At 38.5% G+C, this 69989-nt stretch overlaps 9 protein-coding genes across 10 annotated transcripts in view; 4 read left to right on the forward strand and 5 right to left on the reverse strand.

Moving 5' to 3' along the window:
• LOC127640276 (alpha-1,2-mannosyltransferase ALG9-like) overlaps positions 1-3430 on the reverse strand; it is a 3900-nt gene extending 470 nt beyond the window's left edge. Inside the window, exons 1-4 of the mRNA XM_052122732.1 lie at positions 3343-3430; positions 2754-2881; positions 583-717; positions 104-174 (exon numbers count right to left, since the gene is read on the reverse strand). Coding sequence (XP_051978692.1) covers positions 104-174; positions 583-717; positions 2754-2881; positions 3343-3346 — 338 coding nt within the window. The 5' untranslated portion in view covers positions 3347-3430. The remainder of the gene's footprint in view (positions 1-103; positions 175-582; positions 718-2753; positions 2882-3342) is intronic.
• An 8945-nt stretch (positions 3431-12375) lies between these two features.
• On the reverse strand, positions 12376-18929 carry fdxacb1 (ferredoxin-fold anticodon binding domain containing 1). Of its 2 annotated transcripts, none has more exons than XM_052125341.1 (5): positions 17810-18929; positions 16537-16693; positions 16165-16368; positions 15577-15732; positions 12376-14367 (listed from the first exon to the last, which is right to left on the reverse strand). In XM_052125341.1, exons 1-5 carry the CDS (start codon positions 17982-17984, stop codon positions 13317-13319), a joined length of 1743 nt encoding a protein of 580 aa, XP_051981301.1. In that variant the 5' UTR covers positions 17985-18929; the 3' UTR covers positions 12376-13316. The 2 variants fall into 2 exon arrangements, with proteins under 2 accessions (XP_051981301.1, XP_051981300.1); XM_052125340.1 differs by having other exon boundaries at positions 15577-15735.
• Positions 18930-19035: 106 nt separating this feature from the next.
• gig2p (grass carp reovirus (GCRV)-induced gene 2p) lies at positions 19036-22940 on the forward strand. The gene is made up of 2 exons (XM_052120822.1): positions 19036-19276; positions 21596-22940. Exon 2 carries the CDS (start codon positions 21628-21630, stop codon positions 22276-22278), a length of 651 nt encoding a protein of 216 aa, XP_051976782.1. The 5' UTR covers positions 19036-19276; positions 21596-21627; the 3' UTR covers positions 22279-22940.
• An 825-nt stretch (positions 22941-23765) lies between these two features.
• Positions 23766-29606, reverse strand: ufc1 (ubiquitin-fold modifier conjugating enzyme 1). Its single transcript, XM_052120834.1, has 6 exons — positions 29466-29606; positions 29156-29223; positions 28998-29061; positions 27017-27093; positions 25216-25306; positions 23766-25117 (listed from the first exon to the last, which is right to left on the reverse strand). The coding sequence occupies exons 1-6, from the start codon at positions 29586-29588 to the stop codon at positions 25037-25039; spliced, it is 504 nt and encodes a 167-aa protein (XP_051976794.1). The 5' UTR covers positions 29589-29606; the 3' UTR covers positions 23766-25036.
• A 278-nt stretch (positions 29607-29884) lies between these two features.
• Positions 29885-38926, forward strand: si:dkey-71l1.1 (uncharacterized protein LOC569883 homolog). Its single transcript, XM_052125644.1, has 10 exons — positions 29885-30007; positions 30882-31086; positions 31636-31703; positions 32500-32592; positions 33249-33350; positions 33432-33537; positions 35064-35186; positions 35312-35388; positions 35486-35588; positions 37699-38926. Exons 2-10 carry the CDS (start codon positions 30942-30944, stop codon positions 37836-37838), a joined length of 957 nt encoding a protein of 318 aa, XP_051981604.1. The 5' UTR covers positions 29885-30007; positions 30882-30941; the 3' UTR covers positions 37839-38926.
• An 8845-nt stretch (positions 38927-47771) lies between these two features.
• On the reverse strand, positions 47772-56976 carry bicdl2 (BICD family like cargo adaptor 2). Its single transcript, XM_052114832.1, is given in 11 exon segments — positions 47772-48298; positions 48486-48600; positions 48811-48848; positions 48850-48894; positions 49036-49110; positions 51022-51168; positions 52232-52378; positions 52841-52957; positions 53200-53415; positions 55539-56096; positions 56887-56976. Coding segments are annotated over 10 exon segments (1332 nt in total). The 5' UTR covers positions 55800-56096; positions 56887-56976; the 3' UTR covers positions 47772-48127.
• A 1644-nt stretch (positions 56977-58620) lies between these two features.
• On the forward strand, positions 58621-61794 carry mia (MIA SH3 domain containing). The gene is made up of 4 exons (XM_052114907.1): positions 58621-58759; positions 61034-61167; positions 61292-61402; positions 61504-61794. The coding sequence occupies exons 1-4, from the start codon at positions 58630-58632 to the stop codon at positions 61525-61527; spliced, it is 399 nt and encodes a 132-aa protein (XP_051970867.1). The 5' UTR covers positions 58621-58629; the 3' UTR covers positions 61528-61794.
• A 582-nt stretch (positions 61795-62376) lies between these two features.
• On the forward strand, positions 62377-65637 carry cfap68 (cilia and flagella associated protein 68). The gene is made up of 3 exons (XM_052114918.1): positions 62377-64438; positions 65185-65254; positions 65371-65637. Exons 1-3 carry the CDS (start codon positions 64187-64189, stop codon positions 65538-65540), a joined length of 492 nt encoding a protein of 163 aa, XP_051970878.1. The 5' UTR covers positions 62377-64186; the 3' UTR covers positions 65541-65637.
• A 2028-nt stretch (positions 65638-67665) lies between these two features.
• The window catches only part of LOC127635095 (alpha-crystallin B chain-like), a 4267-nt gene continuing 1943 nt past the window's right edge, over positions 67666-69989 (reverse strand). Inside the window, exons 2-3 of the mRNA XM_052114884.1 lie at positions 69504-69626; positions 67666-68786 (exon numbers count right to left, since the gene is read on the reverse strand). Of these exons, the coding sequence (XP_051970844.1) occupies positions 68583-68786; positions 69504-69626 (327 nt within the window). The 3' untranslated portion in view covers positions 67666-68582. The remainder of the gene's footprint in view (positions 68787-69503; positions 69627-69989) is intronic.

The raw sequence follows: 69989 nt of genomic DNA on the forward strand, positions 1-69989 counted from the left end.
CTGTGCAAGACCCATGACATTAGATATGTAAGCCAAATTCATTGCATCATGATGGGAATTTCACCTACTTTAGCCAAATGTAGATGTAATATGCGGCACTCACTTGTAGAAGTAGAGCTCACACACACAACATGTAAACGCTAGCATGCCACACAGGAAGTAAAACACAAGGACCTGAATGTGGGGAATCAGAAAAACAACAAATTAGTTGACATGTCAACTTGGTTCTCAGATGAAGAAACACAGGTAACCAGTAAATGCAGGCATACCAGTGTATATAATAAATGGTCCTATACCAATTTATTTAATTCATATTCTTCACTTTGTGAGAAATTCAACAATATTACAGTTTGGAGTCATTTAGGGAAAAAGGTATGATGTTCTGGCTAAAATTTCTTTGATTGAGCAAATAAAAATTTAACCCCAAAAAAGCCAATAATGACCAAAATGTTCAGGTCTTCAGGTTTTATGAGCAGAACCAAAGCTTTTTAGATTCCAGTGAGGTTTAATAGTTACCGCACTGGTCAGAGAACTATGCTGTTGCTCAAAAGTGGTAATCAATGCTTTTTGGGGCTAGTTTACCTTGTTGGTTTGTAATATTTTGGCAGGAAAGCAGGCAGGAAGGGTATGGAGCCACAGATATGCGTAGGAAGGAATAGCGTAGGCTGGAGAATACTCCCATGTCTGCATCCCTGTTCTGTACAGCAGGTAGTGAGTCTGGCCAGAAAAAAAAAGAGAGAGAGAGAGAGAGAGAAACAAATTAGCTTTTAAGAATATGTAACTTTTTAAAAAATCTAACTTTTGTAATTGTCTCATGAACAATGTTTATATTCAGTTATATGGCCCAATGATTTGAGGCTCATATAAAAAAAATGTAACATATGTTTTCCTGAGGTCCACTTATAGGTTGATTCTCATTACCTTATTGTGTCCAGGACATTTAACTTTTCCTATTGTCATTTTATTACACTTCAAAACCAGCATCGTTAACAAATTGCAAAAATAACAATGTTTTTTCAAACATCTTTACAAATACATCCTCAGTCATCCATTGGTCGACAAGCAGGTTGTCCTGCCTCCAACTCACGCCATTAGTTGTGTCAATGAGCATTGATTCATTACATGAATGTTCTTACACCAATTATAATTAATAAGCCGACCACATGTGCATTCATGTAAACGCATAAAAGGATGTTCCTTAGCCAGTGTAAGGTCATAAACGGTGTAAGAATAAGCCGATCAACTCTTTCCAATGAGATGCTTATCCAATGTACACACGATTTATGTGCATGCCTCTTCACAGTTTGACATTAAATGCGGAGAATAGCATGATTATTTCAAATGTCATGTAAATGCAGACTTTTTGCTTTGTCAGATTTTTTAAGAAAGCACATTTTTGTGAGTAATCTATCAAATCAAATCACTTTATTGGCACATGACCATATGCACTAGTGCAGCAGTGGGTGAAAGTCTTGGGTGCAGTTCCGAGCAACATAGCAGTCCTGACAGTCACAAGACATATACCAATTACAATAAACAACATATTTACACAACACAATTTACATATCAAATGTACAGTAAACAATACATACAATATAGAATACATACACAATTAAAAAAAGTATATAAAGTAGTACAGTAGGTTTTATTGTAAAGAGAATATAATTCATTAATTAATCAGCGTATTGGTGTGCATGTAAACAGGCTCATTGTTGTTGTGTCGAGCTGAAAGTTGAAAAGTTGAAAGTGCCAAAGAGACACAGCGTTTAAACTTTTAGGAGAAACGAAACTGCAAATGATTTACTTATAGTTGTTTCAGCATATTAGGCTGAGATTGGGGAAAGCATTTTAACATCGAAAATATTACACACACATCAGCTTCAAAATCACAGAAAAATGCGTAACTGCCATGAAAAGCATTTAAAAACAGGCTTCAATTTTTCAAAATTTAATTTCTTAAATGTTTCATTTGATTTTAGAATAAATTTGGACCAGGGAATTTTTTGACAGCTTTAATGGGAATCACCCTATGATGTTAGTTAAGGTTTCTCACACCAAAAACATCGTAATTTAGTATGAAGGCGAGGGCATGGTCGAGCGTTAATCTGGAAAGACAGTAAGCAAGGTTTTCACCTGAGATTAATTGCACACAAATTCATCATAAAAGTAATCCATAAGACTCCAGTGGTTGAATCCAGGTCTTCAGAAGTGAATGATTGGTGTGGTTGAGAATCAGAACAATATTTGAATCTTTACCATAAATTCTCCTCCCTATCCAGTAGGTGGCGATATGCACGAAGAATGTGAACCACCAAAAGAAAAAGATGGTGTTGAAAGTGAATGTGGAAATTTATAGTAAAAAATACCTAAAATATTTAACGGTTTCTCACCCACACCTATCATATCACTTCAGAGTGCATGGATTTAACCACATTTATGTTTATGTGCATTTTGGAGCTTCAAAATGTTAGCATGCATTCACTTGCATTGAATGGAGCTACAGAGCGGAGATATTCTTCCAAATATCTTTGTATGTGTTCAGCAATAGAAAGAAAGTCATACACATCTGGGATGGCATGAGGGAGAGTAAATGATGAGAGAATTTTCATTTTTGGGAGAACTATCCCTTTAAGTTCATAGTGTAAAGAACTACATCTGGACAGACTTGGTTTGATCATTACATTTCCTGGGCATTACAGGGAAAAACAGTGTTACAAATGAAGTGTAAACAGTGAACTAAGAGGATGTGCAACTGGTTCCCAGTAATTGTAGGTTTCATCACAGTCAGAGATGTTACTGAGTAACCCCGCACAGAAGCGAGCCGAGACCAGGCACTTGAAGGCTGTGGAACCCTCAGGAGCCCACACATGCCCTGGACGACCTGTAATATAGAGGAGGGGTATAGGAGGTCATGTGCTTATCTGGGAGCAAACTAATAAGCAATACACGGACAGAGCACAGGATTATTATACAAGCTTGTCAATTTTTTGTTTATTTTATTTAAACTATATAATTATTATTATTTATTTTTTTCAAAACAATGTAAAGAAATAACAACAAAAGCAATGGCGTGTAACTGCACAGCTAATAACAATGTAAGAACATTATGACATTTGACATGCGTGAATGTCAAAGTGTGTCAGGTATGTAGATGATGCACCAGCATCAAATGTATTTATATGCAACAGGCAAATGTTTCCTAGTGCTGCGTAAATAAATAATACTCAAACACTTTTTTATTCCGACACAGGACGCTGATCCGTGTATTTATGCATAATTGTATTACTTTTTAAAGTATATCCAGACAGCCTCAACAACCGAGCGCACGAACTGGTTACTTACTCATTTCGTGGGTCACTGGACGTATTGTCTTCGGCACTTTTATCGTCTTTTGTTGTTCGGTTGTCTGTGCTTGGTGTGTTGTTGTGTTGCTCCGCCGGTTGACGCCACGCGCGGCCAGTAAAAACATGGCGTCGAAGAAACTCCGTCAACGCAACAGACGGGGAAGCAAACAAGATGCCAACAACGTGATGCTTATGGTGCACACAGTCATTTTTGCCCTCTATAAAAAGTTTTACTCCTAAATAAATTAACTGAACCTTTGCAATAGATGTATGAAATCATAACCACACATGAGATAAAGACTCCAGTCATATCAGTAACCTCCCTGCTGAAAAATCCAGCTAAATCCAGCCTAAGCTGGTTGGCTGTCTTAGCTGATTTAAGCTGTAAGTAGCTGATTGTAGTTGGTCTCCCAGCCTGGCTTAGCTGGTCAAGCTGGTCTCCCAGCCTGGACAAGTTGGTGGTCAGCTGGTCTCCCAACCTGGTTTAGCTGGTTTTAGCTGGTCTCCCAGCCTGGCTAAGCTGGTTTTAGCTGGTCTCCCAGCCTGGCTTAGCTGGTCAAGCTGGTCTCCCAGCTAACTAAGACCAGCTAAAACCAACACTGACCAGCTAAGACCAGCCTGACCAGCTAAAACCAGCTAAGACCAGTTAAAGCCAACACTGACCAGCTAAAACCAGTCTGACTAGCTAAGACCAGCTAAAACCAACACTGACCAGCTAAAACTAGCCTGACCAGCTAAGACCAGCCTGACCAACTAAGACCAGCTAAAACCAACACTGACCAGCTAAGACCAGCCTCACCAGCTAAAAAAAGTGTTCAAACCCCTCTAAAACCAGCCTGATAAACCAGCTATGACCAGGCTGGGAGACCAGCCAAAACCAGCCTGACCATCTTAGGCTGGTTTAAGCTGGATTTTTCAGCAGGGCTGTTAAAAGCGGTATGTGGAGAGGGTCCCCCTCATGGGGGCTGCCATGATAAAATCACATGATTAGCGGAGCATTACTTGCTTAATCTGAGTAAACACCCTGTTTTTTGCAATTTCATTAGTGTATTCAAGTAATCACAGCTGACTGTGAATAGTAAATTACTGCAATGGCATCTGAAACCAAAAACAATTTTTAATGAGGTTGCATGCAAGCCGCTACGTGTCACAGTAAGTGCAAGATGACACAAACACAAGAGTTACTGAGTGAACCTTTAAAATAACAATAGGTTACTATCGTAACCCCGGTTCTCTGAAACATCGAGTGGAGAGATCCACCTATGGGAAGGGCATCCGCACCTGACCTCTGCAGAAGCATCCAACTGCACCAAGTCTGGCCTGACAGACAGTAGCGCATGTCCAATGCTCGGTAAGGGACCGCCCTTACCAAGTGCATAAAACACTGTCGTCGCAGCTATCTTACCTCAGTGAGCATATTAAGCTTCCGTGCAGCAAGCGGGACAAGCTGGTGGATCTCTCCACTCGATGTTTCAGAGAACCGAGGTTACGATAGTAACCTATTGTTCTCTTTCATCATCTCGTGTTGGAGATCCACCTATGGGAGATATGGACAGCTCCCTGATTGCCCAATACACTACAATGAGGCCCTGAAAGCCAGAGGGCGGTCACCTCGAAGGCGGTGCATGACACGTCACACGGAAACCACCCCACAAAGTGAGGAAGCCACTTTAGCAACAAAGAATAGCATATGGTAACATGCATTACGTGAATAAACCTGACCGCACTCTCATGGTGAATATATGGTGGCAGGTGTAGAGTAGAAACATGCTTAGTGACTTTAAAGTGCTGGACTAGGCAGCCCAGACTTAAGGAGGGGTGGAGGGCCTAAGAGCACAAAGCTACAAAGAGCCGACACCCAGGACAGAATGAGCTACCAGGGTTCTGGTGACATCTAGCCGGTAGTATCTGGCAAACGTATGGGGAGAGGCCCAGCTTGCAGCGGCACATATGTCCTGCAAAGAGACTCCCTTAAATAGAGCCCAAGAGGCAGCCATACCTCTAGTGGAGTGAGCTCTGATGCCCTCTGGGGGCTGCACTCCCTTTGATTCATATGGCAAAGATATAGCTTCCACAAGCCAATGAGAAAGGCGTTGCTTGGAAATGGGGTTCCCTGAGTGCGGGGGGCCCCAAGACATGAAAAGCTGGTCGCTTTTTCTAAACGAGCTGGTCCTGTCTAAGTATGGTCCTGTCTACCCACGTACAGGACACAAAGCGTTCAACCTCTGATCCTCTGTGGAGGAGAAAGGAGCTGGGTGGAACGCGGAGTGCTCAATCACCTCACACGTGAATGCCGGGAAGCATTTTGGCATAAAGGCCGGGTTGGGCCTGAGAAAAACCTTATCTCCACTGAGAGAGAATTTAGTGCACGAGGGATGAACAGAGAGTGCATGCATATCACTGACTCGCTTGGCAGATGCCAAGGCCAAGAGCAAAGCTGTCTTGAAAGACAAATTCTTAAGGGAAATACTCCCCAGGGGCTCAAGCGGCTGTTGAGACATTAGCGTCCAGCACCATGGAGAGGTCCCATTCAGGAGCGACTCTCCTGGGGACTGGAAGAGAGCGGCGTCGCCCTTCATAAACCCTACTGAATAAGGGGTGTTGCCCCACCGTAGCGCTGTCGAACCCCACATGACATGCAGCGATAGCAGCTAAATAGACCTTAATAGTGGAAAAGGATCTTCCCTTGTCCATAAGGTCCTGCAAAAAGCATAAGATGTCGGTGATTGAGCACTGATATGGCGTTACCCGTTGCCCTTCACACCACTCTTGAACACCGCCACTTACAGTCATAAAGAGGCCGTGTCGAAGAGGCTCTGGCACACTGAATGGTGGCCACAACACGTGGGGAGCCCCAATGTGTTTAAGTTGGCCCTCTCACGGGCCAGGCCCAGAGGGCCACCCTGTCCGGTGTGGGTGATAAATTTCCCGTTCACTTGAGACAAAAGGTCTGTGCGAAGTGGGAGGGGCCATGGCTGGGCATACAGCAGAGGGATAACCTCTGAGAGCCACGGCCTTGGGCCACCTGGGAGCTATCAAAATCATGGTCAAGCTCTGTTCCCTCACCCTGGCCAGAGGCGGTTATGAGGCAAAGGGAGGAAATGCATAAAGCAGCACGTTGGGCCACGGGTGGGCCAGTCGCGTCCACGCCGAGGGGCGTCCTCGTCCGTGGCGAGAAGAACATAGGACAATGGGCGTTTTGCGAGGCGAAGAGATCTACGGTTGGCTGGCGAACCTCCTCCACAGTAGACACACTGAGGATGGAGCGCCAGTCTCCGTAGAGCGGGTTTCCCTTGACAAGAGGTCTGCGCCCCTGTTCAGTATGCCCGGGACATGGGTCGCCCGTAGCGACAGGAAGTGCCGCCTGCTCCATACTAACAGCCTGTGGCGAGTGCATGCAGCTTGGAGGGCGCATCCCCTGGCGGTTGATATATGCTACAGCTGTCGGTGTTGTCATGGCGCACCAGCACATGATGCCCCTGCATGCGGGGCAGAAAGTGATTCAGAGCCTTCCACACAGTGAGGAGCTCTAAATAATTTATATGGGCTGAGTGAAGTGTGCTTGGCCACACACCATTCACTGTTCTGCCCTCTTGCGTGGCTCCCCATCCTGTTAAGGGCGCGTCTGTCGTCACTACTTTCCGCAGCATAATCGCCCGAGAGGGGTCCCATGCGCGTAGAACTCTCGCGTTCCTCCAGTGGCGCAGCGCTGCTGTGCACGGCGTCACTGTGACAGAGCGGCGGAGATCAGCTAAAGGGCTGAGATGAAGAGTTAAAACCCACTTCATGAGCGCCCTCATTCTCAGAAGGCCCAAAGGCAGGACATGTATAGCCACAGCCATAAGACCCTGTAGCCTGAGACATGCGCGATAAAGTATTCTCGTTCCTTCTTTGAATTGTGAGAGGCAATTCATTAAGGAGAGAACACGCTCTTGTGAGAGGCAGCGCATTGTAACCGAATTCAGCTCCAGACCCAGAAAAGTAACTCTCTGCGCGGGAGTGAAATTGCTCTTGCTCACGTTCACTCTGAAGCCGAGCTGTGATGTGAGCGAGCACACGGGCAGTGTTTTGCAATCACGATCTCTCTCGAATCGGCTATAATCAGCCAATCGTCTATGTAAGTCAGGATTTTGAGCCCCACTATTCTCAGCGGGGCTAACCCTGCTTCGCACTGCGTACAAAACACTCTTGGACTGAGTGCTAGGCCAAATGGAAGCACTGTAAATTAAGTAACATATGCCTTGGAAGGCGAAGCGAAGAAACTTCCTGTGTGGCGGGTAAATGTTGATGTGGAAACGCATCTTTCAGATCGATTGACGTGAACCAATCGCTCTGTTTTATTGCACGAGAGAGAACGTTGTGGGTTAACATTCTGAAATTGTATTTCCTTAAATGTTTGTTCAACACTCTGAGATCCAGAATAGGACGAAGTGAACCGTCCTTTTTTGGAATCAGGAAATAACGGGAGTGATAACCCTGTTGACATTGATGCGGAGGCACCGCTCGCACCGCCCACTTCTCGAGAAGAGATCTCATCTTTCAGAATGTGCGCGGAGCTCTCTTCTGTGTGAGAAAAGATAACTCCGCTGAAACGTGGGGGTTTCCTGGCAAACTGAAGTCTGTAGCCCTTCGAAATGGTGCGAATCACCCATTCTGGGGCAGACACAGACTGCCAGGCTGTCACGTGTGACGTGAGAGAGCCCACACTCACCGGCGAGTTGCCTAGGGCAGGCAATACAACCGGATTGTTCATTTGTGATACAATGGCGCCATCTAGTGGACAACTTAGGGGTGACATGTAGAATTTCAGAGGAACAACAGTACTTGGCAGAGCTTTAAGCTCTCAGTGTTTGATATTTTTGTTGTTCTTGTTTTTTGTTGTTTTTATTTTTGAAACACACACAGGAATTGAACCTTTATTGAATGTGTGTGAAGTGGTTTGTGCAAACTGTGAAGAGACTGTGGTTGAGCACTTTTCAACAGTGGTAGGGCACTCTTGGACAGTGAATTTCCCCCAGTTCTGGAACTGCAAGCTGGGAGGGGAATTCTTTTATGGACCACACCTGAACTTGTGACATGTCCATATTGAACTGGGGTTGGGCACCCGAACAAGGGAAAAGGGGCCCTCGAGGCTGAGGACTTCCTCCTTTTGGGTAAAGGGGAAAACTCAAGCTTGTGTCCACTGGGCTGGTCAGCCTGAAAACCTGGACCGAGAAGCCCCTGGAGCTGAGCATCAGGTAGGCCTCTTCCTCTTCCCGTCCGGCGGGGTAGAGTGGAGTGGGCTTTTTCAGCTGCAGCCGCCCTGAAGGATGTCTTACCCCAGGGCTTAGGAGGATGGTTGGGCTGCTGGCTAGGCTGCTGTCTGGGTGGCCTGCTCGCGAGCCTTAGGCCTGGCTGTGTTATGGTACGGCCGTCCTGTGGCTGGGGCCTGAGGGGGCTGTCGTGGGGGCTGGTGTGGAGTGGCCTTTCTAGGCAGGCACAGTTTAAGCGCCTCATCGTCCTTCTTATCATCGCACCGCTGTTGCATAAGTGCAACAGCAGGGCCAAAAGAGCCTGGCCTGGTTCCACTGGGGCTCCTGCTATCGTCTTTTCTGGCTGTCGGGCAGACCAGAGAGTTGAGCCAGAGGGCCCGTTCCCCACAACACATAGGGCCATGGAGCGTCCGCCCGGCTTGGACGGCCTGGCGGGCGTTACGAAGGACCAGGTCGTTCCACGGTAACGATCTCCTTCCACAGCGTCGGCGATGGCACGCCTTTCTCCAAATGAGTACTCATGTCCTCCAACAGCTCGGCCTGGTAGGCCGAGAGGAGGAGAACATTTAGAGCCCGTGCAGCGAGAGCCAAGGCCTTGTACTGAGGCCTGGAAGACAGATGCTGAGAAGCGGTCCATCTTATTAGGGAGAACTGGCTTAGGAGGGGCCAGTAACCCTCCCTGCGAGGGGTTAAGGTGTCTGGCGATCGAGGGCTCGATGGTGGGAGGGTCGCCAATGCCACACGCTGCCATATCCTTAACCTCCAGACCCGCTAAGCCGTGCTTAAGATCTAGCGGGTCCTTCCAATAGTGTCGCATGTGCTTAGCGCACGCAGGGAGTACAGGCATGAGCTGCTTCCTAGGACCGGGAGGGGGACCTAGGAGTTTGCCGTCATACACATCCCTCTCTTGGTCGGCGGCGTTCTGGAGGGCCGGCCATTCCATGCCGAGACGAGCGGCGCTCAGCTCACACACCGCGTGAAAGACCGGCGTCGCGCAGTGTAGCCGAGCCGCTAACCGGGGAGCTTGGGCGGACGGGGTGGTTTCCTCGTCGTCCGAGCCCTCAAGTATAGCGGGGTCCTGGTCCTCGCCTGAGCCGGGCGGCTCGTAGTCGAACGAGGAAATACCGGGAAGGATTTCCTCGAGTAGGCCCTCGTTAGACTGGTCAGCCCAACTGAGAGCAGGCATGCTCTGGGAAGTCCCGGAGCTGTAGCGCTTTCACCTACTCCAGCGTCCGAGTCGTAATGTTCGATCCGTGCTTTGGGAGGATGCAACTTTGAGTCTTCGTCGAAGAAGCTTCCTAGGCAGGGCGAGGCAATGGGTGCAGTTCTCAGGAAGTGAAAGCGCTTCCTGCGCGTGTCTTAGTCCCATGCACACCACGCAGAAAGGATGGGCATCCCTCGCGGCGATGAGTGAACCGCAGGCGGCAGGGCATGCACGCGACTGCACGTCCGGTGGGTTAGTGGGACCGGAGAGCTTGTGATCCATCGGAGAGGTGAAAGCTGAGAAACAGGCGGGCAGCCTGAGCAAATCCAGGTAGCGGCGTGGGTGGCTTGCAACCCGAAATAATCGCAACTAAGCGCAACCGTCTGACAATCACGCCTGGCGGAGGCTGATCGAATGGATATTTCCTCCTGTTGACTGTGGTGAAGTCAGCGAAAACCGTGAGAGCTGCGAAGCAAAGAGGTCGCGAGAGCGAATAACAACTGAGGTAAGATAGCGCGTACGAGTGTTTTATGCACTTGGTAAGGGGCGGGTCCCTTACCGAGCATTGGACACGCGCTTCTGTCTGTCAGGCCAGACTTGGTGCAATTGGATGCTTCTGCAGAGGTCAGGTGCGGATGCCCTTCCCATAGGTGGATCTCGAACACGAGATGATGAAAGAGAACCTTACCTGATTACCCATTCGTAATTGTACGATACAGTAATACTACTTTGATATGTACCATGATACTGAAGCCCTTTTGTACCCTTTTATCTTTATTTTAACCACTATTAGAGTTATGTTAAACACGTTCAATTCAAATTTATTTGCATAGCACTTTTCACAATAAATTATTAGACAAGTGAGTATTCTGATCATTATTTCCATGCACATTTTCCAACTCCAAACCATATCAACTTGAATACTTACTGGATTCAATCATTTTCAGGTGGTATGTTTTTGTGTAATGGAGGGTGTGGTGAAAATGACTAACACTTTATATCAAGGTGTGCATAATTATTAGGCAGCTTCATTTCCTTAGGTAAAATGGGCCAAAAAAGAGATTTAACTGACACTGAAATGTCAAATATTGTAAAATGCCTGTCAGACAAATGCAACACTCTTGAAATAGCTAAACTATTGAGGCGTAACCACCGGACAATCAAACGTTTTGTTGCGATTGGTCAACTGGGGTCAAAGCATGGAGAAGAAAAGGCGCAAAAGTCTTAAGAATTATTACGCTACCAGGAACCCATTATCCTCCAATGCTACCTTATTCCAGAACTGCAACATATCTGGAGTGCTCAGAGACATGGCCAGGGTCAAGAAGGCTGAAACACAACCACCACTGAATATATTCCCATGTTGAAGCGTCAAGATTGGGCAAAGAAATACCCGAAGACAGATTTTTCAAATGTTTTATGGACCGATGAAATGAGAGTGACTCTTGAAGGACCAGATGGATGGGCCCGTGGCTGGATCACTAATGGACACAGGGCACCACTTCGAGTCAGGTGCCAGCAAGGTGGAGGAGGGGTACTGGTATGGGCTGCTATCATTAAGGATGAGGTAGCTGGACCTTTTCTAGTTGAAAATGGACTGAAACTCAACTCTCAAACCTACTGCCAGTTTCTGTAAAGTACTTTCAAGTAGTGGTACAGGAAGAAGTCCTCAGCATTCAAAAGGCCATGATCTTTATGCAGGACAAACCTCAAACACATGCATCCAAGTACTCCACTGCTTGGTTACCCAGCAAGGGCCTCACGGATGCCCAAATAATGACTTGGCCCCCTTCCTCACCTGACTTAAATCCTACTGAGAACTTGTGGACCCTTCTCAAACTTGAGATTTACAGTGAGGGAAGACAATACACTTCTTTGAACAGTATTTGGGAGGCTGTGGTTGCTGCTTCAGTGAAGTTGATCATGAACCGATCAAGAAACTGACAGACTCCATGGATGGATGGAAGGCTCAAGAAAAGAAGGGTGGCTATATTGGGTACTGAATATTTCTGAAAGGCCAAAAAATGTAATTGTCATTTTGTCACTTATAAAAATTGAGAATAAACAATTGTGTTGGGAGACATTATCTTTGTAATTTAGTTGCCTAATTATTGTGCACACTAATATGTTCCCTGAGAAAGACAAAACTCACTTTTTCTTTGTTAAACATTCATCTTTGAGGTTCAATAGCATTTTGTATTGACTGAGAGCATTGTGTTTGTTCAACAATAAAATTAATCCTGAGGAATACAATTTGCCTAGTAATTGGGCATGCATTGTAGAACCATTTCAAATCATTAAAAAATACATCCAATTTAATAAAAATTATCACAATTCATCTAGTTTCCTGGTCTTCAGAAAGTAGAATGATATAGTAATAATGTCAAAAAACTTTTTTCCATTTAAATTTTAAGATGACCCCAAGTACCCCCTTGTGGTCTCCCGACCACAGTTTGACTACCCCTGTTCTAAACTAATATTGCCAATTAAAGAATCCAGACATTTTTGCCAGTTTTGTTTTAATTTGTTGAGAAAATAAGTATTTTACAATAAGGAGCCCTAAAGTTAGCGCTTATCATGAAGAATGTGGTCTTGTTTGAGAATGCCAAGTAGTTTGGTCATGATATGAGCCAATGTTTACACTTTAAATAAATGAATAAAATGGTTCACAAATGGGTTTTATACAATCAAATGAATATCACATCAGGTTACATGATTAAAATCATAACCAGTGTTTTCAAATTCAAGACTTGATTTTCACTCATAATTCCAACAAAGTTTTGAAGCTGCCTCACTGATTAAATATTCTACGTGCCTTCAAATTATATAGCAATAAGATAATTTACAGTCATAAATGACCATAAACATAATAGAGTTTTCAGCAGTACCACGGTATTAAAATGTATCTTCTTTAGTGTAAACCTAAATTAGAAAAATGTTTTCTTGTATGAAGTCAGCAATTAAAAATGCAGCAGATGAAATGATTTGCAATCACATAATTATGTCTAAATTTCAAAATTTAACAAGATGCCTAAACATGCATTATCAATTAATATACAGTCAGAAAGAGGGCAGAATTCTTAATTGCAATTAATTTATTTCCTAGACCTCATAGCATTTCAAAAGAAAATGTTCCATAGAACTACTGAAATCTGTAAACAAATTTTGGATGCTTTATTAAAACAACCCATTCAAAATAGATAATTCAGAACTTCCAAATAATTGAATTAGCATTATGTAAACAATTGTCAGGAAATCATGCACAACAAAAAATTAGCTCCAATGGTTTCATATATCAGTCTTTGACAAATAAGAATAAAACACGTTGTATTCGCTAAAATAACACATTCACTGTTCTTGATTTATCAAACAACAACAGAACAAACAATTCCTCAGTCGAAACACAGATCACGCAGTCTGCTTTTATATACATAGCTAAACATAATTTACATTAAAATTGGAGTCAAGACATCACTTTGATATGGTCTGTGTAAATCATTACTCAAGCCTCTTAGATCACCTCAAGGTTACCTGCAGGCGAAGAGGTAACAGTCTTCGTAGCTGATTCTGTAGTCCCAACACCTGGCTGTGAGAGAGGGCACGGTCCGATGACTGGTAAGTCAGCTTATAGCAGAGGCTTGCATGACCCATGTGTGGGTGTCTGAAGCGATCTACTAATGCCACATCCTTAACCGCACCACAAGTGACCTCTCGCACAATGGCATGGAAGTCCAGTTCGTCATAGCTATCTGGGTCCATCCAGAAACTGATGTCATGTGAGTAGCTTGGTGGGTAAAGAGAGAAAGGACAAAACGTTCCAAGTGGATAGAGTTCAAAGTGCTTAAGAAAGCGAGGATCGGCACTCCAAATCAAGCGCCAATCAGAAATGGCAAAGAGCAGAGTGGCTAAATGATCCAAGTTTATTGAGACAACATTTAATTGTAGACCTTCATTACGATCTGAAGCCAAAGGGAGAGATGCAAGCTGTCCAAACTTGGGAAGCATCTTTGAATTCATCCACACTTGCTGCTTTCGGCCTGTCTGCGCCTCCTCAAAGGAGACGCCATAAGAAGTGAGTAGTGACTCTAAGCAGTCTTTGAAGCACTGAAGAGGATGAGATTCTGCTGGAAACATACCCACCAGTAAAAGCTGGTGGAATACAGGCGAACGGCTTTGGGAGATGGGAACTCTCTGAAAAACCAAGCCGCTTACCGCATGGAGCGTACCAGGGCTGAAGTCCTCATTCTTTGTGATCTCCTGGACATGTGGTAACAGAGACGGCCGCAATGCATAGCTGCCCGTAAAGCTTTGTTGGTCCTCCATAGACTCACATTTTTGCCGCCCATTTTCACTTTGGTCAAATATATATACATCAGTTGGTTTAATCCAGTAGATGTCACAGTGTGTCAGACTGGAGTCACATGTCTGAAGCTTTTCTGGTAGACAGTTTACCAGTTCCGGGAAGTCCATGTTCATTGTGCATACAGGCCACACTGACTTGAGCTCTCTCAGTAACTGTTCCTGAACAGTTTTTACTGGGTGGTGTGACTGCTGATCAAGGAAATTCCTGACACAGAGAAAAAGAGTTATAAATGTACAGGTTCCCTCAGTGATCGACCGATATGGTTTTTTTTTAATGGCCAATCCCAAATCCCTTTAGCCTAAAAGTGCAGTTCCTATCTATTTGAATGGGGAAAGACCAAAATCTCCAAAATGGTTGATCAAGATTACAATCAGCAGTAAAGTCTGACAACAACGGTATCATAAATTGTGCTTCTTCAGGTAAAATCACTTAAACACTTTTTAGGCAGGTCCAGCTAATGGGCATACATGTTTTAGTATAACGAGACAATGTCAAATGTACTACATAAGGGAAAATGAAACTAATATGGAAATTTTCAACTCGGTAAGTGACCAGAAAACTGGCACTTGTGTCAATAGCAAAAAAGAAAAATCAGAAAATGCACTGAACAAGAACACAGGTCAGGCCATGTGAGTGGAGAAACAAGACCTGTATCTCTATTTACATACTATCCAATCCAAATATTATGTGACAAGCACAATGTGTCAGTTTTTTTAGCTTCATTCATGTTTGCCTTTTTGTTATTAGACAATACAGCTAAAACAGTTGAGAGGGAGGGAGAATGAAACATGAAAAGCACTATAAATGGCTGATTGTCGATAATTTAAAAATACCATATATCAGCCTATTTATTGGTCTCTTCAATATTGGTCGACTTCAGGCATCCACTTAGTTTGAGGAAATAAATGAGGAAGGGAGGAGTGTAGGCAGTTTTTTTAGAAGGGTAACACAGCCCATCGTGTTTTGCATAATATGATAGATAGATAGGCAGATAAGACAAATAGATGGATGTATGGTCTCTTCCAGCTTGACAATGTTGCAAACTCATTCATTTTAACATGTAAATGTAAAGGCCATATCACAAAAAAAAAAAAAAAAACTCTCCCTTAAAACATTCACACCATTGAATGGATAGTCCCCCCAAAAATGAAAATTCGGTCATCATTCACTCACCATCATGCTGTTTTTGCATTTTTTCTCATACAAAAGATACTGAATGGTGACTGAGGCTAATATTCTGGCTCATATCTCTTTGTGTGTCACTGAAGGAAGTCATGTGTATGGAACAACATGAGGGTGAGTAAATGATGACAGAATTGTCAGTTAATAATTGTCATCCATTTGAGCTTGTGTGCTTATGAACCATTTCAGTTATTTTGTCAAACATTTTTCTGTCAGCAACAATATACTTACCTGTTCAAATATTCATTCAACTCTGCAGGAAGCTCAAAACAAACGGTCTCCTTCCCAATGGTTTTCTCCATTTTCAGCTTCTCTGGCATAATATATGGGAGACTCCCAGTGAAGATGTGGGTCAGTGCTCCTTCTACATGAAAACCTTTGTCTTGACTCCTTAGCACAAGAATAATAAAAGAAACATGGCCTAATAAACATTGAGTAATATTTTCCACACCAAAAACATAATTCCTTACCAATAACACTTTTATAACAATATAACTCCCTCAAAAAATATTTAAGCATTACATATTTAAATTCAAATGACAAAATTCCATCAAATTTAAATTAGTAATTTTGTTTACTAAATGTACTTAAAATATAATTCATCATTATTTTATTTGTTAATTTTACGTCATTTAATTTGATGGAATGCAGTTATGAAATTGAAATGCATAAATCTTAAAAAAAAAAAATAAAATTAATGTTATGGGAACCATTACATGTTATAGAAGGACTAGTTCACCAAAAATGAAAATTCTCATCATTTAAAATCACCCTCATGCCATCCCAGGCATTCTTTCTTTCAAGTACAAAGCTGTTTACCTGTAACCTGTACATCTGTAACCTTGAAACGTTTCACAGTCAAAAGGACGGATTTCACTGAGAATTAGCCCTGCTTCTGCTGCCATGGCAACCACCTGCCAACTATTGTGCCATTCTCTCATTGGACTGTCATACGGAGTGCCGCCTTGCCCATTGCACAAGGTGACGTGCACTTCCCCATTGTCCTTCAGGACTGCAATGGCACTAGAAAAAAACATGAAACATCTATCCATTATAAATAAAAGATGCACCAAATATCAGAATATAGCAAAACTCTTGACCCCCCAAGTATTAGCTATCATTATATAACAGGGAGAGTCAAGCTTACGTAACGTCATAAAGACCTTGATTCCACAAGAGTGTCAAACTTACCTTTTAAAAAATTTCACCAACAAGACACGGTTCTTCTTAACGCCACTTTTTCGCCCACAATGGGGGAAGTTAAAGATAACGCAGTCATAAAGATGACGTTGGATGGCTTCATACTCCTTCAGGCATGTGCAATCCACCTCAAACAGAACAACTGATCCTGAAAGCAAGCACATTAGAAATGGTTTGCAAGGCCTCTAAAGAACTATTATATAAAGTTCAATGTCACCCCATGGCTGTTTCATAGCAACCAACTCTGTAAATGCATGGACTTTGCCGCTGGCATGCAAATTCAGGGCTATGAGATATTTGTTGTGTGGGAAGAATAGGTATCCTTAAAAATGCTTACATTACCAGATGCGCAAAATATGAACATCTGTGGGTAGATTCAAATCAAACAAAGACATGGGCTGGTACTATGATGCGATCTTGGTGGGGCACTTGTATGTTCAATGGAGGATATGTTGATTATCTCGCCATCAGTCAGGGCCAGGAGCATCAGAATATTCTGAGGGGGTTCAAGGCCATGCCCCCATAGACCCAGCAATAAAGACTATATTTAAATAGCATAAAGCACGACAACAAATACAAGAAATCACTATAAATTAGGGGTGGGTAAAAATATTGATTTTCTGATGCATTGCAATCTTTCTTAAATCCCAAGATCCATCTTTTACTCTATACACAACCCTCCACTACTATGGGGGAAATCACTCGCTTTTGCAACCAAATTTCACACTATGCGACTAAAATGTATTTGTTTTGCAACTGGCTGGTAAATGTTTCGATTTCACTCACCAGTGATTGTGTAGTATGGTGGCGGAGTATTCAGCAGCTAGATCCTTTCAGTCTTGAGTGTTGAGAGAAAAAGTTTGTTTGGAGTCGTTCTGTGAAATGTGTGTTCAAAGACGAGATCCATGCAACCAATTTGGCACTGAATAGGGTCTCTTAATACTCCCTTTACAGTAAAATTGTATCCAAATTAATAGCACCGATTGGGTAAAGAAGCCATTTGAGTCCTCTCTCATTAATATGCGCTCGTTTTCAGAACTGTCGGTTTTCTTAAAGGGACAGTACCGTTTTAATAAATTATGCAAATAAATAAACATGTATCAAAACATATATGCATGCAAAGGGGACATTATAACTGAAATGCACCCGTTTGAATCGAAATAGAGTCAGGAAAATCAGTATCAATACCCAGCCCTCCTATAAATAACTGTACACAAGAGAGGTTTACATGAATATTGGTTAATATAAGCACATATTGACCCACCTTTCTCTCGAAGTCTTTGTATGTTCAGTGCAGCACCCTCCTGTGCGTATGTTTGATCTTCGCTATGAAAACAAGTAGCGGTGACTCCAACATCATCACCTGCATTCTCTCTCAAAGCAGCCGAGAAGGAGAAGTTCCCTTCCCCTACAAGTAACACTTCGCGTGTTTTGGACATGTCCACAGAAATGGACGTAAACACAACAGCAAGCTCTCACGTTAGTGGGTGAACAAAACTTTTATTTTTAACACATTTCGAGCGATTGTTGCAACTAGTGAGCTCGACGTGGTCATACTGCATCGCATCGCGAGGCAGGACACAATGCGGCATTAGTGCATGTCACCATGACGCTTAAATGACGCTCAGACACGTGTAACTACAGGTTGAAATCTAATTAAAATAGCAAAGCTTTTAATGCCGCCGCCGGTGTTTCAGAGCTAATGCAACACCTGATGAGCAAAGGTCGCAAGAGAGCTAGAAAAGGACTGCCTATCTATCCACGCTAAGTTAAGCTTTCTGGTCAATTAACGAAAGAAAGTGTCACTGAGAAGGGTAGAAATTGTGCATCGGTGAAGTTTCGTGGTTTCGCCGCCGCATGATGCACGTGCTCGAATTACACACGCGACGCCTTCGCAACTGTAAACAATGGCATCGATTAATATGTAAATACGCTTTCGGTAGCCGCTTCGTAATTTTGTAAATATTGAAAATGCACTGGCTGTTAAAAATATTTAAAGCGGTGAAAATCAAATGAAACACCAGTGCGCTGATTTTGTTAGCGTGAAGTGTGTTCGTCCGATAGCACCACGTAACTTGTTATAGTATAGTACGGTTATGGTTTTGTATAAACACGTTCATGTAATGTCCACGTTCCAGTTTCCTATTACATCCAGTATGAGAGATAGCGACCACTGCGTTTTTACTACACATAGTTCACTCCAAAAGGATTTAGTGTAAAACTTTTTGACCAGCGGTAAATTCCTTAAGTGATGAGTTGTTTTCTCAACAAACAAAAAAAAAACGTTTATTTACTGATGCACCTCCTCCATAAATAAATATAAAACAGCGTCTTGTCTCCTCGCCAGGGAATGGCTATGCTAACCTCTATTGATTGCTTCTGAGAGCACTGGCTCCATGTTTATGCGTAAGAGAGCGTTCGACCAATGAAATGAGTGGCAATAAAACAAGGCGGGTCTACAAAGTTTGAGTGACGTGTGACATGATTTAACGCGAGTGCTTTAATTAAACAATGCATGGTATATTTCTGTACGATATAATTTGGTTATTTGAGTAAAAACAATTTTAATTAGCATTTTGTATACATATAAAAAATAAAAATAAGGACAGGGAGACGGGCTGACGAAGAAATGAAAGTGAAAGTTTCGTTATTTATGGTGTAACCACATTTTTGATCGTCAAAGAAGAGTTTAGACTCAGAGTTTCATGTCGATTGCAAGACGAATTTGAAGGTATGTGTAATCATTATATTTGATTTCCTTTGGAATAATAATATTTTGATGAATGGATCGAAGGAAATGTCGAGGAAAAAAAAACATTAAACTTTTTTCTGGCTATTTTCGGTTTTACGTTTAGAAACTTCTTGATGTGAGTGGTGTCAAATTGTCAATAGTCAATATAATTTTATATATTTGTAAATATACAGTATTGTGCAAACGTTTTCGGCACATAAGATGTTTCACAAAAACGTTTTTAATAAGATATTTATATCTTCAGATTTAGTGTGTCAATAGGAAAAATACATTTTAGACTCCCAAACGTTATTTTTGCCACCAGAAAAGGTTAGAATAGAAGAACAGGGAGCCCTATGACAGATGTCATGACCCCCACAGAGCCCCCCACTGAACATTGTGTCAGTCTGAGATTACATAAAGAGACAGAATCAACTGAGATAGACTGAAGAACTGTGGAGCTTGGAACATCCGATCTGCCAACAACCAAGAAAAACTGTGTCCAGGTGTACCTAGGAGAACTGATATACACACTCATTTTAAAATGTAAATCTGAGATTTTAATCTAAACAACTCAAGCCACTCAAAAGTAATGATATACTGTATATACGTATCAGTACTATAACCATGTTTATATAAATAGTAATATATAATATATTTCATAGTAATATTTATTTTAAAGGTGCTGTATGTAAGTTTGACAACAAGCGTTTGAAATGAACTGCAGTCCAATGTCAAAATATTGGAGATTTGTCAGACTCTAAACTCATGCAGGTTGCCAGAATGTTGACATGGAAATTAGCCAACTCGGCATCCGTTTTAAAGGATTTCTGGTCTTTAAGCTGTCTTCATTTTCCAAAGGCATTTCCAATATTTATCCTTGTTTTTTTGCGCCTCTGGTCATTTTTAGACAGATGGTGAGGATTTTTAGGTCAGGTGGAATCCGTTATCTCTTTTCCAGTTCGTCTGTGAATACAGAATACAGTGTTGTTTGCCTGTAAACTTGTTCAAATCTGGCAACCCGGTGGTGTTGAAATACTATTGGTGAGCAGTGGGCGGGATCACACAGGCCAAAACATATACAGACATTCCAGCCTGGAATGGAAACTTCAAAGTAGAATATACTGGCTTTAGGATTGTTATTGGAGAAGCCAGTATTTCAACTTAGCCTGTTTCCTAATTCTCTAATGACATTTTATGATAATTTTGTGATTTTAGTACAGTAAACTGGACAATGACGGGCTGTGTTCGCCGGGTAAATCCCCGCGAATCATGTAGCACCTTTAAAATTCATATCTAAATGTATAATGTATATATATAACAGATTTACAAGATATGACTAGTTATACTAGTCATAAATAATTTATTTTAAAATGTTAATCTCAGATTTGAATCCAAACAATTAAAATCACTCAAAATATATACTTTTTATATAATGTATATAGGCTACACCAATCAGCCACAACATTAAAACCACCTGCCTAATATTGCGTAGGTCCCCCTTGTGCTGCCAAAACAACACCAAACCGCATCTCAGAATAACATTCAGAGATGATATTCTTCTCAACACAATTGTACAGAGTGGTTATCTGAGTTACCGTAGACTTTGCCAGTTTGAACCAGTCTGGCCATTCTCTGTTGACCTCTCATCAACAAGGTGTTTCCATCCACAGAACTGTCACTTACTGGATGATTTTTGTTTTTGGCACCATTCTGAGTAAATTATAGAGACTGTTGTGTGTGAAAATCAGCATCAGCAGTTACAGAAATACCCAAACCAGTCCACCTGGGACCAACAATCATACCACGGTCCAAATCACTGAGATAAAATTTGATGTGAACATTAACTGAAGCTCCTGACCCATATCTGAATTATTTTATGCACTGCTGCCACTCGATTGGCTGATTAGATAATCACATGGATGATTGTTTGTGCCAGATGGGCTGGTTTGAGAATTTCTGTAACTGCACATATATATATATATATATATATATATATATATATATATATATATATATATATATATATATATATATATACGCTAATGCACACATCCCGGTAGATATGAAAAATGGAAAATACTAATAGTAAAGAATGAGTATATGAAGTGTGTCCAAGCATTTGACTACATATTGACATAAAAATGAACTTGTCAATACTTTGTCCATGCAGTATGCAGCTCTTCTGTAGAAAACCTAAAGTACATTTTTTTTTCCTGAATGATGTTCCCAAGGATTTGTTTTATACAGTAATACTACTTCTAAAAATAACTTTATTATTACTAGTGGAAATCTGAATTATTTGCCTTTAATCAACAGGAGATACCACTTGTAATAATTAAAGATAAAAGATGTCATCTATCCAATTCTTTGGCTGGGATGTGTACTATGATGAAGACCATCATCTTCGAGCAGAACAGGAAGCCAAAACAGGCACACGTTACACTATGTACCATGGCACCAAAACGCAGATGGCCCGTCTGATCATACAAAATGGCTTCCAGAAATCTCCAGACGGGATGCTGGGGCCTGGTGTTTACGTGAGCCGTGACCAGAAGAAAGCAGAGCGCTATCCTCTGAATGTATCGTTTAATGATCGAGTAGTGCTTAAATTAAGTGTTGACTGTGGAAAAGTCAAAAAAATTGATAAGGACAACCATCCTCTACAGAAGACCTGGCATAGTCAAGGCTATGACACTGCCTGGGTGCCCCCTAAATGTGGCATGAGCGCTGTCCCAAGTGGTCTAGAAGAGGACTGTGTGTGGGACCCAAAGCGGATCGAGGTCGTAGATGTTTCATTAGCACCCAATACTACCATCTCTGCTGAGCTCAAGCAGCTTATTGCTCAAAACCGGAAAAGTCAGTCAACTTCTGGCACTTCAGGTGCTTGTCAGCTGTGCAAGTGGAAAATAGGAGCTCCACATACAGTCCAGCCCTGCTGGGGGTGTGGAGAGACGATCTGCACTCTCATGACCAAACACAAGTGTAATCACATGGGCTAAGAAACTACTCAGGAAAAATATCATGGCAGATAAATCACTTCATGCAGGAGGGTCTACGGGTTTGAATTCTGTCAGCGTTTCCTCACTTTCATGTTGTACCAGACACATATGAAATTCTGTTTTCCAAAAGGAGATGTTAGTCTCAGTCACCATTCACTTTCATTGCATCTTTTGCACACACAATGAAAGTGGATGTTGAAAAAAACTAAAATACAGGTTTGGAACAACAAATGGGTGAGTAAAAGATGACAGAATTAAAAATTCTGGTGTAAATTAGCACTTAAATGATTTCATGTTTCTCAAAATTTAAATACTAAAGGAAAGGCAGTTAATCTGTGTAAATTAGATTTATATTACATTCTTCATGTGTCTCAGGGAGGTACACAAAACATTTGTCTTGTGTAATTTGTTCAGATGCAGCGCAGAATACTATCTCTGACATTTATTGTCCAATCTGAAATAAATCATATTTTCCACCTGATAATTCCTTGTAAGCATATTAGAATGTGAATTCATGTAGACTCAGGTGAGAAAAAAAAAATCAATATTTGTATGACAGTCTATCAAAAAATGTTTTATATTGTCAGATGAAGTCCTCAATCAGAGTGATATATGTTTTAACAAAACATTCAAAGTTGTGTACAATAAAGAAAAAGCATGTCCCCTCTGTCTATCTGTTACTCAGTTAAGGTGAAAAGAGCTATTCTTTTGATTATTGAACCTGCAAAGGTAATAGGGATTAGTCACCCAACCTGTAGAACCTGTAAAAATGTTTGCTCTGGCCTCGTGGTTTCATAATCATAAAGGCATATTTCATAATTGTATAATGTTAAGCTACTTTAAAAAAAAAAAAAAATGCTACTTGCTGTCAATAACTGATTGACGCCTGTTAAAACCCAGAACAAAATGAATGGCTAAAAAATGTCTATTCAAACTAAGAAGTTTGGAAGTGTGAACATCACATTTTATTAGTCATTAAACAGGTGGATTGTGGGTAAAATTAATTTTGTCATGTGATCTGTTGGAGTAAAATTTCAGTCAGCCATGGTACAATTCTTCTTCTATAGTGCTTATAAAATAAATCTTTCAATACAAGTTCTTGCTATTTTTGAATGTTAAAATGTAAATTAAAAAAAAAATTACAAATGAAAGCGTTCCCATCTTGAGAGTTTAGGGCAGGACTATCTGTTTGCCGACCAATGTCAGATGGGGGACTGTTCGGGAAACTTGTTTAAAAACATTATTTTTGCAATTCTGAGTGGTGATGCAGAAATGATACACTTTACCTTTAATTCTGAGATAACTAATTTAACACTGGATTTTAAGATGTTCCAATTTTGCTAACCGAAATAGAATAACATTATATATATATATATATATATATATATATATATATATATATACACAGTGGTGCCAAAAATATTGGCACTGTTGGTAAAAATGAGCAAAGAATTCTGTTAAAAAAATCTGCATTGTTTATCCTTTTGATCTTTCATTCAAAAATCACAAAAATCTAACCTTTAAAACAAAGGTTTAAAAAGGTTTTCTAAACTTTTAAAGGTCTTTTTTGAAGTAAAACAATTGAAAGAGGGGAAATATCTCTTTATTAAATAGATGTGTTTTCCAAAACACATTAGATATAACTACTGGCACCCTACAGCTCTGAGTCTTGTCTTATAATACCTAATAAGGTTGGAGAACACATGGCAAGAACATTCATCCATACAGAATCTCTACAGAGCCTTCAAATTCAGATGCCCATGTTGGTGGTCTCTCCTCTTCAGTTCACCCCACAAATTTTCTATGGGGTTCAGGACAGGGGACTACAATGGCCATGGCAGAACCTTGATTTTATGGTCAGTGAACCATTTTTGTGTTGATTTTGATGTTTGTTTTGGATCATTGTCCTGCTGGAAGATCCAATCAGGGCCCATTGTACGCTTTCTGGCAGAGGCAGCCAGGTTTAGATTTTTTTTAGCAGATACAGAAATACTCAAACCAGACCATCTGGCACCAACAATGATGCCACAATCCAAATCACTGAGATCAATTATGTTCCCCATTCTGATGGTTGCAAATGTTTGCATTTAAAAGTTTTTGCTTTTAATTTATCTCATTGCTTGTAGTTGCAAGTATTTCACAATATTTGCAAGGACTGGTTGTTTGAAAACTATAATGGTTAGTCTAATGATGAATTACAAGGAAAGGTGGCGATTGGAGAGTTACTGAATTTAAAATCTTGTTTGATCAACATTGTGTACTTGAGTGACTGTCTGTCAGGTAATAAAAATAAACTTTAAAATGAGCAACTAAATCATTTTTGATACCCATTTCTAATCAACAAATGGCTGCAGCCTACTCTTTACTATGACATCAAACTTAACATAAAAGTTAGTTTACTAACAAGTTACTGCTCATCCTCATGATGTTTACCCATGTTCACAAATTAAAAGTGTTCCACGTCGGTTTACCAGGTTTTACTCATGAAAAACATATTTCAATTGACAGGTGTTATATGAACTTGAGCAATATTGAAATAATCATGGCCTACAGTAAAGAAGAAAAATAAAACATCTCCATATTCAAATATGAAATGTGAATGTGTAGAACATGGTTTTCTGTGAGGTTGCAAATAAAACATTCAAACCACAGCATGGAAAGCAAGCCATGATTTAAAACAAACGGTTGTTAAAACAGCTAGTTGTGTTAATTGCTGTGACTCCGTTAAGACAGTTAAATGAAAGGCCTGCAAATGTTTTCAGCTGTTTTGCTGATCTTTATGTTGAATTATGCCTTTTGTAATGAGGTCAGGAATCTCAACAGCAAGCCATGGTCCAAGCTTAGGAAAGAACAGAGATTAGTTATTATAAGATGCAATAAATTCATAAATATTTCAGGAAATGAATGGCATAATATTTAATTTTTAACTTGACTTACTCCCAAAGCCATAAGATGAGCCAGTCCAAACTTTGGAACATTTCTTGCCCAAAGTGGTTTAAAGTGATCCGTCAAGCAGATTTTGCCACCTCTATGAAAAGAAAAGAAAATGAGATATCTATATATACACATACATACACACACACACACACACACACACACAGTATCTCACAAAAGTGAGTACACCCCTCACATTATATCTTTTCATGTGACAACACTGAAGAAATGACTTTGTTACAATGTAAAGTAGTGAGTGTACAGCTTGTATAACAGTGTACATTTGCTGTCCCCTCAAAATAACTCAACACACAGCCATTAATGTCTAAACCGCTGGCAACAAAAGTGAGTACACCCCTAAGTAAAAACGTCAAAATTTGGCCCAAAGTGTCAATATTTTATGTGGCCACCATTATTTTCCAGCACTGCTTTAACCCTCTTGGGCATGGAGTTCACCGGAGCTTCACAGGTTGCCACTGGAGTCCTCTTCCACTCCTCCATGACGACATCACGGAGCTGGTGGATATTAGAGACCTTGTGCTGCTCCACCTTCAGTTTGAGGATGCCCCACAGATGCTCAATAGGGTTTAGGTCTGGAGACATGCTTGGCCAGTCCATCACCATCACCCTCTTTAGCAAGGCAGTGGTCATCTTGGAGGTGTGTTTGGGGTCGTTATCATGCTGGAATACTGCCCTGCGGCCCAGTCTCAGAAGGGAGGGGATCATGCTCTGCTTCAGAATGTCACAGTACATGTTGGCATTCATGGTTCCCTCAATGAACTGGAGCTCCCCAGTGCCAGCAGCACTCATGCAGCCCCAGACCATGACACTCCCACCACCATGCTTGACTGTAGGCAAGACACACTTGTCTTTGTACTCCTCACCTGGTTTCCGCCACAGACGCTTGACACCATCTGAACCAAATAAGTTTATCTTGGTCTCATCAGACCACAGGACCTGGTTCCAGTAATCCATGTCCTTAGTCTGCTTGTCTTCAGCAAACTGTGCGCATCATCTTTAGAAGAGGCTCCCTTAAGGGACGACAGCCATGCAGACCATTTTGATGCAGTGTGCAGCGTATGGTCTGAGCACTGACAGGCTGACCCCCACCCCTTCAACCTCTGCAGCAATGCTGGCAGCACTCATACGTCTATTTCCCAAAGACTACCTCTGGATATGACGCCGAGCACGTGCACTCAACTTCTTTGGTCGACCATGGCGAGGCCTGTTCTGAGTGGAACCTGTCCTGTTAAACCGCTGTATGGTCTTGGCCACCATGCTGCAGCTCAGTGTCAGGGTCTTGGCAATCTTCTTATAGCCTAGGCCATCTTTGTGTAGAGCAACAATTCTTTTTTTCAGAACCTCAGAGTGTTCTTTGCCATGAGGTGCCATGTTGAACTTCCAGTGACCAGTATGAGAGAGTGTGAACACCAAATTGAACACAACTGCTCCCCATTCACACCTGAGACCTTGTAACACTAACGAGTCACATGACACCAGAGAGGGAAAATGGCTAATTGGGCCCAATTTGGACATTTTCACTTAGGGGTGTACTCACTTTTGTTGCCAGAGGTTTAGACATTAATGGCTGTGTGTTGAGTTATTTTGAGGGGACATCAAATTTACATTGTTATACAAGCTGTACACTCACTACTTTACATTGTAGCAAAGTGTCATTTCTTCAGTGTTGTCACATGAAAAGATATAATCAAATATTTACAAAAATGTGAAGGGCTTTTTGTGAGATATATACATACATCAAAGATCAAATGAATTACAACAAAATATATATGAAATTACAAACCTGTACATCTTCGCTGTCTTTCCATCCAACTCAGGAATGGCCACTTCAGGCGCTGTAGATGGATATGTAACTGGAATCTGGACATTGGGATGAATTTAATTACTCACACGACCAATTATCTATGCTATTTGAACTAGTTAAAGGAACAGTTCTCCCATTAATGAAAATTCTCTCATCATTTACACACCCTCATGACAACCCAGATGTGTATGACTTACTTTCTTCTGCAGAATACAAATGAAGATTTTTAGAAGAAAATTTCAGCTCTGTAGGACAGCAAATGGTGACTATAACTTTATATGAAGCTCCAAAACGCACATAAAGGCAGCATAAAAGCAAACCATACGACTCCAGTGATTTAATCAATATCTTCTGAAATGATACACTTGGTTTTGAGTGAGAACAGACCAAAATAAAACCCTTTTCACTGTACAGCTTGCCTTTGGAGTCTCATCATGATTTCAAGCTTGATTAAACTTCCTAGTGTTTGATGTAAGCACAGACCCTGTCCCAAATGGCGCACTTCATGCGGACTTTCGGTCTTGTGGACTTAAATTGCGCGTGCTCGCTGAGTCTACGAGTCCGTAGGCCGTCCCATTTAGCATTTTAACGCTCTGAAGTGTGCTCAGCAGCGCCCCCTTTGTACCCTTGAAGCGGTCTTCCGCGAAGCCCGCATAGATCCAGGCTTCACGCACTTCAAGTACCCAGGAGTCCTTGCGAAAGGCCAATCAGACAACTGGTGTGAAGAGCGCTTTCGCTCACGGACACAGACAATTGATAACATGGCTGAGAAGAAAATATTTAAGTGTATGTATCATTATGGTTTTTATGACTGTGTACATTTTACCAGTTGTTTCCTACAGTTTATAAAAACATTATGGTCATCGACCAGTGGTTGATGTCTCAAACATAGTAATAGCGCGCTGAATAATAGGCTGATCGCATAACGATTCATTATATAGAACCGAATGGCAGGGCTTTACTGAGTCATATGTAAGTGAAGTATGGATATTTAAACCTGTAAATTAAAAACGACATAAAAAAAACAAGGTACACATAAAAAATATAATATATACATATATATATATATATATATGTATATATATATGTATATAAAGAAAGAAAATTAAACAGTAAATCTAATAATAATGACTTAATGCATTAACGACTTTTGACAAGTTATACGTTTATCTACAAAGTCAATAACATTTACTTGCTTACCCTTTCCTCCGTGCATAACATCAGCATTTGTATGCATGAAAAATAATCTTGTCTCCTACGATGTCGGAGCATATAAATGTGATTTCTCTGCATGGCAAGCCATCTCGCAAACACAATAGTAAAAACAACAACAATAGGCAGCATATTTCCCCGAACCGAACCTGCAGCTCCTGTCCAACAATAACCACGCTTCACGATCGAGTCTGTCCCAAAAATACTTCTCAATGCGCCCTTGTGGACTTGCGCGAGGGGCCCTATAAGTCTGCACTACATGACGTCACCGAAGTGTGGACTCTGAGGAAGTCCACAAGTCCGGAGTGTGCCATTTGGGACAGGGCCACAGAGTGCAAGATGGTGCCAGGAAATGTAATTGAGCTTGAAATCATGTTCACCAAGGAGACTGAAGATGTCAAGATTTATAGTGGAAAAATAAGAAAACTAAGAGAGTAATATTTTGGTCTGTTTTCACCCAAAACCAATTGGATGGCTTCAGGAGATGTGGATTTATCTGCTGGTGTCCTATGGATTACCTTTATACTGCCTTTATGTGCTTTTTGTATCTTTAAAATTCTGGTCACCATTCCCTTGCATTGAATGCGTTACAGAGCTGAGAAATTCTTCAAAAAAATCTTTGTTTGTGTTCTGCAAAAGACAAAGTCACACTCATCTGGGATGGCATGAGGGTAAGTAAATGATGAGATAATTCTAATTTTTAGGTGAACTATACCTTTAAATATCAATTAAGTCAAAAACGTCTTACATCGAATTCTATGTCAAATTCATATTTGAGAAGCTCATGGATATACCAGCATTTTCCAAACCACCTGCGCAGAAAATATAATTTTTTTTATATAACATAAACTCCAAGACATCAATCCGAAATTATTTCTGTGCCCGAAAGAGACACTAAAAACTGACCTCGTTCCCTCTTTGTTGGACTCTAGACGGAACCAATCATTGTCAGCTGCTTTGTTATTTTCAACATACTGAAAAACAAAACCCACATTACTAGGAGAAATGCACATTTTCCAAACATTAATCTCATATACGATTTATCCATTATCAACCAGAACACTCTGTTTTGACAACGGCTTTTCTTATTGTTTGTCTATTTATTTAATAAGACACTTTCTGCTTTCCTAAATAATGACACGTAGACTATGTTTATTCATTCAAACATCCAAAATAGCAGCCCACGACATCTACTGCCCAACAAGAATTCAAGTACCTTAATTAGAGCTAGATACTCCTCGCGAAGTCTCTGAACCCACAGTTCCTTGTCTCTTGGTCCTGAATTTGTTTTCAAAAGCGGTATTTCTGAGACTGCTTTTCTGGTTGCTTCGTCTGCCATGTTGACTCGCGCAGGAGGAACCCGATTCCACGTGCCGCCTGACGTCATATCCTGAACAAAATTATGAACCAAAAGCGTGACGGTGTTTTTAATCACACACACATAGTGTGCTAATACTATCAGGCCAATATGTTTAATTCATGTTTTAAAGGTCTTATGTCGTTATTTGTAGTGGTGTGCCGTATGGGCATCAGTATGTTTCTGTAGGGAAGTATTTTGTCGTTGCACTACTTTAAATGACCGCATTGATCAGCTGCTTCCGCCGCTGCAGTCTCCAGTACAGCTGTCATCATTACATCCATCGGCATCCTTTCACCTTACACTTCCAGCGGTCATAGCATTTATAAAGCTCTCTTTTTTAGTATGATTTTAGGATATCATCTTCGCAAAGGACGTTAGCATACAGCCCAAGTATCAGCGTAAGTAGAAACAATGTACTTACAAATCCTTAAAAAAAATCCCAAATTCATGAAGATAGATTGTTTAGATGCAGCTATTAAGGACTGGTAAAGGGTGCAAATGCGTTCATAAATATGCAGATAATTGTGCACAACACTTGTCTTGAGTTCAATATTTTTTTGCATCCTTCTGCAAACATAATTAACGATATTGCTTTTTCATAATTAATGAAGCATGCGTCATCCAAAATTAGCGATATGTATTATTATTATTATTAATATTGCTATTATTATAATACCTTTAATTTGATCTAATTTTATCTTTTATATTTATTGTTTATGAAAATAATTTTATAATAATAATAATAACTATTATTATTATTATTATACCTGTGCTTGCATTCTTTTCTATCTAATTTTATCTTTTATATTTGTTGTTTATGAAAATAATTTTATAATAATAATAATAACTATTATTATTATTATTATACCTGTGCTTGCATTCTTTTCTATCTAATTGTATCTTTTATATTTATTGTTTATGAAAATTATTTTATAATAATAATAATAATAATAATAATATTAACTATTATTATTTTATTATTATTATTATTATTATACCTGCGCTCGCTTTCCTTTCTATCTAATTTTATTGTTTATATTTATTGTTTATGAAAATTATTTAATAATAATAATAATAACTTATTATTTTATTATTAATAATATTATTATCATTATACCTGCGCTCGCTTTCCTTTCTATCTAATTTTATCGTTTATATTGATTGTTTAAGAATATAATTTATATTATTATTATTATTATTATTATTATTATTATTATCGTACAGCTGACATCCCTTTTTTGTTATTTACATTATGCCAAATTACTTGTGCAGGACAGTTCAGAAGATCAGTTTGGAAGTGTGTGGTTCTCTCTTTTTGGCTTGTGGGTTCCCATGGGCAGTGTGCTGGCCTTGTCATCCCGTTCAGGGCGTCAGAACTCCCCCTTTCCAGAAAATAGACCCCTGTCACGTTGGGACAGGAGAGATGGACGGCTGCCCAAACCAGGGAGTTTTGATGGCCTGCACCGCAACTGTAAAGGTCTGAGATTTGTTTCTGTCTCTTTTCATTTTGTATCAAAGTCTGTTCAAAACAAACATATGGTGAATACTGTTAAAGAGGCACCTAACCATCCTAAACTAGTATGGGGTGCTATTTAGATTATATTTGGAAAAAATGGCAATGACAAATGATCACAAAGTGGCTTCAAACCATTGTATGTAATAAATGTAATAAATTCAATGTGGTTGATATAATAATTTAAAAACTCAAAACATATTTAAGCCTATTTTTAAGATTTATACATTTTAATTTCATAACAAAATCCCATCAAATTGAAATATGTATTGATTTAAAAAAATATATTAATAAAACTTAAAATATTTCGTTTTTTTTTATTGTATTTAATTAAAGGTGAATCAATTAAATGTAATATAATTTTGTTATGCTATTGAAATGTGTAAAACTTTATTTATTGAGTTTTTACTATAGTGCATAAAACAGGACATGATGGAGTAGGTCACATATAGTTTTGACTTTGAAAAGGGATTGTCTATCAGATAACAACTCTAATTGCTTGCTTCTACCTAGATGTGTTTCCACAGCAGATTGAAGGTGTAAAATTGGTGATAAACAAGACTCTCAGCAGTTTTTTCAAGGTTTGTTTATTAATTTGTCATTTAAATTTCAAATATGAATACAAAAGTTAGTTATTTCAATTTCAATTTGAGCTAAAAGCACACCTTAAGGTTTTTCTGGACACAAATTGTATCAAGACTGAAGAAAAATAATGTATTTTATTAAATATTGGGGGAGCAACATAATTTGTGTGAAAATAAATAATAATGGAAGGTTGTTTTGATTAAAATGTATACAAATTAAAATTAAACTTAAAAATAAATAAAGGTGGCAAGGGAGTCTTTTACTCCAGACTTGAGGTTAAAGGCCCCCAGGGGGTTTTATAGTGATATCTTGTAAATATGGGGGTACTAGTTATAGTGCAAAATCTGTCTAACAGTGACAGCAAGAGGCTTTTTTGAGTAACAAATAAAGAAAATGCTTTTTCAAAATAACCACTTCAGAAACTGTGCACGATTTCCAGTTAATGTCAATCACGTTTGACATTTATAACACCTCAAGTCAACATATCATGTCCATTGTGATTGGATCAGTCAATGTGAGCCTGCTTTGAACAATCTTCACAAATCTATTCAACTCACATAAGAAAAACAGTGTTTTATGGCGCCCTTTGGGGGGCTTTTTACCCCAAATTATATCCTTTCACTTAGTGGACAGTTATTGATAAACTATCAGACAATCAAAAGTGTCTTCTACCCCGATGGGCCTTTAGTCCTGTTGTACACTTCTGTTCAGGACAAGTCAAATTTAGGCTCTTCATCTCTGACTATTTAACCAAATAACGTGGTATGTATTTGTGAATGTTTCTCACCTCAGGTCAGTCACACATTTCAACTCAGTGCTATCGCTCCTTCCAGTTATCGCTTTCACGCTGAACACTTACAATCAGACACTGACAGCAAAGAAACGGTAAGAATCTAGACCTGGATCATGTTCAGTTATTTGTTTCTTGCCTCTATTCCTGTATCTAAAATACAGTATATGGAATCATTGTCAAGTTTAAAACTAAAATTCACTCATGGCATTCATATATCATAAAGGAATATGTCCAGAAATCTGTCTTACTTGAATAAATCAGGTTGTTCCAGGGAACCGATGCTGACTGACATCATTGAATTACATGGGTGTTAGAGCTCTTTATGTAATATGAACTTGTTAAGAATAGATAACACAACCCTTGTAGTACTACTGATGACAAATCTTTAGTTATTCTTAGACTAGGGTGACTCCCTGATCCCTTTGTCAAAGCCATTTTACTACAGTATGTCTACATTTTATGCAATGATTGATATACTAAAACCCTAATTACAAGCTTCAGCAGCACAGCTTTTGGAGTACATCATTTCGGAAGCATTGCAGTAAAAAAAAATCTCTTGGGACTGATAATGATTCAATATGGACTAATGACATGAAGAGTCTATTCAGTTATGTTTAGAAGAGCATTGCAGGGACTTCCGTTGTTGTTTCATGATCACATATGAATCCCCCCTTTGATCCCACACTGACGTATTCAATATGTTGTGATTTTTTGCTTCTTACAATCTACTGATCTTCTGTCTATTAAGGGCTCACCCATGCTTATTGGGGAAATGGACTCCACGGGCAGCTTAAACGCTCACTCTTTGTTCCATGTAAGTGAGCAAATAAGAGCCAAAGCCGTATTTCAGGTTAGTCACAGCATTAAGTAATATTGCATTTACATGTAAATAAATAGTAATAATTGGTATTGACTTCATATACCTTTGTAGACTCAACAGGCACAATTTGTCACGTGGCAGTTTGAGACCGAATACAGAGGCAGTGATTTCACAGCAGCAGTTACGATGGCTAACCCAGACATCCTGAGAGAATCTGGTACTGTATGATCCATTGACTTCTCATTAAACTGTAAGAAAGACAGACTTATTTATGGATACCACAGAAATGTGCTTTATTTAGAACAAGGCAATGACCTACCTACAGAACAGGTTTTTCTATGGTTGACCTTATATGGAATGTTGATGAAGTGCTCTTTCTATTTGGCTCATTTATCATTGTTTTACATTGCAAATAGTTGTGCAGTTATTTATAGTGTAAGGCAAGCATTATTAGTACTGAAGCACATACTGTAGGTTAGGGATTTGATTAACTCTGAACCTTAGTGTACACAACAAAGTTTATTCTTATTAAAAGTCTTTTTTACACATATCTTTGCAGAAGTATCAGTGTTGTCATGAAACACAATAACAGAGTGTAATCAGTGCATGTCATGGCTGCTTATAGCTTGTTAGCACATTAGCACCATGAAGGCAAAAGGCAAACATTACAAATTACACATTATCTACTGCAAATATATTACTTCTGGATTGTTAAAACAGCTTCTTTTACTGATCTTGTGCGAATAGAATGAGGCAGGAATTCATTGACAAGACATTTTAATGTCAAATTTGTTGATGTTTTATATGTAGACTTGAGTGTTCTCATTTATAAATGTGCCTCTAAATCCACCCACTGCGGTGTGGTCATTGTTTGAATGTTCGCAAACAGTATAGTTACTCTGCTATTTCAAACTTCTTCTTGGTTATGAGCGAAGAACGAAGACTTGTGCCAGCTGGACGATAAAACAGGCAACAAAATCCCATAGAATCACATTGAAGGATTGACCTGGGACATATCTAGAGCCAGAGTGCCATTGAGACAGCCTGATCTCGTAAACCCACGTGACTGTGGCAACATTTTTGCAAAATGTAATTATTAATTGTTCATTAGTAATGCCCTGTAGAGTTTTAAATTGACAAAACTTACCTATCTAATAAAACATAAACCTAACCGATAGTGTCATATTGCAAATGTGACATGAGAAATGGAATTGCTGAAGCAACCATGTCATTTTGGGGTGCTTCTATGACACTTTTGGCTCACGTGTCGACTCGTGTGACATCTGAAGTGCGAGGAACAGGGTCAATAGCAAATGTTTATTTAATAATAATCTACCATTTTGCTCATTATATGTATGAAAGGGACTAAAAGTCATTGTTGTTGCACCTCTATGGTTCATTTCACAAGGGAACTGCCGCGATACCTACAAAGTGGCACGTAAAAATTATTTTTTCAAAAGTGATTGTCTAGTAATGTGGTTCTGTGAAACTAGGGTTTTTTGGCTTAGGCCAGTAAGTAACCACCTAGCAACCACCCAGAACACACTAGAAACCACATGGCAACACACTGAAACCACACAGAACACCTGAGCAACCTGATAGTAATGTTCTGGGATGGCTGGCAACTACCCAGAACCTTCTACCATCATGGTGGCAAGTTTTACACAAGTAGGCTCCTGTGTTGTTGTTCTGTAAAGCATGGCTAGATTAACAGTTTATGCCTTTTGTTTTTCTTTGCGACAGTTATCATGGTCGCACACTTTCTTCAAAGTGTTTCCCCACAGCTCGTACTGGGGGGAGAGCTGGTGTACCACCGGGGTCGAGCTGAAGAGGGGGGCATACTTACCTTGGCAGGACAGTACTCAGGTGAGAGTGCACATTTGCATTAGCCCAGTGCTCATCCACCAGTCCTAAACAGCTATTGTATGAGTGTAACTCAACATCAACCATCCTATGTTTGTGTAAAATACCAAAATATATTTTTATATTAGGGCCAAATTGGGTGGCAACACTAAATGCTGGTAAAGGAGGAGCTCATGCCAGCTACTACCACAGAGCCAACAAACAGGTATGGTGGTGTTGATGGATATGTTGCGGTTTTGACATAGTAGACATAGTAATACTTTAGTTTCCTTTGATAATCCTTAAGTCATTAATCTCTGCAGATTCAAGTTGGAGTGGAGTTTGAGGCCAGCACTAGGACACAGGAGTCTACGTTCTCATTTGGTTACCAAATGGAACTTCCACAAGCTAAAATGGTCTTCAGAGGTAAGAAGAGCAGATATACTGTAGTTTAACCCTTAAGACCCTGTAACCCTTTACACCCTTTAACACCCTTAGCCTAAATGTTGGGTACTTATCAATGCAAAGAACTCAGAGAATGGACTTGCATTCTTATGAAGACCAATCTTTCTAAGCTTTCTTGGAAGAATGAACTCAGAAGGATAGGAAGACGTAGAACACATATATTGCAAGCTTTGAGATGTGCTGTGATCTTTCTTTTGGGCAATTGACCATTCCAGCACATTTGAAGCCAGTGAGAGAACTGCTGGCATTATTACACCAGTGACACCATTATACATTATCACACCAGTGAGGTTTTGCAGGACTAGTGACACGTTAATATAACAACTCTGTAAACACTAATTTCCGTCAAGTGTTTATTACTTTATTAAAGTAATATGTTGACGGAGTCTGACGACTCTTACAAACTGTCAGACTTTTCGTAAGCTCACAGCGGGAAACTCTTGAGGGAAGACATAATGATAAATGTCCTTCATCTACTACTGTAGTGCCAGGTTCTTGCCCACAATTCACCATTTGAGACATCCTCGATATTCGGCCTGATCAAGAACACATCTGGGTAATTTTATGCATTCTCGGTACTTGCAATCTTGAGTATTAGAATTGAACTATGGCAGTGGATGATGATATTGAACAAGTCCATCAAAACATAAGAAAGCAAATGAAGGCACATTGAGAAACAGCCATGATATCTACTCTGATGTTCCATGTAACAATTGAAACAAATTGTGTGTTTTTGAAGGCTAATGCAGGCTAGCTAGGTAATGCTAGCTAGCTACTTGTATAGTGTAAGCTGAAATGGGATGTTGTAGTGTTAGCATGAAAGAAAGTCATGCTGTTTTCTGTTAAGAAAATAAATTAAACGGACCAAAAAAATTACATTGTTTATTAACTCATAGGTATACAGTCTTCAACCATTTTCTTTTTATGTTTTTCAAAAAAGAAATGTATTTGAATCAAATGCTGTAATCTCATAGCTAGTTGGTTTGGTTCAAAGCTTAGATTTTTTTGTAGTTATTTTTCATTATGTCTTTGGAGGAAATTGAATAAGAATATTTTTTATAATAATAATAATAATAATAATAATAATAATAATAGTACATCAAAACTAAGGCTGCTGAGGAAATGAACAGTCACTGTTGTGGTCTGTTGCTTTCTGAATGAATTGCATGTGGTCTTGACCAACCTAATGTTATAACCGAGGGTAACTGAGATCATGACATACTTTTTCTATAATTGTATTATCTTCCATGAGGTCCACTGATATTGTTAGTAAAAAAAAACTGGGTAGCTCAGTGGTAAAGACGCTGGCTACCACCCCTGGAGTTCGCGAGTTCAAATCCCAGGGTGTGCTGAGTGACTCCAGCCGGGTCACTTAAACAATCAAATTGGCCCGGTTGCTAGGGAGGGTAGAGTCTTACGTTGATGCCACGGTGGATGCCGTGGGCCTCCACACGCGCTATGTCTCCGTGGTAACACGCTCAACAAGCCACGTGATAAAATGCATGGATTGGCGGTCTCAGACGTGGAGGCAACTGAGATTTGTCCTCCGTCACCCAGATTTAGAGCGCATTGGGAATTGGGCATTTCAAATTGGAGAGAAAAGGTGAGGAAATAAATAAATAAATAGTGCAGATGAGGGGGGCAGTGCAGGACACCTTCGAAACAGAAAAACAGCAAGGGAGCAAACAGCAAGATGAAACAGAATGGGGGTCTCCTTTTTTGAGTTCTAACTGTTCTTTTAAAAGCTTTGCGAGATGCTTGATAATGGTTAGAGTAGTTAATCTAGTGCATGTTTATGTAGATAAAAAATGTATTAACAGTAACACAGTATGTTTTTATAGCACAATGACTCCTTATATGTGAAAATGTGATTCCTAATTTCATGAATCCTTTAAAGTCAAATAAACATACAGGACAATATAGCACTGTAGCAGTTAGCATTGTTATAAGAAAAATTCATGAAATTGAATTTCCATTCCAATTATACAATTCTGTATGAATGATTAAACTTTTTAGCAACATTTAATTCAGAATTCTGTCATCATTCTGTTAACATCTTCTTGGATTTCAGGAATGTTGGACAGCCGCTGTATAATTGGTGGTGTTCTGGAGAAGAGACTCTACCCTCTTCCTGCCACATTGATTATGGGCGCCTTTGTCAATCACAGAGCGGACAAGTTGCAGGTTGGCCTTGGGGTCATTGTAGGATAGATATAAACACCCTTTCTCAGGAGAGGCTACACTCAAGACTTTGGGAACAACAGAAAACCACCTTCACGTCTGCCCAAAGACATTGGTTCACTATAGACAATGGACAAAACAGGCAAGCCAACCAAAGCCATACTGGACAGTTATGCCATTCATGACGAACAGGAGTGAAGACTTGAGCTTCCAGCTTAAAAAAGACTTTGATGTTGGTTCCATCCAGTCTAATGTGGTTTGCAGTTCTAGCCATAGATGCTGGCCAGACCCTCTAAATAATCTGAGGCGTAATGACAAGTGTGATAATGGAAGGAACCACAGTGACAATGTGAATTGTAGGGAATTATGGAAAGGTGATGGTGTTGCAGAAATCAAGATGCTTTTACAGGGACATAAAGACAAGACATTCTCTTAATCAGTTTAGGGCTAGTTATAGAGTTGACTCTTTAAAGGAGATTGATTTTAGCCTTCCATTTAGGAGGAGACATTACAAGACTTTTAATGAACATTCAGTTTAGTCATGAATAAGTGGTGTTTTATAAAAATTAATTAACTGAGTGAATAAAAAATATTTTATATAAAGAATGAGTTTTAATGACATATCATGTTTAGTCCTTGAAAACAAATAAAAATGTCCTTGAAAAGTCCTTAAATTTAACTTGGAAGCATCTGTATGAACCCTGCATTAACTGAACTGACCTCATTCTATGTTTCTACTGACCATGCAGTCGGGGTCAATTGTAACATTTCATTTGCTTGTCTTTATTTAAAAGTTGCTCATATTTATGTGGTAGAAATATGTGGTTGGTATGAGTTGGTATGTACATTGCTTATTTGGTTCCTGAGAATTACCCAAAAGTGTGATAAATGTTACAACTGACATTTAAGTCTCCAGTACAAGTTGTAGTATTTATATTGTTTAATTTCACCCGATTACAATTTGAATAGGCTTGGAAAAAATAATGAAGATAATTTATAATGTTACACACTGCTGTGGGCCAAATATGATACTGATAGTGGAGGAATTTTGTGTGTCCCTTGATTTATTGTCCACCCTGTTATTTCATGATACTTTTTTTTATTAAGCTTTGATACTATGATCTTTAATTGAGGATGTCCGTTATTAATGACGTCACAAACACACCGGAGGTGACCTCAGTCGTACAGCAAAATTATTTAGAATTATTTGACGTTTTTAACTCTTTGGATTTATTAATGTGATCCTTTATTGTGTGGTGCTAGTCGTATTAATGTCTTTGTGTATTTAATGTTCTGTTGCTTGCTCATCCCTTGTCAGTTGTTGTATGTGTTTTTACTTCCTGTTATTGACCCATTCCCATTGTGGATGTTTCTTTTGTTCCTGTGTTTACCCCGTTAATCTTTATTTTATTAAAGACTGTTAAGCTGCGTTTAGATCCTGCTCCTGTGACATCCCTCCTCGTATTAGCATCCACGTTTTACAGTGAGATGTTTTTTGTCTGTCTGTCTGTCTTTTTTATTTTTTTTTAATTACTGTGCTTGCAGTACTTTACTGACATTGTTCAAACAATCTATTTTCATTCTTGTCCTCCACATTTTACTGCAAATAATTCAGGTGGAACCAATGAACGTAATTTCTCAAACATATTTTTTTTTATATATATAACGTTAGCCTTGAGTGTGATACCTATTATGTTTGTTAAAAACTTTACATTAAGAAATTAAGACTGAATTTTAAAAATCTCCTTTTAACTTATTCTTAATGTTCGCCATTCAAAATGTAATCAGATTCTATGACGTCATTGTACTCTTTGCGCAAAGTATTGTTTCTTGTGTAACGGTTTAAGAAATATCTTTTTTTTTTAAAGCATTATAACCCACTAATATAATTTAATATGTGAGTATATCACCACACCAGTAGATGGCGCTTGAGCGCTCCTATGAACAGAAAAGAGACCCATTTCCCATGTCTTTTATTGTTCATCAGGTACACAAGTGTTCCACTACCTGTGTGTCCTTGCTGCTGGCCAAGATTCCCCTAGGTCTGAGGCTGGTAACATTTGCATTTATTTGCAAACTGAATTGTGATTGGTATTTTCTTTCTTACACCTATTTAACCTCAATAGCCATCTTTATAAGTAAATAGAGAGAAGGGGAACTATGGGGGAGAAAGAGGTGAGGGAATGGTATTGGTATTGGTATTGGTATTGGCACATGAGGCCGGATTCAAACATAAGGCATCTTGATTTCTGCAACACCATCACCTACAATTCACATTATCACACTTGTCATTACTTGTCACTTTAGTTTAGTTTAAGCAGGGGACAGAGTTTTGTGCCACTACTCTATTTATTAGTATTTTATTAATACTCTCTTATGTTATCTATAAGACTCAAAATGCATTAATCAATTCCATTATATTTATTTAATTATTATCTTGTTTGTGCTGCTAAGATGGCTAGCACCTGGGTCACTTGCAAGACATTGAAATAAGCTTGTCCAACCAATATGTTAAAATATTACAAATAAATGTCTTTTTATTCTTATCACGAAGCTTCTTTACATTAATGTTTATTAGTTATAATGCTTGCAACGTTGATCATTCTGGGTGGTGCTTAATAAAGTAGACAGATGAGAACAACCTGTTTCTGTGTTCCAAGTAATAGAGGAGGAGCTTGGATCCAAAATATATCAGTAGATCTTTAAAGAGGTTTGACAGATTGTCAGTGGATGCCTGAAAATAATTCTTCTTTCATTCTGTGTCGTGCAAAGACTAGACAGAGAAGTGTTTGATTTCTATTCTTCTTTTAGAAGTTTCATTGAGTTTTGTCTTAAAATGAAAGCACTTTGACTGCAGTTGCATTTGGCTTTGGTCATTTGTTTAAACAGTCTCAGTGTAATGCTGGTACTTTCGATGGATAGGCTGCCTTCATTAATGGCTTTATATTTACAGTATATAAAAAACGATGACTGCAATATGGTGAGTGTAATTGTTCTGTAATTGGTACATGGGGGATTTTACTAAACAGTTAATATATTGACCTGTATTATATAATGTAGGAATTCTGTCTAATATTGCAATTGTGAAGTTGTTCTGTGTCCTTTTAAATTGAAATAGTGGATAGCATTAGACTGATAATCTTGCATTTCAAATTGCTAATTTGCATATTTCTATTTATATCATTTTTTTCCATGGCTGAATATCATAAGCCATCTTTTGAATGAAAAGGAATGTAATCAAATTCCTGTTTTGAAGGCTAGATTGAGGATAAACTTTAAGCCATTGAAACAATGACCTGGTTTAAAACCTGCAGCTTCATATTGCTCCAAATATGCCTGATGCCATCTAAAGGTAGGTAATGTTGGTTATTTTAACGTATAAGCCATTTGAAATGATTGGTGGAATAGTAACATTTTCAACCTCATTATTTAAATAGCACACCACATTTTTACTGTATACCACACCCTGTCATTCTCAAGATATGTTGGCTTATATATTGTCCTGACTTATCCTCTAATGTATTTTCTCAAGGAATGTTGACTCATATTGTGCTGTGCTTTAAAGAAAATTCCTGCCATTCACTTGCATAACTTCACATTTTGTAATTTTGTTTGTTTTGCAGTGCAAATTACAGTGAACTTTTTTTCTCTGATTATTTATTGACAGCAATGCTCTCTCCCCCAAATAACCTGAGTTTGGGATTATTGGATTTTAAGGCTACAATTGAATGGCTTCCTGGACAAGGGAACCCTCCTGGAACCAGATACACTGTGGAGCTGATACTTTTACAAAACCTGTATATATTTATACCAAACCTTTCAACAGATATGTTTTAGTAAAACTGATTTCATATATATATATATATATGTTGGCAGCCAAAAGTTTAGAATAATGTACAGATGTTTTTGTTTCAGAAGGAAATTGGTACTTTAATTCACCAAAGTGGCATTCAACTGATCACAAAGTATAGTCAGGACATTACTGATGTAAAAACCATCACTATTTGAAAAAAGTTATTTTTGATCCATTTCCAGCAGCCATCACTCCATCACCTTATCCTTGAGTAATCATGCTAAATTAATAATATGGTTTTAGAAAATCACCGCTTTCTATAGAAACTCATCAGTCAATCATTGATTTAAGGAATGAAGACTATATAATGCTTGAAATTGCCAAAAGAAACTGAATATTTCATATAAAGATGAACACTACAGTCTTCACAGACAAAGGACAACTGGCTCTAACAAGGACAGAAAGAGATGTGAAGTCCAGATGTACAACTAAACAAGAGAATAATACATCAGAGTCTCTAGTTTGAGAAATAGATGCCTCACATGTCCTCTGCTGACAGCTTCATTGAATTCTACCCGCTCAACACCAGTTTCATGTTCAACAGTAAAGAGAAGACTCAGGGGTGCAGGACTTATGAGAAGAATTACAAAGATAAAGACACTTTTGAAACAGAAAATCAAAAAGAAAAGGTTTGAGTGGGCAAAGAAACATAGACATTGGACAACAGATAACTGGAAAAGAGTGTTATGGATCTTAACCCCCTTGAGCTTTTGTGGGATCAGCTTGACTGTAAGGTGCGTGAGAAGAGCCCGACAAGACAGTCACATCTTTGGCAAGTGCTACAGGAAGTGTGGGGTGAAATGTCACCTGAGAATCTGGACAAACTGGCAGCTGGAATGCCAAGGATCTGCAAAGCTGTCACTGCAGCACATGGAGGATTTGTTTGATGAGAACTCTTTAAAGTAGTTTACATTTTGTTTTTCAAATTGTAATAGTAATTTTTCATGTTATTAATGTCCTGACTAAACATTGTGATCAGATGAATGCCACTTTGGTGAATGAAAGTACCAATTCCATAAGAGCAAAATCTGTGCATTGTTCCAAAATGTTGGCCACCTGTGTGTGTGTGTGTGTGTGTGTGTGTGTGTGTGTGTGTGTGTGTGTGTGTGTGTGTGTATATATATTTTACCTAATATTGTGTAGGTCCCACTCGTGCCGCTAAAACAGCGCCAACTCGTATCTCAAAATAACATTCAGAGATGATATTCTTCTCAACACAATTGTACAGAGTGGTTATCTGAGTTACTGTAGACTTTGTCAGCTTGAACCAGTCTGGCCATTCTCTGTTGACATCAACAAGGTGTTTCTGTATGAAGAACTGCTCCTTACTGGATGGTTTTGTTGTTGTTTTGTTTTTGGCACCATTCTGAGTAAATTCTAGAGACTGTAGTGTGAGAAAATCAGCATCAGCAGTTACAGAAATACTCAAACCAGACGATCACATTTTTTGGTCTGTCACACACAGTTGGCTGATTAGATAATCGCATGGATGATTGTTGGTGCTAGATGGGCTAGTTATTCACACACAACAGTCTCTATAAATTACTCAGAATGGTGCCATAAACCAAAAACATCCAGTAAGCGACAGTTCTGTGGATGGAAACACCTTGTTGATGAGAGGTCAACAGAGAATAGCCAGACTGGTTTGAACTGACAAAGTCTACAGTAACTCAGATAACCGCTCTGTACAATTGTGTTGAGAAGAATAGTATCACAGAATGCTATTCTGAGATATGGGTTGGCGCTGTTTGGGTGACACGAGGGGGACCTACACAATATTATAATGTTGTGGCTGATCTGAGTGTGTGATATATTTTTTATTTTTTTTTTATTTTATATATATATATAATATACTGTATATTATTGTCAAAACTTCTTAATGCTTTTAATTGCTTTTTGTCAAAATTTCAAAATGATGATATTTTTTTTTTTTTATATCAGTGATGTAATTGTTTCAGTAGGTCTGAAGGAAAGTGGAATCACTCTTCAAATTGCACTAACATATCCAAGCTGAAGTGCGAGTTGACCTTTGACCGGCATCCTGATGACCTTTTTGGAAACTACTTTGTGAGGGTCAAGAGCACGTTTGAAGGGACAAGCTCCAACTGGACAACCATGTCAAAGTCTTTCCAACCATATGGAGACAGTGAGTTCTAAAATATAGTGACAGTCATTCAGAATTTATGTAATGAAATTATAATTAAAAATACAATGAATTATGCTCCTCTAAAATTTATGTTCAAGATAAGTTACCCTGAAATATGTTATTCCACAGCTCGTCTGAGTTCCCCAAATGTAAATGTCTCAAATTACCAACAGTCCATTAATATTACCTACAGCCATTGGCTGGAATTCAAACCAGATATCAAACCCCACCTGAAATTCCACCTATACCTCTTTGAGAACAATTCTGTTGGGGAATCAAAGGTACAATTTTATTCAGTGGCATGTTCATGTCTTCATGATATATCGTGATCATTGTATGGCTTCTAAATGTGAATATTGCAGTTTAGAGGGCATTGTTTAATTCAAACTAATTACAATTTGCTTCAGAATTGTGCAGAAGATGAATTGCTCTAAACTTTACACTATGGAGGCAAGCTTAGGTTCATTGATGGGGTGATTTTGACATTGCTGACAAAGGATTACATTTGCTATTTGCTTTTAGAAGTTTGTAGCAATGACATCAACCTCAAATTCCTTCTACATTTTTCCTGGAGTGCCATCTGGCAAAAGCTATTGTGTTAATGTTTCTGCCAGTCATCAACAGGCCTCGCATAAGGAGAACTTCAACACCACCAAATGCATCTTCCTCTCAGGTAGTGCATATATTTGTACTGAGATATTTTGACTGGAATATATGTAGGAATATGTTAACATAGTGTGTTTGTGTCTATATATTGTATATTTATATACTTACAGATTCACCTGGAAGTTCTTTAGCACTAAAGGTTTGCATTGTGGCCATGCTGCTGATGACCTTTTTAACTGGAATTGCTTTGGCATTCATTGGTTTTAACCACATTAGGCCTAAAATCAATCATCTCTGCATTCCAGATGCCCTGGTATGTACTTCAATACCACTGAACTTCATTTAGCTCTGCTAGTCTTTTACTAGGTTGATTTATGATCACTATAAAATTATGTTTCCTGTATCATATGTTGTGTGTAAATACCCAAGTGAACATTGTGAGATTTTGAAACATGTTCCTTCAAAAGTGTTGACAATTATTGCGGGGTTTAAGCCTGGAAATAAACAAAACGCTTTAGGCTTTTATATAATTTGAAAGAAGTAACTGTTATGATGTAAAATGATGAAGGAATATTTAATATTATTCACAAGTCTAGGCCACTAATCAAAATATGAGCAGATTTGTGATACATCCATACATCAATCTTCAGATCAAATTACTATGCAGACAATAACATGTATAGTAAAACCAAATTTGTATTGAATTCCAAAAGTACAAAATAAAGAATTGTTACTTTTGCGCTCCAAAAAAAATTAACTTTCACTATTGTCAGTTTTACCGAATCCTCCCTTGTTCATTTCACCAAAATAATAATAATAATAATGTAATGGCATTTGATAGTGAGAGAAATAGTATAATGTGTCTCTGTAGTTTTTAACGTTTTGTTGTGTTGAGAACTAGTTTCTGTTATTTTGGGGTGGGGGTGAAGAGTGAAGCTTGAACTCATTTGAGGCCAGGTACATGGTGAGAATGCTTTATACTGCTCTACTCATTGAGCAACTGCAAAGCTAATCATAGCTTTGGGTTTACCATTAGCATTCATTTAGCATGCTAGCATTCAATGTACTAGCTAGGTTATCACGGAAACAAATTCATATGAGTTCATTTAACAAGTAGAAGGAAACTAATTACCTTTAGTAAATCCAACCAAATTATACATGTTAAATGAACTTGTATGAATTTGTTTCCATGATAACCTAGCTAGTACAGTTAATGCTAACATGCTAAATGAATGCTAATGGTAAACAAAAGCTATGATTATGATTATTTGAGATTACATTCAGTAGTTTTAAGAAAACAAATTTTAAATGCAGAACCACTATCCATGATTAAATCCAGAAAATAGTTTTGTTTGTTTTGTTTTTTGTATGGTCTCAGATTTTTGGATCCCACTGTAACTGTATGTTCAATAAATATATAAGAATAATTTATAAACATTTCTTCTATTTGTGTTGTTTTCTATTCATGTGTGTTTTCATAATTTAACTGCCATTTATATTTATAAAGTATGGGTATGTCTTCACAGTTCATCACTGCAGGAACTAAAAGGGTCCTAAAACCAACCCCTGAGGAACCCCAAACAATTACATTGGCATGGCAGAAGGTGTTTATAAACCCAGAGGACTGTGTTTCTGCATTTGAGGAGGATAGTGTAGATGGCTCTTTGTTCTATCATCAGAGAGTATGCCTTACTAATGTTGTAATCAACCCACCATCCATCATCAATCAAGAATCTAATATCTATGTGCCCAATCTAGATGAGGAGGCCGAGAAATTAAATCAGTATTTCCTAAAGTACAGCCTGGCTACTGATATAGAAGAGAGTGAAGAAAACATCATATCTGATATATACGATGACAATTTTACTTCTAACATAAACCTTTCCAGCGTTATCTTGCCTGAAATCCCAATAACGAATACTCTGAACAAACTCCAGAATTCAGAAATGGATAGAGATCATGAAGAGGACATGAGCATGGAGAAACAGACTTGTCCGCAGTCATCAGGCTATTGCTGTAAAGGAGTAATGTCTTTTGAGGAGGAGGATGATGTCTCCCTGTTGCCTGATTCTTCCTCAGGCTGTGGATATGAACCAAGGCCAGATCTAAGTATATATAAAGTAGAGGCATTTAGTGACCTCTAGCTAGGAGGACAGACCATGGTTTAAAATTTACAGGTCACCATATTCCATATCTGAACTGAATGTTGAAAGACCCTTGTGGGGATCAATTGTAAGGGATAGTTCTCAACCTCTCATGATTTATTTACTTTGAAGCCATCCTGGATGTGTTGGACTTTCCTTCTTAAGCTTTTTATTAGCAGATTTCAGCTCAGTTTGTCCATACAATGCATGTAAACGGGTCCCATCAGTCTGCTGGCTGTTTGACAGTTCAAAAGGCACATTTAGGCAGCATAAAAGTAATCCACATGTCTCCAGTCAATCAATTAATGTCTTCTGAAGCAAATCGATACGTTTGTGTAAAAAAAATAAATCTATAATTAAAAGCTTATTAACTTAAAAAATGGCTTCCTGCCAGCAGTCGTCGCATCAGTGACGTTCACGTGAGAAGTCGGAAGTGCGCGCTTTGTACACAACAGAGGAACGAACGTCACGCTAGAGTTAATTCATTTCAAACAGAAAGACAGAGCTGGGCGGAAGCAAAGATTTAAAGTTTAAAAACATTTTAATTATGGTTATTGTTCTTACCCAAACCAATCGGTTTGCTAAAGAAGGCATTAATTGATCGACTGGAGACATGTGGATTACTTTTATGCTGCCTAATTATGCCTTTTGGACCATCAAACAGAAAGCAGCCTGATGTCACCTGTTAATATGCATTGTATGGACAAACTGACTGAAATCTGCTTATAAAAATCTTCACTTCGGTTCTGCTGAAGAAGGAAAGTCCTACACATCTGGGATGGCTTCAAGGTAAGTAAATCATGAGAGGTGGAGAACTATCCTTTAATTGAGTCAGCACATGGTGCTTAGGAAGCATTTTATAGTATAGTATCAAGAAAAATAACGTTGATAAATGCTATATGTGACAGGGCGGGGTCGTTATTATACACAACCGGTCCCTTATCAGGCTAATTAAGCCTCCGAGAGGGATAAAGGCCAATTGTGTACGGTGGTGCAGAGAGAGAGAGAGAGATTGTTTACGGACATGTCCGTCATGTATGTGTGTGTTTGTTTGTCATGTAGTTTATCATTAGAACTATTATTTATATCGTCAAGCCGGTTCTCGACGACTCCTTTTCATTCAACTGCTGTACAATATACAATTGTTTGTGTGTATGATTTGAGCACTTTCTTGAAAATAAATACTGAGAAACAAAATGTACAATAATGCCAAAGTGGAATAAATGTAATTTATTTTCTATATACACATATTTATACACAAATCTACTTGCCCTCATGTCATATGACAACCTGTATGACTGGTCTTTCTTCCATGAAACACAAAATGAGATGTTGGGGAGAATGTTTGTCTCAGTCATGATTCACTTTCATTGCATATTTCTTTCATACAATGAAGTGAATGGTGACTGAAACTAACATTCTACCAAACATCTCCTTTTGTGTTTATAGAAAGAAAGTCATATGGCTTTGGAACAACATGAGGGTGAGTGAATGACAAATTTTTAATTTTTGTGAGCACTACCATCCCTTCAACATTGTCAATCTCTATTGTACTGTTTTCAGTCTATTGTCAGTCTCCCCCAAAGAGTGACGAGAAGAACCCCTTTCTTCCATCTTCCCCACGTACACGCAGTGATTTAGAGGTGCGAGTGCCTCTTTGGAAAGCTACCCGTTCCATGTCCTTTTCCCTCTCTTGTTGTTGGAGTTTAACTTGCTGACAGATCACCAGACGCATGTCCTCCTAGAACAGAAATTTCAATACAAAGAACAGAACAAAAGTAGACTTTTACAAATATGAGTGGTGGTTTCCCCATTCAAAACTCACAGACACAAAGCTAGGGTGTTGTTGGTGGTTACCAGGGCATTGCTATGAGGTTGAAAAGGTGTTCTTAATGTTGCTATGTGGTTACCAGCAATTGGTTACTAACCTGCCAAGACTCGACTTCCTGAGATAGTGCTACCTTGTGTTTGATTGTGTTCAAAAGCTGCTGGTTAAGTGCGTCCCGTTCTTGCCGGGCTAAATTTATCTCCTCCTCCAAGACACTGTTAACAAAAAGTGAGAGAGAACAGTTGGACAAAAGGGCAGTCAGATTCCCCTTATGCAAAAATGTCATGGATCACTGCAGATCAGTAGATTATCACTTTATCACTAGCATTAAAGACGACCCATGGAAAAAGCAACACCACCACAAAAGATGGCTTTCATTTGGCAATGTATGAAAGATTGCAATAACACTTTGATCCAGTTCTCACCTATAGGTAGGTTTACCGGGACAGTTACTGAAATAGCTTTAGCTCCTCCCACAACCCTTCTAATTCTGTTTCTCTGGACTGTAGCTGATGAAAGATAAAATATTTTGTAAAATGTTTTTTTTTTTACAAAAACAACCGGTCACCTTAGATGTAGACACTCTTGTCTGTCCACATGCCATTGTGATATCATATCTGATGTCATCGTATTATGAGATGAGGACTAACCTCTTTCTGTAACTTTTGAATCTCCTCCTCTTTTTCTTGCAGAATGGCTGAATGGGCCAGAATGGTATCTCTGGCCTATTGGAGATCAAAATTAAATTTCAAGCAGTCAGCAGAAATAGAAAGGCGTCATAAATGACTGAAAATGTCTGCCTAATTTCTAAAGGAGAGATGGGCTTAGAGAAAAGCAAGCATACTTGTATAGATAAACCTAAAGACTCCTGAAATAAAATTAATATTGCTTTCTTTTGTAAATACATCAAATACATTAGTGGACGTTCATTTTCAGCTAATTTGAATTACCAGCATGCACATGTAGCCAAAAGTCCATTATACCAATCAGCAGTAAGGATTAGGATGAACAACATGATAAACCCAAGTACATGTTCCCATCTCAACATTGAGTGAAAGTAGTCCAATACTGTATTTTAAATATTTAGGTGTAATCATTGACTAAAATACAAACAAAAAATACATGGATTGTACAGCGCAACATTTATCAGTTTAAATTTATTAGGAATCAATAATTACTGATGTAGCAAATCTATATGTGCATTCAATGATATGGTCTCTTTTTGCATATTGTGTCACAAACTTGGTTTCAGGAAAGTTGTTGACAAAAGACACTTAAAGGGATAGTTCGCCCAAATATTTACTAACCCCCATGCCACCCCAGGTGTGTATTTCAGTGTACTTTCTTTCTTCTGCTGAACACAAATGAAAAATTTTAGAAGAATGTTTCAGCTCTGTTGGTCCATACAATGCAACTGAATGATGACCAGAACTTTGAAGTGCCAAAAAGCACATAAAGGCAGCATAAAAGTAATCCATACAACTTTAGTGGTTAAATCGATGTATTCTGAAATGATATAACTGTGGGTGTGATACAGATAAATATTTATGTCCTTTTTTACTATAAATTCTCATCCCTGTCCTGAAGTTGGTGATATGCACAATTAATGCAAATCGTCAAAAAACAAAAGAAAGTGAAAGTGGAGATTTATACTTAAAAGGACTTAAATATTGATCTGTTCTTACCCACACCTATCATATCACTTCTGAAGACATGAATTTAACCACTGGATTACTTTTATAATGACTTTGTGGATTTTTGTGCTTCAAATCTTTGGTCACCATTCACTTATTTTTTAAGGACCTACAGAGCTTCTTGTAAAATTCTTAATTTGTGTTTTACAGAAGAAAGAAAGTCATACACATCTGGGATGGCATGAGGGTGAGTAAATTATGAGATAAAAATGAAAATTAGGTGAACTATCCCTTTAAGGTACTTGACAAAAAAGAATTCATAATACTATTGCAACATAAAAAATAAAAACTTTCCTTGCAGGGGAAGGGGTTGGACACCCCCTTCTAATTAACAAGATTGGATAGGCCCCTTAATTCCAGCAAAAATAAGTCACTGTATGCTGTAAATTAAGGATATTCTAGAGACTTGTGTGCTTTGTGTCAACACTTTATGGACAGCCCCTTTCTGTTTTGGCATGACAATGTCCCTGTGCACAAAGCAAAGTCCATAAAGAACAGATTTACATTGTTTGGTGAAGAAGAACTTTATTGACCTGCACAAAGCCCAGACCTGAACCCCACTAAACACCTTTGGGATGAATTGGAACATCAAGCCAGGACTCATCACCCAACATCAGTGCCCATATTCCCTGATGGCATCTAATGGAAGCAAATCCCCATAGCCATGTTCCAACATCTTGTGAAAAGCCTTCCATCAGAGTGGACTCACTATTCATGTCTATGGTTTTTAAATGAATTGCTCAACAAGCACATGGGTGTGGTGTTTGGGTGTCCACCTATTTTTGGCCATGTAGCGTAGGTTGATAATGTTGAGCCCTAAGCCTTAACCTAACCATAAACCTGAAAATCCCATTGGATGATAATAATGTTGTTTCTGGATGTAGCCTACTTGGGTAAATCGTTGTTAAGCTGACTGGGATCCACTGCAAGGGTAAGAGCTACCTGAGACTGCTGGATCTCACTCTGTAGTGACATAGTGAAGCAGGTAGCCTCGCCCAGACTGGCCTCTTCTCCAAGGGCTTGAACCCTTTGCTGCAGGGTCCGGTTGACTGTGCGCAGCTGAAACACTATGCTGTGCTCCTGCTCCAGCTGTGAAAGAGCCAGAGACAGCCACACTGAAACTCTACAAGGGGTCTGAGGACTGTGAAACCGAACCAGAAGTCAAAGCCATGCCATGGAACTTGGGCTGCAGCTCATTTAGCATACCATCCATCCTAAATGGTATGTGGAATTAGATTTAGTGTGTCCCAAATAGTATGCCAAATGCACTTGGATGGTAAGTGTGCATCTGTGCATACTTTTTCTGGCTAATATTGCCCACAAAACCCTTTGCGCTACAGAAGAGGATTTTGTGACTTTTCAATTGTTTAAAATTGACAAGGAAAGCGAGGCTGAAGTGTTGGCAGTGTTGAGATGTAGGAACTTAATGTTAAAAGCAGTGATTATTAAATCCAATTTCATTGTTTTGGGTTAGTAGTCAAACATTTTTAAAGGAGAGAGATGGGAAATGGGATCAAGACTTGACACAGGCCAGATTGGAACCAAGAGCACATGCACAAACTTATTTGCCACGCCTCCAACAGTAATAATGAGGTTTTAAAGGGATAGTTCACCCAAAAATTTAAAGTCTCTCAACATTTACTCACCCACATGTCATCCCAGATGTGTATGATTTTCTTTCTTCTGCTGAACGCAAAGATTTCTGGAATAATATTTGAGCTCTGTAGGTCCTCAAAATGTAAGTGAATGATGGCCAGAACTTTGAAGCTCCAAAAAGCACATAAATGCAGCATAAAAGTAATACACACGACTCTAGTGGATAAATCCACGTCTTCTGAAGCGATCCAATCAGTTTTGGGTGAGAACATATCAAAATATAACTCCTTTTACACTATAAATCATAGACATCTGGGATGGCATGAGGGAATTGTTTTTATTTTTGGGTGAACTATTCGTTTAAGTAATGAATTTAGCTAGAGGTGTTGAAAAATATGTATGCAGAAATATACATATTGGGATTCAGCCCTATTGTGGCTTTACACTCAAAGAGACTCATACAGTACATCTGTTTTTATGTTGAATGTATAATTCAAAATGTATGTGGCATTTGTATAACATACTGTATCTACCCTACCCAGACCATATTTCGCACCTCATTTTCTTTTTCTTTCATGCTGGTCTGCAGCTCCATCACCCTCTCTCTCAGTCCATCCCTCTCAGATCTCAGGTGCTCATTGTCATCCTGAGCTGACTTGAGTCGTTCATCCATATGAGCACAGCGCTCCTTCGTAAACCTGTTCTATAATACAAGAGTACTAGTGAAAACAAATGTAACTGACAAAAACAGAGTTCCAACATAGAATTCTGTCGAACTGAGTTCAGTATGAGAGCGTGCTACTCAAAGCTGATGAGTCTTACTCTTGTTGGTAGCTGAAAAAAATGATGTATATTATTAATCCACTTTAAAAAAGTTTTTAAGGAAAAACAAATTAACTTACAAGAGGTGGAGGATGTGTAAATTGTTTTGGTTAACATACATTTGAATTCTGCAGAGCTTTTTGATGCATGCACTTTTTTTGCATTTCCTATGCTGATTTTTGTGTAATTCTGGTGAATGGATTTATGCACGTAAAATGTGTCAAACTGAGCAGACAGTAATACAACTTTAATCTTTAAGGATCTTGATAGATTAATGAGATCACTAATGATGCCCAAAATGCTTTGGACACTACTTCGGTTTCTTTACATTGCTAATGCATACCTCTGCTTGCAGACTGTTCAGTCTAGCAGAGTTTATGGATTTACTGAAACTTGTATCCTCCATCTCTTCCCTCAGAGCACGAAGTTCAGTGCGCAAAGTATGCTCTACTGAAACTGCCTGAAAGAGAAAAAGAGAGACAGCAAGTAAAGGGTTAGATGTTATCAAACATCTTTTTTGGGACAGTTTAAAACACAGACATTACACTTAAGAAATCCTAAACCTGATCTTTTGCATTCCAGCCACTTATCTTAACTCTATCAGATCAGTCTTATTACGTCACTAAACACATTGCCCAATATAATCAGAAAAAAGATTTGCAGAATCTTTTGGGGAATTCATGAAGGCTTCTGATTGGTCACCTCTGCCAGCTGTTCCACAATTTTCTGGTTGTGATTGGACAGTTGATCGAGTTGCTCGCTCTCCTCGCGATGCCGGTCTCGACTCTGAACCTGCTTCTGTTCCAGTCGCTCACGTAACCCTGTGATGTCAGCCTGTAATTCTGCTTCCCGCTGACTGGCCTCGAGGTCCCGTACCTCCAGATGTCTCTGCAGCATGTGCTTCTCCTGCTGAGCAGCCTGGTATACACACACACTTCAAGTCAGATTCACAATCTCCCTTTCATGGTAAGACTAAATATGTCTTCAAGTCCACCAAATCATAAAAGTAGTGTAAGAGCAGAATGTCTGTTTGAGAAATGCAAGTCGAGGTCTCTGTAATTCACACTCAAAATCAATTTGCATTGGAAAGTTTTGGAGTCATTGGAACATTGGAATCACTTTTATTAATGCCTTATTGTCTCTATTCTTTATTTTACTTAATATTTTTGTAAATAATAAAAAAAAAAGATTTATCATTGTAGTGTCAAACTGTTTAGTCTCTTAACTGAGGTAGAAGCAGTGCTGGTACTAGGATGCATTTTAGCCTTTTGGGTGGGCCAAGGGTAGAAATCTGAATCACAATGTGTAAACTACTTGCCACTTACTGCTAATCTTTGTGCCTCTGGGTTCCACTTCTGTCAGACAAGAACAGAAAACTGAGGCTGCAATGGGCCTACCATTTGTGTACCATTGTGTTGAGAAATCCAGATTTGTCAGACCAGGCAATGTTTTTCCAATTGTCTACTGTCCTGTATCCTCTGCAGCCTCAGTTTCCAGTTCTTAGCTGGCAGTAGTAGTACCCAGAGGGGTCCTCTGCTGCTGTAGCCCATCCGCCACAATGTTCGACATATTGTATATTCAGAAATGCATTTCTGCATAGCACTGTTGGAACACGTGTTTATTTGGGTTACTGTCACCATCCTGTCAGCTTGGACCAGTCTGGCCATTCTCCACTGACCTCTGTCACTAACAAGCCATTTTCTCCCACAGAACTGCCACTCGCTGGAAGTGTTTTGCACCATTCTCTTTACACTCTAGAGACTGTTGTGCATGAAAATCCCAGGAAATCAGCGGTTACAGAAATACTCAAACCAGCCCATCTGGCACCAACAATCATGCCATGCTCCAAATCACTGAGATCACATTTTTTCCCCATTCTGATGGTTGATGTGAACATTAACTGAAGCTCTTGACCCATATCTGCATGATTCAGTGGCGGCTGCTGGTCTTTCAAAGAGGGGAAGCTCATTTTCGGCCTATATTAAAAACTTATTTACCCTATTTTTTGTACTAAATCAATCTTAGGTGTTGATCTGCCCTGCTGTTTAATTCTAATTTTTCCTCGTAAGGAAGACTTTCAAATGGCTTCGCCAAAATCAGGTCGACAATATTAGCACCGTCTGCCATCGTGCGCAGTTTCACCCGTACGACGCTAGCCTAGCCTACTGTATGAATGAATGAATGAACGAACGAACGCTCTAAAACAAAATATATTAAACTTGGTAAAACTGAAACAAGCAATGTGGTGTATAATTGTGTGAAATGTATTATGCAAATTGACAAGCAATTTCGCCAAACAAATATAAAGAAATAGGATGCAGCAGTTTGTCTTTCAACTACACTTGAGAAATCCGCGATGGGACTGAGCGCGAAATAGCTTCAGTGACTTCTTATAGTACAAATTCGCTGTCAATCAAATGGAGATGCAGTCTTTCGACAGATCCTCCAATCATCACGCGGAAGCCCGGAGTCCGGGCCAGCCCACTCCTCATTCACCCCCAGAGACGCTGAGCGTCCGTGGGCGGGACATAATCGCAGAATTTATCCAATGACCGTCTATTTTCGGAGCACTGAAAAAAACTGTTCATAGCAGCCCCATTGAAGTCAATGGACGCTCGGCTTCAACAGGGAAATGCACTGACGCTACGGGAATGTATGAGAAGTAAATCGAGTCAGCCGACCTGCTATATGTAATGTAGCTGATTCTGAACGAACTCGTCTTCGAGATGAACGTGTTCTAACGCATTTTTAGTCAATAAATTGTTTACACAATAGTACATATTTGACCATTATTTTTTTGACATTATAGGGGAAGCTGAGCTTCCCTTGCAGTCTTAAAGAAATCCCCACTGGCATGATTTTATACATTACACTGCTGCCACACGATTGGCTGATTAGATTATCGCATGTATAAGTAGATGTACAGGTGTACCTATAAAGTGGTCGGTCAGTGTATATGGGGAGTTATATTATGCTTTTAGGTGTTTTTTATTTTTATTGACTTATTTGCATGGCTCCTTATTTGCCACCGACCCTCATACCTCCATTTCCCTCTCCATCTGCTCTATGTGGGCAGCCAGCTCCTCGTTCTTCTCCAGCAAAGCTTGGCCTACCTCTGCAGCAAGGATCAGGTCTTTCTCCAGCAGTGTAGGACTGCTGCCATCCTGAGGTGAGGCCAGAAGATCATCCATTCCTATTGAAGGACCCATGATCCGGTGACTGGAAGAGTTTGACAAAGAGAAGGGGAAGAAAGAATCCTCCAGGATGGGAGAGGGCATGTTCGCTTTCTTGGATGAAAACATTGGTTTTTCCCTAGTGTTCCCAGATGAGATGCAGTCACAGTGACCTTCCTGATAGTTACAGGTTGTTTCACTGTCAAAGGTTGCTTAACTGCATCTCTGGCTCCTTTTAGCAGGAAAGCAAGTCTTGATATCAAAACCTGACACTATGTTCTCCTTCTTGTGTATTCAGGTTCAAAAGGTGATCAATCTAAAGTGTCACATATAGGGTGGAACTTGAAGAGTATTATGGTTGAAACGTCCTCCAAGGGTGTAATCGTCAATTGGCTTGCTCATATGGGACCTTAGTTGTGAATCTTCCTATGGACGAAAACATCATGTCAGAACAGGTAATAACTGTTTTGGTGGGTGTATTTACTGACCATATCAAATCCTCCAGAGGATAATGAAGAGCTTACATTCCTCTCAATATCTTCATGGAGCATTTCTACTGTTGTCTATGGGCTGGCTTTTGTGGACATGACTGACATAACAAAGTTTCAGTGTTTTGCTCACATTCCATTAGTCATTCAAGACTCCTCAGTGGCCCAGTGACTACACCCCATAAAATTGGCCAAACAGGTTTTAAAGGGTTTAGTTGGTGACTGAGACAGAGGTGGCTCTGGCCTCATTACCACTAAAACTTAAAATGTGGCAGACAATCCCCAATCATTCTATTGAGTTCAGCTGAACAGTATTTTCCTGATTAAGACAGTCTGCTTCCCTGTCTGTGGATTTTCATGGAGAAAAAGAGGCATTCAGTCATTACATGGTTGTCATATACACCAGCTCACTCATCTGATTAAGATATTCAGTAGGCCATTTATTCTAAGATGACGTGGAACTCCATTATTGTTCAATCATTTATTATTATTTATAATTTATAATTATTATATTAGCTATTTATTCTTAAACACATTTAAATGGCCTCATGTTTACATAAGAAAACAAGCCATTCATGCATTACTCTAAATAAAACCACAATTAAAACAAGTCAGAACTTGTTATTTCAAAAGTATTGTCATGTATCTCGATAGGAAAGCGCTTGCTAGAAGCTTTACAAAATGTCCATACTGATCGTTTAATACTAGTAACGCTTTGTTTTTCCTACCTGGGAAGTTCCTGTTCCAAATTTAGCATGGAAGGTGACAGGTAGGCACTACCCGGTTCCTTGGAATCGCAGCTGGGAAGATAACCAAGCCACACCCCCTCAGTGCATCTTCAAATATATGGGAGGAGCCGGGCTCACGCAAACTTGATAGGTGACACTGACGTCAGACGTTCAGGTGAGGTAGTTCAGGGTAATTTCGAAATCTTTTTTACTTTTGGCCAAGTTTTACACACATACAGGTGTAAAATAGGAAGTTTATGGAACATGTTAAACGTTTTTATACAACAAATTTTCTCTTAATAAAAATCGTATTATTTTTTGCACAACATTTTGTATTGTTTGGGGAAATTTTAATATATTTATATATAGAAATGTTCACACTTCAGTCAGATTTCATAAACTTCCTTTAAGGAATTAACGAGCAAAAATAACCTGTCATCAATAAGTAGGCTAAACAAAGGATGTTTTTCATAAATTATTAATTTATGAATGGATATTGGCTGTTGTGCTACAATTCTGTATATTGTTGTATATTTTGTTGTAACTATAGTGTTAATGTTTCTTCACAATAGAAAAAAGCTGCTGTAAAAATGTTCTTCCTGCAGATATGTAAATATCGGACTAGGAAAACAATTGCCCATAGAATCCTATAGAAATTATCTTCACTAACTCATTAAACTCACATTTAGAATTACAACATAACAACATACTTCATACAAAAATAAAAATAGATGATTGTATAATAGTTTTAGAAAAACTTCTTCATATACTGTTGACAACAGATAAATCTGTTACCATACAAGAACCCATTCAGTGGCTGTTAGGTAATCTGGTCAGTGCTGCCTCTCTTTGGTAATTCACCTATACAAACAGTGGAGAGAACAGCTTGACATTCCTACAAAAAACAGATAACAAGAAATTACTTACTATGTAGTTGGAAACCTTTATATATATATATATATATATATATATATATATATATATATATATATATATATATATATATATATATATCTCAGTTAGGCTGATAATGATATTTTATGCTGATCCAAATACATAAATGTGTCAGAGAGACCATAAGGTATCCCTTGAACCAAAGTGAGTTTGTTGATGTTTGCACTGCTCTAAAAGGACGGCTTGTTCAACCACTGGCAATGTCTCTCTGTGTCTGTACATAGGTGCTATGGGACATGTTGATTGGCTGTGTCTCTTACCATGGGTACACTGAATTAAGTGTGCATGAAAGGGAAGTCAGACAGGTTTAGTAATACCTACACAAGCCAAACCCTGTAAAACTTGCATAAAGACTTCCTGTTGTCCAGACTCCATTTCATCTTACAGACCCTGAATGAGGCTAGTTACAGTAATAGGCCCTGTGCCATAGCTTGGATTATTTGAGAGACAAAATATATACAGTGTATATATATATATATATATATAGAGTAGAGAGAGAGAGAGAGAGAGAGAGAGAGAGAGAGAGAGAGAGAGAGAGAGAGAGCTTCATTTGTAAAAAAAAATAAATAAATAAAAAAATAATAAAGCTCAAAGTTTATGCTTAATGTTTAAATGTTGTCTTTACACTCTTATTTACCATATAAGTAAATATACTGTAGGTCATGGAGTGGGGTGTTATTGGCATTTTTTCCTGTTGTCATATAATGGAAAAGGGGGGTGCTTGCCTCAGCTGGGCCCCTCCCACTTGAGCTTTAGTCCACTATTCAGTCAAACTAGATTCACACGCAGATGGAGAAACACTGTGTTAGCTGGGCCCTTCTGCTGGTTCTGTGTGGCCTGCTGCCACTGGCTACTCAGGCAGGCAAGCAGATGCCAAAGCTCTCAGACAAGAAGCTGTGCGCCGATTCAGAATGCAGCCGTGAGTTATGCAAACCAGCATATCGAATGTTTCAGTAATTAAATATTTTAATTAATTATTGTGGGGGAACTTTAGAATTGTCAAATTGAAGATTTCCTTCAGAGCTTACTTTTTAAGAATGTTGTGTTTCACTTGTAATGTATCACTTAAAAATGTCTGTTTCATTTTAGCTTAATAACAAACAATTTACTCGTAATTTACTATATTCTTTAATTTTACCCATCTTGGGTGGTTGACATTTAACATTGACATCAAGATTTAATACATCAAGATTTTAGGATTGTGTGTGTGTGTGTGTGTGTGTGTGTGTGTGTGTGTGTGTGTGTGTGTGTGTGTGTGTGTGTGTGTGTGAGTGTGTATTTATCACTTTGTGGGGACCAAATGTCCCCATAAGGATAGTAAAACCCGAAATTTTTGACCTTGTGGGGACATTTTGTTGGTCCCCATGAGGAAAACAGCTTATAAATCATACTAAATTATGTTTTTTGAAAAGGTAAAAATGCAGAAAGTTTTCTGTGAGGGTTAGGTTTAGGGGTAGGGTTAGGTTTAGGGGATAGAATATAAAGTTTGTACAGTATAAAAACCATTATGTCTATGGAAAGTCCCCATAAAACATGGAAACACAACATGTGTGTGTGTGTGTGTGTGTGTGTGTGTGTGTGTGTGTGTGTGTGTGTGTGTGTGTGTTTTGTGTTGTAAGTTAGTTTCCATGAGTTTCTGTAAGTCTTTTTAGCTCTTTTGCAATTCTCTAAATAAAATACATAAATCACTAAATAGACCTGTGGTGTAAAATGCTTAGCTCAATAAAAATTATTTTAATCAGTATTTTGCTAATTCTTTTATAGTTATTATGACCTCATATTAAAGGAATATTCCAAGTTCAATACAAGTCAAGCTCAATCGACAGCTTTTGTGGCATAATGTTGATACCACAAAAAATGATTTCGACTCGTCCCTCCTTTTCTTTAAAAAAGAAAAAATCTGTGTAACTGTGAGGCACAATAAAGTGAATGGGGCCACAAATGGAGGGTTTAAAGGCAGAAATGTGAAGCATATAATTTTATAAAAGCACTTACATTAGTTCTTCTGTTTAAAAAGTATTATTTGAGCTGTAATGTTGTTTAAATTGTCATTTTTACAGTCATTTGAGGGTTTTAGGGTTTGTTGACATTACATCATCATGGCAAAGAAATTGTACATTTGGATATAACGTTACACAGAAAAGGTTAGAAAGTGATTTTATTGAACTAAAATCATGTTTACATTCATGGTGTTTATGTCTTGTGGCTATACGTTTGGAAAAACCTTCAAAAATTGGCCACATTCACATCCATTGAAAGTGCCTCACTGTAACCCAGATTTTTATATAGATATATATATATATATATATATATATATATATATATATATATATATATATATATATATTTTTTTTTTTAAGACAAGGAGGGGCAAGTAAAAAAAAAATGTTGGTAATCAATATCATGCCACTAATGCTGTCGATTGAGCTTGACTTGTACTGAACCCAGAATATCCATTAGAGACAACATTACATATTTATTCTAATAAAAGTTCATTTGTTTCAAAAACTCACACAGCACCTAATATATACACATTCCTTTATATGGCAATATATATTCTAACCTTACATTCTTGATGTTGATTTAAAAGTTAATGGACATGTAATGCATCTACTACTACCCAAGAATATTTATTAATTAAAAGATTGGTAAGCATACAAAAGATGACAGATAGACCATTATCCCCCCCAAAAAATGAAGAAATAAAATGCACAAATTAAACAACATTGGATAATAGCAAGAAAAGGGGGAAAAACAGGAAATAAATTAAGAGACATTCAATAACTTGTCACAGGTTTAACAATTTTGACACGTCTTGATGTTATGTGTTCTAAAGGTCAACATTATAAAAGGCAAAGTCGTGCATAAAAATGTCAAACGTGGATATAACTGATAGAATTTGTAATTATGAATATAATATTTTCCCATTAATATTATCTCATTAACTACAGTATATATTCTATGACAGAATCATTTTAAAGCAAACTTGTGTACTCAACTGCAAATATCCCACGCGCTCTCTGAATTTATAAGAGGTCATAAAAACATCATGTCGGATATTTATACAAACAGAACAATGCTGTTTAAGTTGTTTTAAAATGAAGTATATTATGCCACACTGCAGGACATCACTGTCACTGCTTGACATTTTACATCATCTGTCAATCTAAGCTGTGTGTTTCTGTATACACAGATCCCATTCTCATTGCCAGAGCTCTGCAGGACTATTATCCTCAAGACTGTCGCTTCATTCCCATACACCAGGGCCAGTCTGTCTATGTGTATGCTATGCTAAAAGACCGTGGGAACCTCTTCTGGTCTGGCAGTGTAAGAATCAGTACTGTATTATAGATTATCTATGTATATCAATAAGTAAGCTGCAAAAAAATAAAATAAAATTCCAATGAGAATGAAGTCACAACGTATTACCGAACATAAAATCTTTTTTTAGGTTCAAGGTTCTTATTATGGAGAGCAGGAGGCTCGTCTGGGATATTTCCCCAGCAGTGTTGTTGAAGAGACACATGCATTAATGCCTGCAGACATTGAGGTCAAGACTGATGTACGTATCTTAAAATGTTATGAGAAATTACATACTGTGGGATACAACTATAAAGGGGCCTTCACAATTAAGTGGGTTTTTTTTTTTTTTTGTCTTTTCAGAAATGGGACTTCTACTGCTATTAGGAGTGTGTGCTTGCTGGACTTCTGGAATTGAAACACGATTCATGATTCTGCTCTGCACTTTACAGTGTTTGTCCATATGCATTACCTCTACAATGCAACTCAACCTACTATTTTGTAGCAAAAGTATCAAACAAGGCACACCATTCACATTAGGTTTTAGTCTTCAGTGAAAGAATACATGTAGACAGTGTAGAAAATTGTTTGCTTGATAGACTGTAAATGCTTGTTGATGTAATAGTTTGAATAAAACTGAGCTGCTGCTGCTTTGCTCCCCTGTTGCTGTGATCATTGATACTCAGAATCACATGATGGTCTGGTATCAAAAGTTCTTAATGATGAGACCTTGAAAGCAAAAATCAATTACTACTCAGTGAAGGATTGATTGCATCTGTCTAATTATCTAGATGCACAGGTATTTGGTTTCTGGCCTCCAAGTAGGGTTGCGTCATGTGCGTTTCCATGGAGGCAAACAACAGCAAGAAGCACATAGCTTTATGCCCGTCTTTAGCCTGGTGAGTACAGGTGAGAATTATTTTGTAATTATTGTCATTGTTTTATGTCAGCAATAATATATATATATATATATACACTCACCTAAAGGATTATTAGGAACACCATACTAATACTGTGTTTGACCCCCTTTCGCCTTCAGAACTGCCTTAATTCTACGTGGCATTGATTCAACAAGGTGCTGAAAGCATTCTTTAGGAATGTTGGCCCATATTGATAGGATAGCATCTTGCAGTTGATGGAGATTTGTGGGATGCACATCCAGGGCACGAAGCTCCTGTTCCACCACATCCCAAAGATGCTCTATTGGGTTGAGATCTGGTGACTGTGGGGGCCATTTTAGTACAGTGAACTCATTGTCATGTTCAAGAAACCAATTTGAAATGATTCGAGCTTTGTGACATGGTGCATTATCCTGCTGGAAGTAGCCATCAGAGGATGGGTACATGGTGGCCATAAAGGGATGGACATGGTCAGAAACAATGCTCAGGTAGGCCGTGGCATTTAAACGATGCCCAATTGGCACTAAGGGGCCTAAAGTGTGCCAAGAAAACATCCCCCACACCATTACACCACCACCAGCAGCCTGCACAGTGGTAACAAGGCATGATGGATCCATGTTCTCATTCTGTTTATGCCAAATTCTGACTCTACCATCTGAATGTCTCAACAGAAATCGAGACTCATCAGACCAGGCAACATTTTTCCAGTCTTCAACTGTCCAATTTTGGTGAGCTCTTGCAAATTGTAGCCTCTTTTTCCTATTTGTAGTGGAGATGAGTGGTACCCGGTGGGGTCTTCTGCTGTTGTAGCCCATCCGCCTCAAGGTTGTGCATGTTGTGGCTTCACAAATGCTTTGCTGCATACCTCGGTTGTAACGAGTGGTTATTTCAGGCAAAGTTGCTCTTCTATCAGCTTGAATCAGTCGGCCCATTCTCCTCTGACCTCTAGCATCATTTCAAGGCATTTTCGCCCACAGGACTGCCGCATACTGGATGTTTTTCCCTTTTCACAACATTCTTTGTAAACCCTAGAAATGGTTGTGCGTGAAAATCCCAGTAACTGAGCAGATTGTGAAATACTCAGACCGGCCCGTCTGGCACCAACAACCATGACACGCTCAAAATTGCTTAAATCACCTTTCTTTCCCATTCTGACATTCAGTTTGGAGTTCAGGAGATTGTCTTGACCAGGACCACACCCCTAAATGCATTGAAGCAACTGCCATGTTATTGGTTGATTAGATAATTGCATTAATGAGAAATTGAACAGGTGTTCCTAATAATCCTTTAGGTGAGTGTGTGTGTATATATATATATATATATATATATTCACACAGTATGTTCCTGCAATGCACCCTTTTCACAGTCTGTGATGATGCATTTCTGCCTTATTTAATATTGTAAACCTTGCTTTTGTTAATCAGTTTTATAATCAAACATTAGCCTATTCTTTCTGTTATATCAGTAATTAAAAGAAAAACTGGTAACACTTTTCAATATAAGGTACCGTTTGTTAACATTAGTTAAAAACATTAGTTAACATGAATGAACAATACTTTGACAGCATTTATTAATCTTAGTTCATGATAATTTCAACATATACTAATACATTATAATATATAATGCAAGATATATTTGTTAACAGTAGTTAATGCACAATGAACTAACAATGAATTGTATTTCTATTAACTAACATTAACAAAGACTAATAAATACAGTGCAATGGGGAACGGGGAGGCAGGAACCGGCTGAACAGTTAAAGTAATGTTTAATGTCAAATTAAAACATAAACACACACATGGAGGCTGTTTGTGGCTCTCCCTATAGTGGCTTACAGGACTACCGGAAGTGGCCCACACTCAAGTAAAAGAAAAAGGCAAATATTGTTATTAAATAAGGTGGATAGTTTCAGGGGGGTAGATTCCGTGATCAATGTGTTCATTTATTTAAAGTGTTTAAGCCAAATCTACGCCCTTAGATAGTTTACTTCCATGTCCTAAACTTGCAAATGTGAAAAGGGTCCATTATGGCAGCATCATTAAAATTGATTGACTCTCAGAGAATAATTATTTAGAACATTCATAAAAACATAATTGTGCTAAAAATATTTATTTCAAAATTTCAATGGCTCGAAATATGTGGCAGCTATGGCGATGTCCAATAACAACAAGGAGTCTTCATCGATGAAAAATGGCCCTCCTTTTCAATACATGCTTCGGGCGTCTGGGCAATGTGAGGTCTGGTGTGATTACACCGACGAGGCGAAATTTCGTCAGTATGGTTGGCGTTGTTCAACGAGCGAAAACGCTTATTCAAATACCACCCTCATTGGCAACTGGTCAGAAGAGAGGTTTGACACCCGTCGAACTGTGGCGTTACGCCGTCCACTGCCTCATCAGGTCGGTATTGCTCAGGAAACAACGGAGGCCATCAGATTTCTTATGCCTTTAGTGTTTTAAAGGGATAGTTCACCCAATTTTTTTAATTCTCTCATCATTTACTCACTCTCACGCCATCCCAGTTGTGTATCACTTGTCATTCTTCAGAAAATAAACGATTTTAAAAGATGCAAGTGAATGCGACCAAAACTTTGAAGCCCCAAAAAGCACATAAAGGCAGCATAAACGTAATCCATACGTCTCCAGTGGTTTAATCCATGTCTTCTGAAGAATATGATAAGTGTGGGTGAGAAACAGATCAATATTTGAGTCTATAAATTCACTATAAATTCACTATAAATTCTCCTCCCTGCCCAGTAGGTGGCGAATGGCGATATGCATGAAGAAGAATGTAAAAGTGGAGATTTATAAGCAAGATTTTTTTTTTTTTTATGTGATATTTGTACCTTCAAAGTTTTGGTACCCATTCACTTGCATTGTGTGGACCTACAGAACTGAGATATTCTTCAAAAAATCTTCTTTTGTGTTCTGCAGAAGAAAGTAAGTCACACACACCTGGGATGGCATGTGAGTGAGTAAATAATGAGATGATTTTAGTTTTTGGGTGAACTATTGCTTTTTTTAAAGTGTTCTTGTGCTATCTTTCTGTAGGTACAGTGACATTCCTACATTTGTATTGTATCTTTAGTGTCTAATTCATTTTGTGCTTAACAATAAAATAATACTAATGTTTTCTCCCCTCGCAGTTCTCCCACTATTTTGAAACCACTTATTATTCCAGTTATAACAAATATGAAGGTCGGCCAGTTTATCAAAGTAAGCTTCTGTGAAGAATATATATATATATATATATATATATATATATATATATATATAAATAATAATGATAATAATAATGCCTTGTAAAGAACCTGGCATTTCCACTTTATCAGAACCAAAGAGAGAGCCGAGAAGCTTCCCGGGACACCAACCAGAATTGGACCCTCCACACACAAAAGATGTGCCAAATTCCTGCTACAGACTGGACTTCAAAGAACATCGACATGAAGAAAAAACAGATGCCTCAATGCCTCAGAACAGAAGTGTAAGAGAGACAGACTGAAGCTTTGTGGCTGATAAACTGCTTCATCTCACTCTTAAAATGAAACCAGCTTCAAGAGTCACAATGTTTCATTGAACATATCCAACAATGACTTCTGTGAGTGGTCGATTGTATATAATAATAAAAAAAGCACAGTCTTAATTTCATTGAGTTTCACTGAATGCTTGACATATTTTGGTGCATCATATATATAGTTAAAAGTAAAGTCTTTTTATGGTAAACATTAATAACATTATTATATTATTATTAATATAAAAACATTGTATAATTGTTTTAATGTTCTGAATGTACAGTATATATAAAATTAATCATAAATATTTGATAATTATATAATACATTATTTAGTAAATATTCTAAGTGTACATAAAACACATATAATAGGCCTATATATTATATACATTTTTAAAATAATTTTACAACATTTTGAAACATGTTATATTTCAAGCAAACATTATTACCTTATACTATATAATGTTGACAGTTTTTCAATTGCGTAACTACCTTTACATTCTTTGCAATGTCCTGGTTTAATTTAATTACACATTTTTAATTATGGATTTATGCTTTATAGAAGAACCAAATTAACCAGAAATGTATGTTTTATATATCAGTCCATGGACCCCCTTCAGAGAATGAAATGGAGAGCAACTTATTAGGCTACAGAATATTAAATTAAGAACTTATTAGGCTATACATATATTTTAATTTATATAATTTGGCATAAATTGTTGAAAATTAAAAATGTTAATTGAAATAAAAAAGCCAATTCACACTGGTTTTGAATGGCCACAGAAGTTATTAATTGTTATTTATTGACATTAATAAGTTAATTCAGTGCTTGGAGCTGTGATTGGTGAGAATTGTTTAAGCATTGGACAATGAAATGTGATTTAAAGAATGTGCATGCTCCTTTTCACTTATACCCCCTAGTGGGTTCAATGCAATGGTTTAACAGGCCTTTGCTTTAGTGAATAGTTAGATAGGCCAAAACATAAGGAAATAAGGCTATATATTTTTAATAGAGCCTGCTTAAATTAGTTTTCCTTATCACACAATGACTGATCAAGTTTGGGATTAGCAGCTTTGCCGTTATTGAACAAATGAGCCAGAGAAACTGAATGAAAACTACATACAGTGTGGCACGCACGCACGCACACACACATTTCCAAACACATTTCCAGCTCAACTTAGCTCAAGACATACTCGAAAATGCGCTATGATGGAAAGCCCATATATTATTTGGGAAATCTCACAACAAGAGTCCCACCTGTTGTGTACCTCTGATATAGCCACCATAGTTTCACAGCCTTAATGGGCTCTTTCAGTTCCTTATGATCTCATACCTCATGTTCACAGGACCCTCTTTATTGTATAGCACTTGTTCTTGGCACCTTTATCTTTACACTTAACCAGAAGCCAAAGAGCTTTACACTTATTTGAACTCTCTGGGTTAGCCAACATTTCACACTTAGGGTTCACAAGGGGGTTAGCGACCCTAATTGCACTGCAGCAGCCTACTCGAATGTTATGGCGAGTTGTTTAGCAACAGACAACCAATCATAAATGGCCTTAACACCCACAAATCAGCCCAATACGTAAAAAATAAACTGCATGTTCTTTTCCAACTTCAAAGTCATCAGCAATGTACAGAATAAACAGCCAATATTTATCTATTGAGCTTATTTGGGTATATGATAATGCAAGTATGCAGGGAATCAAACAATGGACATTAATTATAAGGGAATGTGGCAGTCTTTTCTTTTCAATAATTTTTGGCACATGATCCAAAAATGCAACACAAAGATGGTTTGAGACATTGTGTCTTTGTTCTCAATAAATGACATGAAAAAATCCAACACTCCTACACTCAAAACCTCAAATTCTTTGTCATGCAGCCATTGGCATAGACTGGTTGCAAAATATAATAAGAGCCCCTTTCTCTGGTAGCAGAGAGTCCTGTCCTAGTCTCACCAGCAGAGACAATCATTTATTGTGATCCGAACCACATTTACAACAGTGGTTCGGATCTATTGTTTCAGGATCTATGTATATATTACATTGGATGTCAAATGGTGACCCAACACAGCACCAAAAATTGCTTATCGTACAAAAGAAAAAACAACTGTTTTTTGGTTTTTAAATGTGTCTTTAATTTTGATGTTTAATGCACTCAGAAGCCAATAAGTCAATGCACAAAACACTGTGGTCAATACAAACCATGTTTATCCTCACTGAACCCACATTTAATGTTGTCTGGGTTGTATTTTTTGGTCATGGTTTTTCAAGGATGAGGGCATGTCATGCAGCCTGTCCATGTTGGCATCAGGCACTGTTCTAACCACATGAAAGGAAAATGTGCACTAAAATACAGTGGCGTGCGATTAGACACACAGCCTTTGAAATCAACAACACCCTTTTAAAAGTGAATAAGCCTATTTTGCTATTAAAATTAAGTACAATTATTTGGTTAGTTGTATTTTATTATTGGCATTTAGCATTGATTTTCCCCTGCTTTCTGCAACCCAGTCAGAATAGACCAGAAATCAAGGTTGTTTCTGAGCATATTGTGGCCCTAAGCGAAATCCTATATTATCCCTTCTTTCTCGGGCCCCAAATGGCCCCTATCTAATTGAGCCATAACAGCTGCCTGCGTCTTACTCTCAGCTTTTAGTATATTTTTAAAAAATAACAAAATGTAATATAAAATATTTTTTTGAGGGTCCCCCTGGTGACTCTGGGGCCATAAGTGACCTCTTAAACCACTTGTAGCTAGAAAAGGCCCTGCCTGAAATCCATTTTTTGGTCACAAAGTCTGATGGAGAAGTTGCATTTACAGTTTGATACTATATTCTCAATTGATGTAGTTTTGATTGAATTGATGTAGCCAATTCTTCCTATGCTTCTGTAGCAACAACAACTTAATTGATTGGCATGTCAATAACAAGGGGGGGATATTAAGTTATTTGGGGGATATTAAGTTACTGGTCAGATTGATCAGTAAAGGATAAATACAGCTGAGAAAGACAAGGAACACAAGCAGCTTTACTTCTTCTGAGCGTCAGTCACGGCGGGATTGTCTTCACGGGTGATGGGAATGGTGTGCTCTGGGATCATTGATTGCTTGCGTGGAGCTGTCACTGTTAAAACCCCATCAGAAGACAGGGAGGAGGTGACAGAGGTCAGGTCCACACCAACTGGAACACGATATTTTCTAAGAAACTCCCTTGAGACAAAGCCATGATCGTCCTGCAAGGCAAAGTACAACATCTGATCTCTTCTATAAATGCATGAACAGGGGATAATGACCGATCATGCATCATTCACTCTCATTTTTTACTTGTAGCACAAGGCCAGTTTGATGTACAATGTTTGTTAACCTGGTGATGACATGCAGATTTCAAATAATATAGCCAGTAAGAGGACCTGGTTGCGTAGGGTATTGGGTTGCAGAACGAACTGCTCGTGTACAGTTAATTTCAACCCGGACTCATGGTGAAATGGTAAGAAATCCTACAGGTTGTCTCATACTAAAGCGTACAACTTCTACTCCCATAGGGAACAATCAACCCCAAACTTAACCCCTACCACAAACTTAGCCTAACCATATCATCTAACATCTTACCCAAACCCTAAATCTAACTATGAATTAAATAGGGAAGAACTTTAGTGTCCCACAGAAGAAAGAAAACATTGGTGTTTATAACAAGATGAGAGAAGCATATAAGTTTATTGATATCATCATTCATTTGCATAACTAAATATGAAATGAGTTATCAGTTTTCTTCAATGATGTTTCCTATCTTAAAATAAATTGTTAGATGCAAAGCTAGTTAAAATGTGATTCCGGTATTGTAGCAATTTGACATTTTCTCTATGGGAATAAAGGTTTCAATTTGTCCGATATCTCTTACATCTTGTAAAAAATGATTAAGCGTTGTTAAGAAACTACTGGTACATGTTTACCTCACGCTCCTCATGCTTAGCATGAATTTCAAGGAAGTCTCCATTGATTTTCACCGAGAGCTCCTCTGGTGTGAACTGATTTACATCCAGATTTACTGAAAAACGTTCCTTTTCCAATTTCATCTGAAAGGAAACACAATTGGAAACATTCAGTAATTTGTCAATAATTCAATAATACTGTGTTTTTGCATTGTAGACAGAAATACTTTAACTTCCTCTTTCTTGATTAGCCTGATCTTTACCATTAGCGCATAAAATTGCAAACTAAAAGTAATGAGAATGAGATCCACATGGCCTATTAAGAATTTTGTGCTTAATTAAATTCAAAGTTTGCTTAATTTTCATGAAGAAAAGAAAGAATGTCGCAATTAAAATGTTGATGGTTCTAAAACAGGCTTATTTTTTAAAATATATTTCCCTAAATATAATAGCAACTCTTCAGTGCGAGTTCATCAAAGCTATTGTCATGAAAAAAATGCTTGGAAT

This window comes from Xyrauchen texanus, chromosome 4 (assembly GCF_025860055.1).
Source record: "Xyrauchen texanus isolate HMW12.3.18 chromosome 4, RBS_HiC_50CHRs, whole genome shotgun sequence".
NCBI lineage: Eukaryota > Metazoa > Chordata > Actinopteri > Cypriniformes > Catostomidae > Xyrauchen > Xyrauchen texanus.

What these genes read in the sequence shown, in the direction of transcription:
- fdxacb1 (XM_052125340.1), bottom strand. Translation starts at nt 17,984, where the DNA reads ATGTCCAAAACACGCGAAGTGTTACTTGTAGGGGAAGGGAACTTCTCC. An exon ending in ACAAAGACTTCGAGAGAAAG is followed by an intron (nt 16,694 to 17,809) that starts GTGGGTCAATAT and finishes GCTTGCTTTCAG; the next exon opens with GATCAGTTGTTCTGTTTGAG. An exon ending in TTGGTGAAATTTTTTAAAAG is followed by an intron (nt 16,369 to 16,536) that starts GTAAGTTTGACA and finishes GTTTTTTTCTAG; the next exon opens with TGCCATTGCAGTCCTGAAGG.
- gig2p (XM_052120822.1), top strand. Translation starts at nt 21,628, where the DNA reads ATGTCATCTATCCAATTCTTTGGCTGGGATGTGTACTATGATGAAGAC.
- ufc1 (XM_052120834.1), bottom strand. Translation starts at nt 29,588, where the DNA reads ATGGCAGACGAAGCAACCAGAAAAGCAGTCTCAGAAATACCGCTTTTG. An exon ending in TCCAACAAAGAGGGAACGAG is followed by an intron (nt 29,062 to 29,155) that starts GTCAGTTTTTAG and finishes TTTTCTGCGCAG; the next exon opens with GTGGTTTGGAAAATGCTGGT. An exon ending in AAGACAGCGAAGATGTACAG is followed by an intron (nt 25,307 to 27,016) that starts GTTTGTAATTTC and finishes TTCTTTTCATAG; the next exon opens with AGGTGGCAAAATCTGCTTGA.
- si:dkey-71l1.1 (XM_052125644.1), top strand. Translation starts at nt 30,942, where the DNA reads ATGGGCAGTGTGCTGGCCTTGTCATCCCGTTCAGGGCGTCAGAACTCC. An exon ending in CCTGCACCGCAACTGTAAAG is followed by an intron (nt 31,087 to 31,635) that starts GTCTGAGATTTG and finishes GCTTCTACCTAG; the next exon opens with ATGTGTTTCCACAGCAGATT. An exon ending in CTCTCAGCAGTTTTTTCAAG is followed by an intron (nt 31,704 to 32,499) that starts GTTTGTTTATTA and finishes TTCTCACCTCAG; the next exon opens with GTCAGTCACACATTTCAACT.
- mia (XM_052114907.1), top strand. Translation starts at nt 58,630, where the DNA reads ATGGAGAAACACTGTGTTAGCTGGGCCCTTCTGCTGGTTCTGTGTGGC. An exon ending in ACCTCTTCTGGTCTGGCAGT is followed by an intron (nt 61,168 to 61,291) that starts GTAAGAATCAGT and finishes ATCTTTTTTTAG; the next exon opens with GTTCAAGGTTCTTATTATGG. An exon ending in ACATTGAGGTCAAGACTGAT is followed by an intron (nt 61,403 to 61,503) that starts GTACGTATCTTA and finishes TTGTCTTTTCAG; the next exon opens with AAATGGGACTTCTACTGCTA.
- cfap68 (XM_052114918.1), top strand. Translation starts at nt 64,187, where the DNA reads ATGGCGATGTCCAATAACAACAAGGAGTCTTCATCGATGAAAAATGGC. An exon ending in GCCGTCCACTGCCTCATCAG is followed by an intron (nt 64,439 to 65,184) that starts GTCGGTATTGCT and finishes CTCCCCTCGCAG; the next exon opens with TTCTCCCACTATTTTGAAAC. An exon ending in AGGTCGGCCAGTTTATCAAA is followed by an intron (nt 65,255 to 65,370) that starts GTAAGCTTCTGT and finishes CCACTTTATCAG; the next exon opens with AACCAAAGAGAGAGCCGAGA.